Genomic DNA, 72,089 nt, shown 5'->3' with positions numbered 1-72,089 from the left:
AACCTATTTCATCAGGAAGAGCTCAACCTCCTGGTCAAATGGCTTGGGCCCGAGTCATCAGCTCAAGCCAAGCGGATAAGTTCAATACATGTAAATAATCCTACAGCAGGTGTGTTTATGGTGTGGGAGCGCTTGAAGGAAACATATGGAAGCCCAGAGGTGATCGAAAATGCTCTAATGAAAATATTAGATACTTTCCCAGCAATTTTCAACAAAGACATGCACAAACTCAGGGAGTTGGGTGACTTGTTAAAAGAGCTAGAAGTTGCAAAGGCTGAGGGATTCTTGCCTGGACTCTAGATATGGCGAGGGGTGTGAATCCATTAGTCTGAAAACTTCCTTTCTCTCTGAGGGAGCGCTGGATCACACAGGGATCCAGATATAAAGAGGAGTATCGTTTCCCTTTCCCACCATTCAGCTTTTTTGTTGACTTTGTATGTTCACAGGCTAAGAGCCGCAACGAACCCAGTTTTGCATTTAACCTCTCCTCTACCCCCAGTCAATCCAGGTTGAAAAAGCACCAGAAGACTTCCCAAAATCAGCTATAACAGTTAGGAAAACTGATGTCACTGCCACAGTTAGTCCACCTCAGGCTAGCACAGCTGTGTGCAAAGTGGGGAGAGTGAAGATCTTGCACCCCGTACAGTCACTTCAAAGTGTACCAAGATATGTGGCGGTACCCCCAAGCTCAGGTCCTGTTCAAAAATCTGCCTGGTCAAGGTTTCCCACGCCGACCATCCAAATAAGTCTCACAGAGTGTATGCAGTACTCGATGACCAAAGCAACCGGTCTTTAGTAAAATCAGAGTTCTTCAGTCTATTGGACATTAACAGCAGTGCATCCCCCTACACTAAAAACATGCTCTGGCACAGTGGAGACTGAAGGGAGGAAAGCAAGTAACATCAGGTGACACTTCCCACCTTGTTGGAGTGTAACTACCTGCCTGATGACAGATCAGAGATGCCAACTCCTGAGTTCACCCATTATTTTCCTCACCTCAGACCAGTGGCTGATAAGATCCCTCCGCTTGATGCCAGTGCTCCCATCCTGCTGCTGCTAAGCATGGATATTCTGAGCTTGCACAAGGTACGTGAACAGAATAATGGGCCTCACAACTCACCATACACCCAGCATCTTGACCTTGGCTGGGTCATATTTGAGGAGTTATGCTTAGATGGTGCCCACAAGACACAGGAAGCCAACACCTATAAGACACATGTCCTTGGAATAGACGCTCATCTTTCCTTAACCATGCACCAACAATATCCATATAAAGGAGAGAGTAAAAGGTCCAACCCAGCGTAGTCTTCAAACGCCATCTCACACTGAGGAAATCTTTCAGGAGACATGCAGAGATGGTCTGGGGGAAAGTCTATTCCAGAAAACACCTGAAGATGACAAACCAGCCATGTCAGTGGATGACAACAATTTTCTGAGGATAATGGAAAAGAAGGTGTATATGGACAATGAAAACCACTGGGTGGCACCACTAGCACTTCTTTGACTTCATGAAGAAGGTCATTGACAACCACAAGGCAGAGCAAGCTCCTCAACTAGAGACAGGGGAAGAGAGTTGGTATTTAGCAACATATGGGTTGAGGAAAGCCGCTGAGCATGGAGAAACTGAACATGGGAGTGATGCAAAACAGTTTGTGTTTCACAAGATAGCCTTTCTTCCTATGGAAGAACGAGCAAGTGACTTTAACGATCTAGATTTGGGAGCAGACCCTTTGCCCCTCCAGCGGAGTTTGGGTTTAAGTCGGGAACTCCAGACTGACAGTTTTAATACAAGTATTGAGAAGGGGGTGTTGTTTGTGGTTTGGTTGAACTTTGGTTAATCTTCAATCCCAGCATTCACTGACTGCATATATAATTTACGTCAATACAATAAATTCACTTTAATTAAAAGATTCATGAGACCATGAGACCCTGGTAACGGGGTCCTGCAACTTAATTTGCATGGATCCCTAATAATGCCCCATACCGTATCAGTCTCAGGAGATGATTGGGGTATGAAGAACTTTGACACTGACGCTTGGGTCTTCTGTGTTCTTCTATGCGCCACTGAAAACACTCGCCGAAACATTTTACCACTGACGCTGTTCTTCCCACTCATGTCTGTATTTTGGTAAGCTTTTTCACTTTTGAGGACGTGGAAGAGTATCTGCAACATGAAAGCATCCATGACAGCATGATGGGTTGTTTTGAAGAAACGAGTGTAAAACAGAGTTTCAGTGAAATTCCTGCAAAACTTTTTTTATCGGAAAAATATAGAGTAAGACACTCCCCTCTCCACCCCGAGCTTAGGTGTGTAAAAATATGAAAAATTAGTTAAAAAAAAAGACTTTCAGCTCTTGTATAGATCTTTTTTCCTGGAGACAGAGGATACTTTTAGCTTCTTATGCAAATGAAGCACATTTGTCTAGTAGAGCAGAGACCAGAGAGAAAGACATGACTGTAACACCGACTCTGAGAGTTAAAACTTTTATTTATACTTTCGTTTTCTGATATTCAATTTAGTATCCAGATTGTTTAACGAAATAAAATCTTTAACAAACCAATGAATGATAAGATAATTTAATGATGAACCCAGCTGTAAAATTTTTATTTTTCTGCATCAGAAATAAAGAAAATAAAGAAAAACATAACTCCATGTCCATTGTGCTGCCTAACAAATACTTTTTACTTTTTTTGACGTAATTACATTTTGTTAACTCCTTTAAGTATTTTTTAAGTTCACCTGTATCAGAATAGTCTTCCGCTGCAGTACTGCTTACTTTACTCCAATATTTTAGTAACTTTAAAACTACTAAAAATTTAATTCCTCAATATTTTTTAAATTAATTTCCCAATTGTTCATGACACCTGTGAGAGTTGTTCATTTGATGATTTCTGACAAACAAATTTGAACCAGAGAGTCAGCATCAATCTGCTCAGCTGAATAGGACACATAAGTAAAACATTTACATGAGTTTTTGATATTATCTTTAGGGTGTGATAAATGTTGTTAGAGTCACAGAAGCAGAATGAATTCAACCCTGATGAAAGTGTCAATTCACTGGAAAGAAAACTTATTCATTGGAAATGCGCTTTTATTTGGGTCCAGATTGTAACTCAAGATTACATGCAAAGATGACTGCCAAATACAGATGACAGATGAGATATTCAAAGACTTTGTCCTGTCACGTTAAACATCACTTCATGCCCTTGGATGTTTCAGAGCTCCAGACTTCGCCAGATTCCCTGAACACCACCAGTTTGCCGTCATCGGTCAGTTGAAGACGACACATGTTACAGTCGGAACTGTAGGAGTTTGTGTGCCATCTGGGAGTGTTACACTTGTTGTACATGACCAGGTTGCAGTCGGACTGCATGCACAGACGGTCAACATCTGATCCTGAAGTGTCTGAAGCCCACACAGGTGTCCAGCCATAGATGACAAAGTTACCATCATCCTTCAGAAAGAAAAAAAGAGATGCGAGTGTTATCAGAACACACATTTCCAAACTCTCATTTCTTTTGCACATGTTTCATTCATCCTGATCAATGTCTTGAGCTGCTCACCTGGAAAATAGCCTTCCACTGGCCGTTGTTGGACATCAGGTAGTCTCCTCTACGGAGCTCATCATTTCTAGACAAGTAGTTCTTGCTCATGATTCTGCAACAAACAACAAAGGTCATGTGTGTTGTACACAATAAGCTTGACACAAATTTCGGTTCATTTGTTCAGATGTAACAGAAAACTCCAATGAAGCTGCTTTAAACTCACATGAAATCACTAAAGCATGAATCCATCAGTAGAAATGTAGAGAGTACTTACAGGCTTGAATGTGTCACCCCAGTCAGACAGCAGCAAAGGCAAAGATGTGAAGTAGCCTACAAGAGGTGAAACTCGCAGCATTATAAACTGCCCGGAGACAAAATTTAACTATGACGTACGTGCCTCCTATTGGATAATTACTCCAGTTGGTCAGGTCTATGTTCAGCAACATTATGTGTCCAAAGAAGGAGGTCAGCTGACTACCTGAATATACTGAATGACCAGGTTATTCCATAAATGGATTGATTCTTCCCTGATGACACAGGCACATTCCAAGATGACAATGCCAGGATTCATGGGGCTCAAATTGTTGCAAGACAGGTTGAGGGATCATGAGACATAATTTTCACACATGGATTGGCCACCACAGAGTCCAGACCAACAGGGGGCGCTACAGATGACATGGAAACATTTCATATGACTTTAAGGCCTATAACTTTTGAAGTATTCACCCAATCCTTATGGATTTAGCAACCGTAATTATAATATGCTTGCGTACAATCATGGCAAGTTTCGTGAAATTCGGGCTGTAGGGGGCGCTACAACGACTACATGTTTATATCTCACAAACCACCACAGTCACCTGCTTGAAATTTGACAGTAATAATCTGTGTATGACTCCTTACAAGCCCACCAAGTTTGGTGCAATATGGTGTACAGAGGGCGGTACTGGTGACTTATGCCTCTGCGTCCTGCTCGGAGTACGACTTCTCCACAGCATGGACCCCTTTATGATCGATTGCGATCATCTAGTTTTCCGTTGGTTCTCAGTGCTCCACCAACTATAATTACTCATTACAACTGGTACTAAAATCTGTGGTAGTGAACTGAGGTCAATAATGGTGCAATGTTTTGAACATGTATTGTTTTATGCTAATGTACATAAAAGGGAAGTTGTTTTATTTTGCTATTGCCAATTTAAAAGAAGTCATTTGATAATTCATATAATGACAGTGAAATTACCTTTTTATTTTCTATATGGTAACATTTGCATTGACTTCCTTTTGATATCAGGTGCATCTGCACCAATTTTCAGTTTTTAAAGGCCCCCAACGGACAATCTCATTTGATTTTTCCGTGTGAACACGGTGTGGTCACTCGGGTCGTTATTTTATAATTTTTGTATAAATTGAACATTTTCTCAGTATTGCTACACAACATTTATTCTTCTGCCTAATTCTTTATTGTTGCTCAGCGTACTTTTTTAGTACTTCTTTTTAGTACTTCTTCACAACTTTAAAACTACTGAAATTTTAATTCCTCAATATTTTTTAATTAATTTCCCAATTGTTCATGACACCTGTGAGAGTTGTTCGTTTGATGATTTTTGACAAGGAAACAAATTTGAACCAGAGAGTCAGCATCAGTCTGCACAGCTGGATAGGACACAATATAAAACATTTACATGAATTTTTAATATTATCTTTAGGGTGTGATAAATGTTGTTAGAGTCTCAGAAGCAGAATGAATTCAACCCTGATAAAAGTCACGTGTCAATTCACTGCAAAGAAAACTTATTCATTGGAAATGTGCTTTTATTTGAGTCCAGACTGTAACTCAATATTACATTCAAAGTTGACTGCCAAATACAGATGACAGATGAGATATTCAAAGACTTTGTCCCGTCACGTTAAACCATCACTTCATGCCCTTGGATGTTTCAGAGCTCCAGGCTCCATGTAACAGAAATTTACGTATGTGCCTCCTATTGGATAATTACTGCATGGGCAATCATCTTACAGCTGGCAACAAGTTATGTAACCCCAACTGATGCAATGAGTAGCTTCTCATTTCTTAAACAACCATGTCTAAAGACACATCCTGTGGTGGTGGAACAGATGTTTGTCTGTTTGTCAAATTATTGGCATGCATCAAGCAGAGAAAACATCTAAGGAGATTGTAGAAACTACTAAAACTGGGTTAAGAACTGTCCAACGCATTATTAAAAAATGGAAGCATAGCGGGGAACCATCGTCTTCCAGGAAGAAATGTGGTCGGAAAAAAATCCTGATTGATCGCAATCACTTAAACGTTTGGTGAAACCATATCAAAGAAAAACAACAGTAGAACTCAGGGCTATGTTTAATAATGAAAGTAAGAGCATTTCCACATGTACAGTGAGAAGGGAACTCAAGGGATTAGGACTGAACAGCTGTGTAGCCTTAAGAAAACCACTAATCAGTGAGGCTAACCGGGAAAAAAAGGCTTGAATTTGCTAGGGAGCATAAAGTTTGGACTCTGGAGCAATGGAAGAAGGTCATGTGGTCTGATGAGTCCAGATTTACCCTGTTCCAGAGTGATGGGCATCAGGGTAAGAAGAGAGGCAGATGAAGTGATGCACATGCAAAACATCCACGAAAACAACTAAGATGTAACTCATGATCTTTGAATGTGCAGAACTGGAAATGAACAACTGTACCACGACTTGTGATTGCAGAACTGCTCCACAAGATGTCACTCTATGAGATGTCACTCTAATGAGATTTCCAGATTAAACATCAGTATTATTGTTTTCCTCTTCATGTAGAACACATGATCTTAACTCTGTCACTCTGGGCTGCAAAAAAACGTTTTATACACATTTGATGTTATTCATTCTTGCAACAAGAGAAGATGACCTGTGAGTTTTTGAAATTATTTCATCATGATCAATAAGAAGAAGAAGAAAAAGAAGGAGCTGTACATTTCTCAATATAATGAATGACACTTTCTCTCTGTATGGAGGTTAAATTTAAATACAGTGGTGCAGGTGCACCATGTGCCAAAACTTTGCCTCTAATGTTTTTTGTGTTGCCTGGTCATTATTATTCTGCCGCTGTTCCTTTCTCTCTCTCTTTCTCTCTCTCTCTCTTCATCGCTGCCATTTGGGGAAACACCACTTGGTGCCCTAGATGTGGTTTGTCTAGACGTCTCCATTGTCTGCTCGACTCTGCTCCTTGTGCCGAGAGCAAATCTCATAAACATTGAGAGAGACTGGCAGAGCAGGGCCTCACTCAGAGGCTCTGTGTGAACACTGCACTAAAAGTAGAGAAAGAGGGCGATTACTTTATAGATCTGTGATTACAGCTGAACTGTTAACCTGTGCTGTCTGGTACCAGTTCCTCTGAAGTGCTGATAGTGAGACTGCATGTTATGAGGATAAAACAGTAGTGATCAGAAATATATAAAACACCAAAAATATGTGATCATATGTGAAGAAGAACCACTAGATGGCAAACTGGGTTTAAGCTAAAAATCTAGTTCTCAAGAAGTAATAAATAGCTCAGCCTGATACTTACAGATGGGGTACCGTATTCTTTCTGGACTGGGCTCAGAGGGACAAAAGCTACAGAACTGCAGCAGGTTTCAGCTTTTAGGGTTTGCTGTTGATTTTAGTTTGGGGGGAGCAATGCACCTTCAAAGCTGTAATTCTATACCCACTGTTGGAAGGCATCAGTGGTACTTGAGAGAATGTTTAAAACAGATATGCATGTCACCATCGGTGCAGAGTTTGAGTATTAAAATTAATTGTCACAACCTTGTATTATTTTAATTTTTTGTTGTCCTGAAATTATAGTTTGCTGCATATCATCATCAGGGGTCTATTGATCTGAGTGCAGTTTTCACAATATGCTCAGAAAAAAGCTGTTTAAATTAGTTTATGGTAATCTGGCAAAATAAATGTTTATAGATTTCTGAATGAGAGCAGAGCGTAAGTCAAACAATGACTTTAAAGCAGAGCGGCAGCCACCTTATCTGATATGCATGACCAAAACTGACTGTGGTGCAGTGAGTCTAAGGTTTCTGGGGCCCCTGAGGGCCTGTTTGTGTGCAGCTTAGTTAATGAGCCTTGGTTTGTCTCAACTATTGTCATAGTGACTCTATCATGGCAAATTAAGTTTGATAACTTTTATATTTGTTTTAGTTTTGTATTAACAGTATTGTCCTGTCAATTTTAATCTTCACTACATTTCTACACTTTCTAAATCTTTTTGATGTAAATTTCAGCCAATAGTTTCTTTGTTCTTCTACAGTGCAGGCTGTTTTCGTGAATGTATACATATACATACAAATTAATTTGTCAAATGTAACTTAGTATATATTACTGTATAGTTATGCTATTTGAGAGTTTTTCATACTTCAACACAAACATTTTGTTCAACTGTAGATACAAAAACATGATAGGATCACAATACAAAATATATTGTTTAGAATTAAAGCAGTGGCTTCTTTGCAAAATGTCTTGTTTCATCATGGCACAAATTACACAACAGAAATTTGCAAGACACATGTTCTCCCTGTGTCTTGCAAAGACATGCTCGTTAGGTTAACTGGTGATTCTAAATTGGCCGTAGGTGTGAGTGATTGTCTGTCTCTCTGTGTTAGCCCTGTGATAGACTGGTGACCTGTCCAGGGTCAGCTGGGATAGCCTCTAGTACCCCCGCGACCCTTCACAGGACAAGCGGCTACAGAAGATGTATAATGGTGGACAGAAATTCTGACATTAGAAAAGAAGCCTAAAGTTTTAGTTAGTGAGTTTTAGTTTTAGAGTCACAGAAGTAGAATAAATTCAACACGAATAAAAATTAGGTTAGTCATTTATTCATTGGAAATCTGCTTTTGTTTGGGTCCAGATTGTAACTCAGGATTACATTCAAAGATGACTGTCAGATACAGATGACAGAAGAGATATTCAAAAGCTTTGTCCTGTCAGGTTAAACCATCACTTCATGTGGTTGGGTGTTTAAGATCTCCAGACTTCTTCAGCCTCCCTGAACACCACCAGTTTGCCGTCATCGGTCAGTTGAAGACGACACATGTTACACTCAGGACCGTAGGTTTTTGTGTCCCACTTGGGAGAGTTACACTTGTTGTACATGACCAGGTTGCAGTCAGACTGCATGACCAGACGGTCAGCATCTGATCCACAGGTGTTTGAAGCCCACACAGGCTTCCAGCCATAGATGACAAAGTTTCCATCATCCTGCAGAAAGAAAAAAAAAGATGTGTCATCAGAACACACATTTCCAAAGTCTCATTTCTTTTGCACATGTTTCATTCATCCTGATCAATGTCTTGAGCTACTCACCTGGAAAATAGCCTTCCACTGGCGGTTGTTGGACATCAGGTAGTCTCCTCTACGGAGCTCATCATTTCTAGACAAGTAGTTCCTGCTCATGATTCTGCAACAAACAACAAAGGTCATGTGTGTTGTAGTTTGTGCTCATACTGGTTATTTTTCTTCCTACATCAGTTTGAACCCACAATAAGATTGACACAAACTTCGGTTCATTTGTTCAGGTGTAACAGAAAACTCCAATGAAGCTGCTTTAAACTCACATGAAATCACTAAAGCATGAATCCATCAGTAGAAACGTAGAGAGTACTTACAGGCTTGAATGTGTCACCCCAGTCAGACAGCAGCAAAGGCAAAGATGTGAAGTACAAGAGGTGAAACTCGCAGCATTATAAACTGCCCGGCCATAAAATTTAACTATGACGTACGTGCCTCCTATTGGATAATTACTGCAGTTGCTCAGGTCTATGTTCAGCAACATTATGTGTCCAAAGAAGGAGGTCAGCTGACTACCTGAATATACTGAATGACCAGGTTATTCCATAAATGGATTTTTTCTTCCCTGATGGCCACAGGCATATTCCAAGATGACAATGCCAGGATTCATGGGGCTCAAATTGTGAAAGAGTGGTTCAGGGAGCACGAGACATCATTTTCACACATGGATGATCTGTGTATGATTACAAGCCCACCAAGTTTGGTGCAATATGGTCCACAGGGGGCGGTACTGGTGACTTATGCCTCTGCGTCCCGCTCGGGGAAGACTTCTCCACAGCATGGACCCCTTTATGATCGCTTGCGATCGTCTAGTTTTCTGTTGGTTCTCAGTGCTCTACCAACTATAATTACTCATTACAACTGGTACTAAAATCTGTGGTAGTGAACTGAGGTCAATAATGGTGCAATGTTTTGAACATGTATTGTTTCATGCCAATGTATATAAAAGGGAAGTTGTTTTACTTTGCTATTGCCAATTTAAAAGAAGTCATTTGATAATTCATATAATGAGAGTGAAATTACCTTTTTATTTTCTATATGGAAGGTATTGAAGGGATTTCATTGTAGTTATAAGTTTAAAGTGACTATGAGGGTAATTTTTGGTGCAGTTTCTCTCGCACTAGTAGGCCTATAGTGCATGAGGAATAATTAAGCACATTTCTTTGATACCTCTGAAAACAATATATATTATAATGTTAATGGCTACTTACCATAAGTAATATTGAAACACTGTTCATATGAAGAGTAGCACTTATGAGTTCTTGAATGTTTAGTCCTCATATTTGAACTTTGATATCTTTGTTTAATGTTGTACAACTGAAATTGAAGATTTGAGATTTGATAAGAGGTTTAATGCAATATGTACATTTTTTTACATTTGAACCTTCAATGACGCATCTAAGAATAGAATATAATAGATATGACCTTGTTTATAGGTCAGGTTTTTTGAGAGGACGGGAAAATTTGAGGACGAGTCCGATTGTATTAGATGGCGAGCCAAGACCTCTGAAGAAAAGACACAGACAAGGAGATACATGCGTACACACACACACACACGCACACACACACACACACACACACACACACACCCACACACACACACGCACACACACCACACACACACACACACACATTTGCATTGACTTCCATGAACGTTTGATATCAGGTGCATCTGCAACAATTTTCTGTTTTTAAAGGGCCCCAACGGACAATCTTATTTAATTTTTCTGTGTGAACACCGTGTTGTCATTTGGGTCGTTATTTTATAATTTTTGTATAAATTGAACATTTTCTCAGTATTGCTACTCAACATTTATTCTTCTGCCTAATTCTTTATTGTTGCTCAGCGTATTGGCTCCTAATGAATTTGGTATCTTCTGATTCTGGCCGCGGTCCAATTCAATTATTATACTGTAATTCACTTTTATATCACTAAAATTGGTTACATTAACTTGTAAGTATTTTTTAAATTCACCTGTATCAGAATAGTCTTCCACTGCAGTATACTGCTTACTTTAGACCAGTATTTTAGTACTTCTTCACAACTTTAAAACTACTAAAATTTTAATTCCTCAATATTTATTAAATTAATTTCCCAATTGTTCATGACACCTTTGAGAGTTGTTTGTTTGATGATTTCTGACAAGGAAACGAAGTTAAACCAGAGAGTCAGCATCAGTCTGCTCAGCTGGATAGGACACATACATAAAACATTTACATGAGTTTTTAATATTATCTTTAGGGTGTGATAAATGTTGTTAGAGTCACAGAAGCAGAATGAATTCAACCCTAATAAAAGTCACGTGTCAATTCACTGCAACTGACAGATGAGATATTCAAAAGCTTTCTCCCGTCACGTTAAACCATCACTTCATGCCCTTAGATGTTTAAGAGCTCCAGGCTCCATGTAACAGAAATGTAACTATCACGTACGTGCCTCCTATTGGATAATTACTGCATGGGCAATCATCTTTCAGCTGGCAATAAGTTATGTAACCCCAACTGATGCAATGAGTAGCTTCTCATTTCTTAAACAACCATGTCTAAAGACACATCCTGTGGTGGTGGAAAAGATGTTTGTTTGTCAAATTATTGGCATGCATCAATCAGAGAAAACATCTAAGGAGATTGCAGAAACTACTAAAACTGGGTTAAGAACTGTCCAAAGCATTATTAAAAACTGGAAGGATAGTGGGGAGTCATCGTCTTGAAGGAAGAAATGTGGTCAGAAATAAATCCTGATTCATCGTGATCACTTAAATGTTTGGTGAAACCATATCAGAGAAAAACAACAGTAGAACTCAGGGCTATGTTTAATAGTATAAGTAAGAGCATTTCCACACGTACAGTGAGAAGGGAACTCAAGGGATTAGGACTGAACAGCTGTGTAGCCTTTAGAAAACCACTCATCAATGAGGCTAACCAGAAAAAAGGCTTCAATTTGCTAGGGAGCATAAAGACTGGACTCTGGAGCAATGGAAGAAGGTCATGTGGTCTGATGAGTCCAGATTTACCCTGTTCCAGAGTGATGGGCATCAGGGTAAGACATTATTATTTAATAAATGTTTTTTTTCATTATAAACAACTCTGGATGGAAATACATCTTGTGACGTTGCAGAAGCCTATCGAAGCTAAAAACAGTCCAATGAAATATTAGAGTGGGTAACCTTTTGGCAATGACTTTTCTTTTTAATCCCTGTGGTGCATACATGGGCGTGATAGTGGGGGGAAAAGGGGACCTGACTACCAAGAGCCCGAGTAGGGAGAGGGCCCATGAAAATTGGGCCCTCTGGTTAATTGGTGTCATAATGTGTTTTAAATGTATTGATAACATCAACTGAGAGAATGAACTTTGTGTCACAGCCCTCTCAAACATATTGAACATTCTAGTGGCCCCCTCTTGGAGACGCAAAATGGCTTAGTCCACCCATAGACAGCAGCCAGTGACAAGTACGTCAGTGAGCCCAGATTGAATGACCTGGAGGCTAACTGTCATCATGCCCAAAAAACACAAATCGGGGTACCAGAAAATGAAAGAGCGGAAAGAAAAAGAAATAAGGCAGAATGAGGGGAAGCAACTGTTAACTGCTTTCTTTCCAAAAGGTGGAACGAGTTTACTTGTTGTGTAACTGCATCCAATTAACGTCAACGTTGTCGTAGTCCAGACAGCATGCAGTTTGTCAGTTGAAGATATTTGTATGCTAAAGTTTGCCAACCAGGCTGCTTTCTGTTACAAGTAAAGATGATAATGGGCCAGCTAACGTTAGTTGTCAACATTAACCAGTTTCAGAAACAAACAGTGGCGCAGCTGGAGCAGCAGTGGCCAGTCCTGGCCGTTCATCTGATGAGGGTGAGATCTTACATCTCGTGTAAGGCTTTAGCAAGGCTTTATTTCTTTTTCTGCAAGCTGAAGAACAATTTTATTGAAAAATTAGATAGTTTATTTAATTTGATTCTCTGTGTACAGTTGTTGGCTCCTGTTCAAGAATAAATGTTTTTAAATCAAGATGTGTCATGGATCAAAACGTTAGTACACAAACCAGATGCAGCCTAATGTTTATAGGTGTTTAGGCACAAGTAGGCCAAATTCAGGTGGTGAATGAAAGAACCAGTCATCAATATAATCTGATCTGATTTTAGCTTAAAACCCTATTTATGCTTGTTTAGTTATAAATTAATGCCACAATTTTTTTATTTTTTTTTGCACGTGCGCTTCGTGCACTGGCACAAATACATTAAGAGGGTACAGCGCCCAGAATTTGGTGCTACGCCCCCTGGGTGCGTAAGAAGCCTTTTAGTTTAGATTTTGATCATCAACTAACACCCAGTAAACACTAAACTAAATTCAGCAAGTGCACATTCACTTTTCAGTAGGACTCAGTGAGACAGTTTTGCTTTTCAATCAATTTATGTTTGCAGTCATAATGCACTGTAACTGTGTGAACCACATGGGCCACTGAGGTTATTACAGCCACGTAAATCATATCACCTTGTTCACTGATGCAGTAGTAAAACACCTGGTTGGTCTGTCAGGCCTCCTGCAGTGACAATCCAGATGCAGAACATCCACGAAAACAACCAAGATGTAACTCATGGTCTTTGAATGTGCAGAACTGGAAATGAACAACTGTACCACGACTTGTTATTGCAAAACTGCTCCACAAGATGTCACTCTATGAGATGTCACACTAATGAGATTTCCAGTTTAAACATCAGTATTATTGTTTCCCTCTTCATGTAGAACACATGATCTTAACTCTGTCACTCTGGGCTGAAAAAAACGTTTTATGCACATTTGATGTAATTCATTCTTGCAACAAGAGAAGATGACCTGTGGGTTTTTGAAATTATTTCATCATGTTAGATAAGAAGAAAAAGAAGACGTTATTTCACCACAGCTGTACATTTCTCAACATCTCAGCATCCATCTGCATGTGAATGACATTTTCTCTCTGTATGGAGGTTAAAATTAAATACAGTGGTGCAGGTGCACTTTGTGCCAAAACCTTTGCCTCCCTCTTTTAATGTTTTTGTGTTGCCTGGTCATTATTATTCTAGCGCTGTTCCTCTCTCTCTCTCTTCATCGCTGCCATTTGGGGAAACACCACTTTGTGCCCTAGATGTGGTTTGTCTAGACGTCTCCATTGTAACTCATGGTCTTTGAAGTCCCCCCTGCAGCAGAAATACTAAGGAACCTAAACTCAAGTTATTCTGTGCACTGAGAATAAGTGGGTGTGTTGCCTGTTGTGGAAAAAAAAATCAACAAGTAAGGGCTATTGAAGAGCTAGCAATGATTCAGACTCAGTGATCACTTTTGTTGGTGTATTTGCAAATATTCTGTGGCGGAAGCAGACATGCACACAGAGTAAAGCCCTGAGAGCATGTCATCCTGAATGTGGGGTGGCAACATGCTTTATAGTCCACGCTCACGCTGGTGTGGAGCTGATAGAAAAATACTTCCACCTACTTCAAACGTATTTTACTCAACAAGAAAGTGAGAAGGAGACAGGAAACGTGTCTGTGCAGTGGCGCATTTACAATGCAGAACAGGAAATGCTGGTGGTTATACTTACACAGTTCAATACAGAGTTACACTTTCAGTGAACTTTCAGTGAACTTACAGTGAACTTATGAGGATATTTTTGATCTAAGTTATAAAAGTTAAAGTACTGATTATCAGAACATATGTTATATTCATTTCTCTAATACTTTAATGTTGTTTGTGGTTTGGCTGAGCTTTGGTTACAGGCCATTGTGAGATTAGAGAAGCACAATCACTGCCCTAACTAACCCATAACTTTGTCATCTGTAGTTGAAAGCCTGTGTGGGCTTCAGACATTTGTACATCAGATGCTTTCTGTCTGTTCCTGCAGAACAACTGCGGCCTGGTGACGTATAGAACAAACTTCACCAAATGCAGCAGTCATATGTGCTGCCTTCAACTGATCAATGACCGCAAACTGGATTTGTTCAAAGACAATGATGATTTGGAGCTCTTCCCACCTCAACTTCTCGATCAGCTTTTCTCAGCTTCCAGCTCTGTGATTTCCTTCAGCTCAACAACTACCAGCCCGTGGCCCAGCTTTGGACCACCTTTAATATCCCAAAATTGTTACGTTGTGCAGTTTATTACGAAATATGTCCAAACTATTTGGAAAAGGCCGACAAGAACTATGCCTTGTGTCCGGTCTTGTAACTTCTGTCTCACTTTATCCTTTGGAGACTGTAAGATGAAGCCAAAGAAAGTTGACTCCATATTGGTTTCAATTAAAGAGTTGCAGAAGACTTAATTAAGAGAGAGTTGGTGAACTTTCTTATTGTTTAGAGTCACTCAGATAACTTAGGTAGTTTTAGTCTCTACCTCACTGATAGACCACAGTACGTCAGGCTGAAGTACATCACGTCTGACACTGTGGTCAGCAGCACTGGAGCTCTGCAGGGGACTGTACTTTCCCCTATCCTCTTCACTCTGTACACCACAGACTTTTGCTGCAACTCTGAAACGTGTCACATTCAGAAGTTCGCAGATGACACGGCCATCATGGGGTGTATCAGAGACGACGAAGAGGAGGAGTACAGGAGCCTGGTGAGGGATTTTGTTGTCTGGTGCCACACGAACAACCTGCAGCTCAACACCTCAAAGACCAAGGAACTGGTCATTGACTTTGGGAGGGACAGACCCAACCCCAGACCAGTTCTGATAGGAGCGGAGGAAGTGGAGGTCGTGCAGACCTATAAATATCTTGGGCTGTGGCTGGACAACAAGCTGGACTGAAAGAGCAACACGGGGCAGCTGTACAAGAAGGTCCAGAGCAGGCTGTACTTCCTGAGGAGGTTAAGATCCTTCAACATCTGCAAGAAGCTCCTGGGGATCTTCTACCAGTCTGTGGTCGCCAGCGTTCTGTCCTAAGCACCTCAAAACCAGACCTCTCCAGGTTGGAGAAGCTGATCAGGCGGGCTGGCTCAGTGGTTGGCACAAGGCTGGACCCTCTGGTGACTGTAGCAGAGAAAAGGACACTAAAAAAACTAACGGTTATCCTGGACAATGCCAGCCACCCTCTGCACATGACCTACAGCAGCCAGAGAAGTATCAATAAAGGATCAATAAAGTTATCTATCTATCTATCTATCTATCTATCTATCTATCTATCTATCTATTCTTGATTTTGTTCTCAACCATCTCCTGAAGGAAACGCACTTTAGCTGCTATATTCTTCGCTGTTCACCAACTTGTGGACTTGAGAACAGGAGAGGCATCAGTTAGAGATGAACAGCGACACACATAAAGTGTTCCGCACATTATTTAATGACAGTCTAAACATGTGACATTCATTTGTTTTCTGTAATCACCTGTCCCGAATCACCAATTAACCTAACAAGCATGTCTTTGGGCTGGAGGAAGCCGGAGTACCTAGAGGAAACCCATGCAGGCACAGTGAGAACATGCAAACTCCACACAGAAAGGCCCCAGTCGGCCGGTGGGTTCAAACCACAGACCTTTTTGTTTAATTCTGCACTCTGCTCTGCCTCCACCAGTTACAAGGAAATGTTGGATTATACACTGTACTTATTTATTTATTTATTTATTTATTACAACTCTCATGGTCCAACAAGACGTTTTACAGAGCGGGTGGGATGGCAACTGGTAGTTACCATTATATCACATCCTGTTTCTGTAGTATCAGATAACTAACTAAAACGAAACCTATCCAAAACATTGACACTTGAACGTGCTTTAACATTATATTAACTACCTAAAATGAGAGAACCATCCTTGAAAAAAAAAAAAAAAAAAAGATTTGACGTCCCAAGTCCCCTCCACTAGAGCTTATGACCTATACCGCAGCCAGACACCAGGGGGAGCTCTACTTACTTACAGTTCCGTCGTCCATCTTTAAGGTTCTTAAGGTTCTTCTTCTAAGGTTCAAACCGTATATACAGTCAATGGTTAAAACCAAACCCAAAACCTTCTTGCCACAGACATATATACCTGTATACGTATATGTCTATGCTTCTTGCTGTGAGGCATCAGTGCTGCTAACCAATGCACCTCAGTGCCGCCCATCATGTGACATGTCAAAGAGCAAATCTGTGACATGAAAGCATCCATGACAGCATGATGGGTTGTTTTGAAGAAACTAGTGTAAAACAGAGTTTCAGTGAAATTCCTGCAAAACTTTTTTTTATAGAGTGAGACACTCCACTCTCCACCCCAAGCTTAGGTGTGTAAAAAAAAAATGAGAAAAATTTGTTAAAATAAATAAACACTTCCAGCAGAGACCAGAGAGGATGACATGACTGTAACACCGACTCTGAGAGTTAAAACTGTTATTTATACTTTCATTCATTCATTCATTGATCTTCCGTACCCGCTTGTTCGTGGGGTCTGCTGGAGTCTATCCCAGCTTTCATCGGGCGAGAGGCGGGGTACACCCTGGACAGGTCACCAGTCTATCGCAGGGCCAACACAGAGAGACAGACAACCATTCACACTCACACGCACACCTACGTCCAATTTAGAATCACCAGTTAACCTAACAAGCATGTCTTGACAGTGGGAGGAAGCCGGAGTACCCGGAGAGAACCCACACGGACACAGTGAGAACATGCAAACTCCACACAGTCGGCGCATGGATTCGAACCCGCTGTGAGGCATCGGTGCTAACCACCTCGCCAGTGTGCCGCCCTATTTATACTTTCATTTTCTGATATTTTAGTCTAACATTGATGGAGTACTACTGCAGTTTTTCTCTACATTTAATTTAATATCCAGATTGTTTAACAAAATAAAATCTTTAACAAACCAACCAATGATAAGATAATTTAATGGTGAACCCAGTTTTAAAACGCTTACGTAACTCCATATCCATTGTGCTGCGTAACACATACTTTTTCTGACGTAATTATATTTTCTTGTTAACTTATTTAAGTATTTTTTAAATTCACCTGTATAAGAATAGTCTTCCACTGCAGTACTGCTTACTTTACTCCAATATTTTAGTACTTCTTCACAACTTTAAAACTACTGAAATTCTAATTCCTCAATATTTTTTAAGTTAATTTCCCAATTCCTCATGACACCTGTGAGAGTTGTGCATTTGATGATTTCTGACAAACAAATTTGAACCAGAGAGCCAGCATCAGTCTGCTCAGCTGGATAGGACACAATATAAAACATTTACATGAGTTTTTAATATTATCTTTAGGATGTTATAAATGTTGCTGGAGTCACAGAAGTAGAATAAATTCAACCCTAATAAAAGTCAGGTTAGTCACTTACTCTTTGGAAATGTGCTTTTATTTGAGTCCAGATTGTAACTCAAGATTACATTCAAAGATGAGTGTCAGATACAGATGACTCATATTCAAAAGCTTTGTCCCGTCAGGTTTAATCATCACTTCGTGCCCTTGGATGTTTCAGAGCTCCAGACTTCTTCAGCTGCCCTGTACACCACCAGTTTGCCGTCATCGGTCAGTTGAAGACGACACATGTTACACTCGGGTTGGTACGAGTTTGTGTGCCACCTGGGATCCCCAGACTTGTTGTAAATGACCAGGTTGCAGTCAGACTGCATGCACAGACGGTCAACATCTGAGTTCCAGGTGTCTGAAGCCCACACAGGCTTCCAGCCATAGATGACAAAGTTAGCATCATCCTGCAGAAAGGAAAAAAGAGATGTGAGTGTTATCAGAACACACATTTCCAAACTCTCATTTCTTTTCTTTTGCACATGTTTCATTCATCCTGATCAATGTCTTGAGCTACTCACCTGGAAAATAGCCTTCCACTGGCCGTTGTTGGACATCAGGTAGTCTCCTCTACGGAGCTCATCATTTCTAGACAAGTAGTTTTTGCTCATGATTCTGCAACAAACAACAAAGGTCATGTGTGTTGTAGTTTGTGCTCATACTGGTTACTTTTCTTCCTACATCAGTTTGAACCCACAATAAGCTTGACACAAACTTCTGTTCATTTGTACTGATGTAACAGAAAGCTCCAATGAAGCTGCTATAAACTCACATGCAATCACTAAAGCATGAATCCATCAGTAGAAATGTAGAGAGTACTTACAGGCTTGAATGTCTCACCCAAGTCAGACAGCAGCAAAGGCAAAGATGTGAAGTACAAGAGGTGAATCTCAGCATTTTATATAGATGAACTGGGGGGAGTGACTCATCTCTGTTTAATACAAAAAGTTGGTTCTTGTTTTGCAGGAATTTATTTTACAAACCCACTAGTCACAATGAATGATGTTGAATGATGAAATACAGAGGAGAAAATACAGTAAACTGTATAACCTGATCTGTTGTTTTAATGCCTCAAGGTCCGGGCAAATAAGACATAATTACCACACACTATCACCAGGCCATTGTGAGATTAGAGAAGCACAATCACTGCCTTAACTAACCCATAACTTTGTCATCTATGGTTGAAAGCCTGTGTGGGCTTCAAACATTTGTGCATCAGATGCTTTACGTCTGTTCCTGCAGAACAACTGCGGCCTAGTGACATATAGAGCCAACTTTATCAAATGCAGCTGTGCTGCCAAATGCATATGTGCTGCCTTCAACTGATCAATGACCGCAAACTGGATTTGTTTAAAGACAATGATGATCTGGAGCGCTGCTGAGTGACACATCTCTGTTTACTACAAAACGTTTTCTTGTTTTGCAGGAAGTTATTTTACAAACCCACTAAAGCGGGTCAAAGTCAGAAACAGAAGAAATTCTAAGGAACCTTTGCATTGGAAGGGAGTGGTTGTGATGACTGTGTGTGTGCATTCAACACAATAATCTGCCAACAGTTTTCTAACTGGATCCAGCAACATTTACATTAGCAACCTCTACAACACACTAAAATCCAAGTCAAAACAGAAATCAGTGTGACAGCTAAGGCCAGCTGTCATAGATCAGGCGTAGGTTTAAAAAAATATGAATTAGTTGAGTTTCTGATGAGCTTTTTTTCCAGTAATTATCTCTGAATTTCAGCCAAAAGCTTCTTTGTTCTTCTACAGTGCAGGTTGTTTTCGTGAATGTATACATATACATACAAATTAATTTGTCAAATAGTATTTAGGCCTAGAGAGGAGACATTGCCTTCCTCAGATATGACAAACTAGTCATTCACCCTCGCAGCAGCACTCCAAAGCCGTCTATAGACACTTAATGGCATGACTGATTTGAGTTTTATCTCAGATCTCTCTCATTTACTCTATGGCAGAAGCTCTTACAAAAAAACACAAATTACCGAATAAAGGACTAAAAATCGCACACGTAAACATAAATAGCATTAGGAACAAAGTACATGAAGTAAATGAAATTCTCTATAATGATAATATATAAATATACTTGCAATATCGGAAACACATTTAGACTCCACATTTGAAGACAATGCTTTAAACATCAAGGGATACAACATATACAGAAGAGACAGAAATGCATTTGGTGGTGGGGTTGCACTTTATGTTCAAGAAAGCATACCTACTAAAATCAGAGAAGACCTGATGAACTTTGAAATCGAAGTACTTTGGCTGCAAATACATCTGCCTCATCTGAAACCGATTTTGGTGGGCTGCTGTTACAGACCGCCAAGTGCCAACAGTAGGTACTTAGATCAAATATGCCAGATGGTAGACTGCATTAGTGTTATGGGGCAAGAAATATATCTAACAGGTGACTTTAATATAGACTGGCTCTCGCATAACTGTTCACAAAAAAACAAACTGTTAACTACTACTTCTGCCTGTGGTCTTCAACAGCTTATAAATATACCTACTAGAACATGTCTGAGAGGGCGGGGTATCAAGAGCTCAACATGTATTGACCATATATTCACAAATGCTCCTAAACATTGTCTCACAACTTTTTCATTGCCTATCGGTTGTAGTGATCATAACATGGTGGTGGTGGTAAGGAAGGCAAAAATTCCAAAAACGGGACCCAAAATAATTCTTAAAAGATCATACAAATGGTTTAAATTTGAGTGCTTTAAGGAGGAGGTAAAGAATCTAAGTTGGGAGGAAATTCTACAAGAATGTAACCCAAACAAAGCTCTGAACAAATTTGATGAAATTCTGATGCCGGTAATAAACAGGCACGCTCCTCTCAGGAAATTCACAGTCAGAAACACACGTACACCATGGTTAGATCACGAAACCAGAGAGCAAATGAAACACAGAGATCAAGCAAAGAAAACTGCAATACTAACAGGATATGAGTCAGACTGGATAATATATCGTAAGTTAAGAAATTGTGTGACAAAGTTAAATAGAATAAAAAAGAAATTGTACTATGAAAATAGGATTGTTGATATAAAAAATGATAACAAAAAAGTATGGAAAACACTGAATGAATTAATGGGGAAAAACCCTCAAACACCATCATTCTTAGAGGTGGACGGCAACTTCCTCACTAGACCATCTGACATTGCTAACTATCTTAATAAATATTTCATAAATAAAATTGATCAATTAAATAATAATATGCCGCCTATTGATATAAATAACATATCCAATCTATTAATAAAAGATAACATTATGAAGGATAAACAATGTTCATTTAAGTTTGATAAAATAGGTATTAAGACAGTAGAAGATATGTTACGAACTTGTAAGAATAAACCACCAGGCATTGATAATCTTGATAGTAAGCTACTAAAGCTGGTCGCGGAGGAAATTGCACCTCCTATCTGTCACATTATAAATATGAGTTTTGCCAACTGTCAGTCTCCACTACAATGGAAGCGTGCCAAGATAATTCCATTACCAAAAAATAAGAAACTGCAATTTTCAGGAGCCAACAGTCGTCCAATTAGCCTTTTACCTGTATTAAGTAAAATTATGGAAAGTGTAATGTTTGAACAAATGACGAACTACTTATCTTTGAATGATTTACTTACAGATTTTCAACATGCATATCGTAAGGGTCACTCCACAACATCAGCTCTAACTCAAATGACAGATGACTGGCTTAGGGAAATAGATAAAAAGAAACTAGTTGGTGTGGTTACGCTTGATTTCTCAGCTGCTTTCGACCTAATTGACCACAATTTACTGTTGGAAAAACTTGAATGTTATGGGTTTGAGGTGTCCTCTTTGTCCTTCCTAATGAGTTATCTAACTGACAGAACACAGACAGTTTTCTTTAATGGGTGTTTTTCTGAAGAGAATGTTGTGTCATGTGGAGTACCACAGGGGAGTTGTTTGGGACCGTTATTGTACATTATTTACACCAATGACTTACCACTTGTTCTGAGAAATGCAAACATAGGAATGTATGCTGATGACTCAACCATATATGCCTCTGCACTATCCAACGGGGAGCTAAATGCGGTTTTGAAAGAAAAGTTAAAAGCAGTTGTGGAGTGGGTTAACTGCAACAAACTTGCTTTGAATATATCCAAAACTAACTGTATGATAATGGGCTCGCACCACAACATTAGTAAAAATCCTCAGTTAAATCTGAAAATCAAAGAAGTACGTATCAATCAGGTTCAGGAGACCAAGCTGCTGGGAGTTGTCATTGATGACAAACTTACATGGAAAACACATATAAACAAGGTTGTTAATAAAATGGGAAGTAGCATCTCTGTTATAAGAAGATGCAAAGCATATTTATCACCAAAATCAACTAAACTGATAATACAAGCTCTAATTCTGTCAAATCTTGACTACTGCTCAGTGGTCTGGTCAAACGCCACAGCAGACACAATTAATAAACTTCAAAAAGTGCAAAACAGAGCAATTCGCATTGTCCTGGGTTGTGATCTTAGAACTAATGTATTTAAAATGCATAGAAATCTTGGTTGGTTGATGGTTGGTGATAGACTGTTTTATTCATTACTGATATTTGTAAGAAATGTACTTATAACAAAAACCCCACAAGTTCTACACAAAAAACTACAGTATAGTTCAGACAATCATAGTTATACAACAAGACATGCGGCCAGTGGAAAGTTTTCACTCCCAAAAATAAAGACGAACTACAGTAAAAGAACAGTAATATACAGAGCTATGTATGCTTGGAACCTACTCCCCAAACAATTTGGACAAACCACTAGCACAAGAGAATTTAAATTGTTAGTGAAAAAACATATTTTAAATGGATACACACAGAATCCTAACCATGAATAAAGTAAGATGGTTAAAATATATAAAATATCTGAAAATAAATGGATGTTAGATATATATGATATTGAGTGAAATCATAATGGAATGATGTGGAATGCATGAATTGCTTAAGAGTTTGAAGGATTGTTGTAAATAAGTGTCACCTCTTTTATTTTTCTGTAATAATTTATATATATACACATACATATTTTGTATTTGTTTGTTTGTCTGTCTGTTTTTGTTTTTGTTTTGTTTTTGTTTTCTTTTAAATTTTATTTATTTATTTTTTTTCTTCTTGTATTGTATTAGTATGTCCGGACCCCAGGAAGAATAGCTGCAGTTCTGCTGCAGCTAATGGGGATCCAAATAAACAATAAATTACTGTATAGATATGCTACTTGAGTTTTTCATTACTTCAACACAAACATTTTTTTCAATTGTAGATACAAAAACATGATAGGATCACAATACAAAATATATTGCTTAGAATTAAAGCAGTGGTTTCTTTATAAAGTGTCTTATTTCATCATGGCACAAATTACGCTACAGAAATTTGCAAGACGTTCTCCCTGTGTCTGCATGGGTTCTCTCTGGGTAGGCCCTACTCCAGCTTCCTCCCACTGTCCAAGGGTGTATGTATAATATTGGACAGAAATTCTGGCAGTAGAAAAGAAGCCTAAAAAGTGAGTTTTAGTTTTTATACGGGTAATTTTAGAGTGAAATGAAAGTTACCCTGTTGAACAGAGATTTGTCAATAGAGGGTGCTCTAAGCCTCACATCAGTAGCTGACGCTAGTTGAGCGTGAAGAAGTCTGTACATGCTGAGTGAGTCTATACGCTATGTTATGACCCAGGGTCATAATTTAGTATTTCTGTTGGTCGTGATGTGTAATTGTTCTGTGCTGTTGTTCTTCCCTGCCTGAGGGTGGTGGTGCTACCACTCTTGGTGTCTCTCCAGGTGCTGGCTGATTGGACGAATGGACGGATGGACCAGCTATAAATGGCCGCCGCTTGAGACCTTCTTTCTCTCTCTCTTGGCCCTACTCCCAGCTGCACCAGGCTATATTGTACTCTATCCTGTGAATTTGTATTGTTGTATTGATTGTTAGTTTAGCAGTCCAGGTAGTAGTAGGGGTGAGTAGCTCTTTTTGTTTGTCTCCGTTTTCTCTTGTTTATTTTATAGGGAGTCAGGTTAGAAACCTGTATTTTGTTTTCTTTGTTTTCCTGGTTAGGTAAGTTAGCTTTGGGTCAGATTGTTTTGTTTGTTGTTTTGGGCCATGCTCACCCTGAAGCTTCATACTACCATCATTTGTAAATAAATGAACTTTTGTTGGACTGCAGCTCTGTAGTAATCTTCGTCCTTGGGAGTGGGGAAAAGAGGGGAGCATTTATACCTTTTTCTTGTTGCGTTTGGTTCCCCTAGGCCGGACGTAACATTTAATGGGGGCTCGTCATACTTTTTCTGTGTCATTGTGTTGGGGGAATTTGTTTCTCTGCTTCTGCTTGTCTGTTTGGCAGTTTTTTCTGTGGTGGTGGCAGAAGTAAAATGGAGTTCAAATTAGCAGAGTTTGTGGCCAATCCGACTGAAGAAGTATTAAAAAAGTGTAAAAAGGCTGATTTGTGCCTTATCGCCAGTTCATTTAATGTGCATGTGTTATCTAGCGCAAAGAAAGAAGAGATCTATGCGAAGTTGAGTGAAAGGGGATGGGTTGGAGTTGAGCCAGCTCCCACGGTTGGAGTTGAGCTGGGTGATCTGGCTGGTGTTCCTGCCGCACTCCCAACCTCCCAGTCCCAAACTGGCATGAATGCCGAGGAGCTGAGGCTCACCCTCCGTATAAAGGAGGTGGAGGTGAGACAACGGGAGTTGGAGGTGGAAACCATGCACCTGAAACTAAAGGCTCTGGAGTTAGAGCGGGGAGCCGCTGTAACTGCCAGTCCTTTATCCATGGAGACCTCCACACCCAGTCCTCATGATGGCTTTGATGTAAGCAGGCACATTGCGCTAGTTCCTCCATTCAGGGAGTCTGAAGTGGATATATATTTTAGTGCATTTGAGCGCATCGCCGCTACTCTACATTGGCCAAAGAGTGTGTGGCCTCTTCTACTCCAGTGTAAGTTAGTTGGGAAAGCACAGGAAGTGTGCAATTCTGTCCATTGAAGACAGTTTAAATTATGACACCGTGAAAGCCACTGTCCTTAGAGCCTACGAATTAGTGCCTGAGGCTTACAGACAAAAGTTTCGAAATTGTGGAAAAACTGCCAATCAGACATATGTTGAGTTTGCAAGGGAGAAGAGCACTCTGTTTGACAAATGGTGCCAGGCCAGTAAGGTAGCAACTTTTGATCACTTGAGAGAACTCATTTTGTTAGAGGAATTTAAAAACCGACTTCCAGAGAAAATTGTCATTTATCTGAATGAGCAAAAAGTCACCTGTTTCACTGATGCCGCTGTACTTGCTGATGAGTTTTTGTTAACGCACAAAAGTGTTTTCTCTTCCCCAGTGTGCCGTGATCCAGTCTCCATTGGCCGGAGCCCTAGATCACCCAAAAACCCCCGTCGTAACCCCACTGCTGCTACTGGTGACATTGAGAAACGAGAGTGTTTCTATTGCCATGAACAGGGTCACCTCATTGCCGTCTGTCCCACTCTTAAGAAAAAAGCACAATCTAAGAATGTCAAAACACCGTCCCCAATCGGTTTCATACACACTAAACCACAACGCCACCAAAGTGTAGATGTGGTAGATGAAATTGATAAGGATTTCAAACCATTTGTTACACAAGGTTCTGTTTCTCTTGAGGGTATGGATAAGCCAGTTCCAATCACTATCCTAAGGGATACCGGTGCGAAACAATCTCTCATGTGTGAACGTGTTCTCCCGTTTTCAGCTCAGTCTTACTGTGGTTCTGACATTATAGCATGGGGGGTTAAGCTAAGTGCTGTACGTGCCCCATTGCATTTCATTCAGTTAACCTCTAGGATTGTGTCAGGCAAATTCAAAATTGCTGTGAGACCCCAGTTGCCAATAGCTGGTATTGATTTGATCCTCGGAAACGATTTGGCCGGTGGAAAAGTTTTCCCGTCTCCTGAGGTCATTGAAACCCCAATTGCAGATTTGTGTGTTTCTGATTCTGTTGCGCCTGGTTTACCTCCTTTGTTTCCTGTGTGTGCTGTAACCCGTGCTCAGGCCCGGAAACTTGAAGATTTGGTGGATCTTAGTGACTCTTTCATGACTACCTCTGATCCCACAGATTCTCTCTCAGATGTTAAAGAGAATGTTGTTGTGGAGCTTCAGCCTGATGTTAAATCTCTGACACTTTCAGTAGACAGAGATCAGTTGGTTAAGGCACAGAAAACTGATCCCACTCTGTCTCCTTGTTTTTCTCTTCATACAGATCCAAAATGTAATGCGTCTGGGTCCTACCTGATAGACGATGGAGTTCTGATGCGCCGTTGGTCCCCTCATTCTGGTCTAGCACATGACTCTGTGACTCAAGTTGTAGTGCCACAGCAGTTTCGTTTCCAGGTGCTAGGTTTGGCTCATGACCATAGCATGTCTGGTCATCTAGGTATTAGAAAAACCTACAGCCGTATCCTCCGTTATTTCTTTTGGCCTGGACTTAAGTCAGATGTGGCGAAATTTTGCCGTTCATGCCACACCTGCCAGGTCGCAGGTAAACCAAATCAAGTGATCCCAGTAGCTCCATTAAAGCCAATCCCTGCCGTTGGAGAGCCATTTGAACACGTTATTGTAGACTGTGTGGGTCCTCTGCCAAAAACCAAGTCTGGAAATCAGTACATTCTCACTGTGATGTGTGCTGCGACTCGTTACCCTGAGGCTGTCCCGTTGCGTTCATTAAAAGCTCGTGCCATCGTAAAAGCGCTTGTCAAGTTTTTCTCTACATTTGGACTTCCAAGGCGCATTCAAAGTGACCAAGGTTCAAATTTTATGTCCAAAATCTTTGCCCAGGTCATGTCGGAGCTAAATGTGAACCACCACACTTCCAGCACTTATCATCCCGAGAGTCAGGGTGCATTGGAGAGATTTCACCAAACTCTAAAAAGTATGCTTCGCAAATATTGTACCGAGACAAATCGTGAGTGGGATGAGGGATTGCCTTTGTTGTTGTTTGCTGTGAGGGAAACCTTACAGGAGTCATTAGGTTTCAGTCCAGCCGATCTGGTATTTGGCCACACTGTTCGCGGCCCTCTACGCCTGTTGCGAGAGAAGTTTCTCTCAAACAAAACTAGTTTGGGTGAAAACATTCTGGACTACGTTAGCTCTTTTAGGGAGAGACTGCATCACGCTTGCAATTTGGCCCGTGATTCACTCTCCACTGCTCAGTCAAAAATGAAAACAAATTTTGACAAAGTCTGTTGCGCGGACCTTCACGCCTGGTGATCGCGTACTAGTTCTCTTACCTCTTGTTGGTTGTAGTCTACAGGCAAAGTTTTGTGGTCCATATGTGGTTGACCGTAAGATCAGCGAGACTGACTATGTAATCCACACTCCCGATCGCAGGAAGAAAACTCGTGTGTGTCACATTAACATGCTGAAGACATATGTTGACCGTGAGAAGAATGCTCCATCTCTCATAGTTGCACCTGTTGCCACAGTGTCTGTTGCACAGTCCCCATATGATCCCAGTGATGATGGCCTGAATGACAGAAGCAGTTCCTTTTCATGTGCGCGCCTCAGAAATTCAGAAATTCTGTCCAATCTAGATGCCCATTTGGCGCACCTGTCTGACTCTGCCAGGTCTGATATTGGCAAGCTTGTACAAAGTTATCCAACCCTCTTCGGCGACATTCCCACCCAAACTAATGTATTATGTCATGATATTGATGTGGGTGATCACCCCCCGATAAAACAGCACGCTTACAGAGTGCATCCGACAAAACGTGCCATAATGCAACAGGAAGCAAGATATCTTGTTGAAAATGGTTTTGCTGTGCCGAGTACTAGCCCATGGAGCGCTCCTTCGCTCCTTGTTCCGAAATCTGACCAGACTCCACGTTTCTGTAATGATTATCGCAAGGTAAATGCCATTACTAAACCAGACTCTTTTCCGCTTCCTCGTATGGATGACTGTGTTGATCGGGTGGGTTCGGCCAAATATGTCACAAAACTGGATCTCCTAAAAGGATATTGGCAGGTTCCCCTGACACCACGCGCCTCTGAGATAAGTGCATTCGTCACTCCAGACCATTTTTTACAGTATACGGTCATGCCATTCGGTCTAAGAAACGCCCCAGCCACTTTCCAGAGGCTCATGAGCACAGTTCTTCGTGGGGTGAGTAACTGTGAAGTTTACTTGGATGATATTGTGGCTTATTCCTCCAACTGGGCTGAACATATGAAAACCCTCTCTGAGATTTTTGAACGTCTGTGTAAGGCTTCCCTAACCCTCAATCTGGCCAAATGTGAGTTTGGGAAGGCTGTTGTGACCTATTTAGGTAAGATGGTGGGACAAGGTCGTGTCTGTCCCGTGACTGCTAAGGTGCAGGCCATCATAGATTTCCCAGCTCCCCAAACGCGCCGTGAGCTCCGCCGTTTTCTGGGGATGGCTGGGTATTATCGTGGTTTTTGTAAGAACTTTTCCGACGTAGTGGCTTCACTGACGAGCTTAGCAAGTCCAAAAATCCCTTTCCAGTGGTCAGAGAAGTGTCAATTTGCTTTTGAGGCCGCTAAAGCTCTTCTTTGTAGTGCGCCTGTACTCGCTGCCCCTGATTTTGTTCGTCCCTTTAAGCTGGAAGTGGATGCCAGTGCGCTTGGTGTAGGTGCGGTGCTTCTTCAGGAAGATGAGCGTGGCATTGACCATCCAGTCTGCTACTTTTCCAAGAAGCTCAAAAAGCACCAGCTACATTACAGCACCATTGGAAAAAGAGGCTTTGGCCTTGCTACTGGCGTTGCAACACTTCGAGGTATACATTGGTTCTAACCCTGAGCCGACCATCGTTTTCTCTGATCACAATCCGCTTGTGTTCCTAACTCGGATGCAGAATAGTAATCAGCGCCTCATGCGCTGGTCCTTACTGCTTCAGGATTTTAATGTTGACATTCGCTACAAAAAGGGCTTAGACAATGTGATGGCCGATGCGCTGTCTAGGTCTTAGTGTATCAAAAATTTCCTGTGGAGGAAATGTTTTTTCTTAGGTGGGGGGGTGTTATGACCCAGGGTCATAATTTAGTATTTCTGTTGGTCGTGATGTGTAATTGTTCTGTGCTGTTGTTCCTCCCTGCCTGAGGGTGGTGGTGCTACCACTCTTGGTGTCTCTCCAGGTGCTGGCTGATTGGACGAATGGACGGATGGACCAGCTATAAATGGCCGCCGCTTGAGACCTTCTTTCTCTCTCTCTTGGCCCTACTCCCAGCTGCACCAGGCTATATTGTACTCTATCCTGTGAATTTGTATTGTTGTATTGATTGTTAGTTTAGCAGTCCAGGTAGTAGTAGGGGTGAGTAGCTCTTTTTGTTTGTCTCCGTTTTCTCTTGTTTATTTTATAGGGAGTCAGGTTAGAAACCTGTATTTTGTTTTCTTTGTTTTCCTGGGGGGTATTCCATCAACGTAGCTAAGAATTGCCAGATTTAGGTGTAAGCTTGAAGCTTGACTAAGCTCCACTTCTCAATCTATCTCCAAGTCGTTCCATCAAGTGAAATCAGCTGGCTCCACCTGACGCTTAGTCAAGCCCCACCTGTTAAGTCTCAACTTGTGCACGCCCACAGGAAAAATAAAAAGCCCATTATAGTCGAGTGCCGAAAAGCAAGGGAAAGCGTGCAGAAATATTCTCTGCAGCGGAGCAAACCCGCCTCATGGAGGTATATGAGGATTACAGCCACATAATCCGAAAGAAGGGCAATACCGCGGCAAAATAAAGCGAGGGATGTGGCGTGGCAGAATATTGCCGACAGGCTGAATGCGTAAGTGACAAAGAAAATTAAGTATTTCAGCATCATGTTACATAAATCCCCCATCAAAGGGACAAAATATATGTAGACAATAATCTACCAATTGATTTCTTGATGTTTTTTGTTTTAAACTAATCAATTATGTGGACCTATTAATGCAACCAAATCCCTAAAATTAAAAGGAAAATCCCCAAAGAACAAAAAGACAGCCCTAATAAGTAACATTCATATGAACATAATTAAAATAGCATTATTGTTTCACTGCAATTTATGTGAAATTTTCCATATTTTATCATTTGGCAGCCCTAGTAGTAATGTTAGAAAGTGATATTCATCACATTTATCAACTGATTGTTATGCAAATCGATGGGATAGCTTTAATTTATTTCCTACATGGCCAATTGCTCTGTTTAATTGTATAGAATTTATATCATTTTCATTTAAGCCTGTCATTTTTACATGCTGTATTTGTGCTACTTCTGTATTTTGTCCCAGATGCTATATGTTGAAATGTTGTATTTTCATTTTATTTTATGTAAAGCACTTTGAATCACCTTGTGCTAAAATGTGCTATATAAAGTTGCCTTGCCTACATTTTTGATAATGATAGGCTACATTTAATCAAAGTATTTTACAAGACTGTCACAAATAGAATGTCTCCTTGATCTGCTGTGGGTCATGATGGCCAGGGAAGGTGATGTAGATATTAAGGAACTGCTTCAGGGCCAGGTAGACTGCTCTTACCTGTAATGTGTTTGCTCTGTGTCATGTTTAATGTATAAATATGAACGATAACTATGGAAATTACTTTATTCAAATAAATATATTACTTCATTGCCATCTGTCTCTGTTTCCAATTAGTCATGGCCTATGACATCATGGACACCCCCATGTGATCATCTCAACTCCTTTGCATAATATGTGGCGATGCTGGAAATAATCACAAATGAATAGAGGACATATAATTGTTACCCCTCTGCAAACAGTTGCCTTGCTTAACTTCTCAGCATCACCAACACTGTAGAGAAATGTACCACTGGCAAAGAACCGCAGTGCAATACAGACTGCACAGTGGTCAGAGACTGGCTGCGGTGAGTGACCCTCATAATGTGTGGTTCAAGCAAACTGCATAAATACACAATGCTTTGCCTGCTGAACCGGTACCTCTCCCACAGGTACGCATCTGTGTGGGTCAACGGGTTGGTCCTGTCCTGGAAGACCCTTGGTGCTGGTGGTGGTTTTACACATTTACATCTAATTGTGGTTTGGTGTACATATTCAATCTTTTATTTTCAATGCCTCAATTTCCTTTTTTTATATTTTTTGGCTAATTAGTTTAATTTTATTAATTAATTTATTTGTGTCTTATTTTTTATTATATTTTATTTTCGTGATAATGTTCTTTAATGTACTTATAGATAATATATATATAATTATTAGTATAAATAATTTCTTTAATACATTTTATTATATATTTTATGTTTTACATATTATTTTATCATTCCATGACAGTTGTGTGTCTCTGTTTCTGTCTATTGGACATTCTTTGATCATAGATGGTGCTAAGCTTCACTTTTAGCCTGCTACAGACCAGGGCCCGTATTCCTAAAGATTCTAAGAATCCTCTAAGAGAGCTCCTATCTTAGCCTAAAAATTCCTAGCTAGGAGTCTTAGCTTAGGAGTGATTCCAGAAAATTCTTAGAGAACTCTTAGCAAGGAATGGACAGAAACTCTTATCTTAGTGAGGAGGTGTGGTTGACCCCGTTGCTAGGTATGAGTCATCATTTCAAGAGGTGTGATTGGTTGATCCTAAAAGCTAGATAAAAATACACTTTTGGTAATAATTGGCCTAGAATAGACGTCAAATTAATAGACTTAATAACAGAATCTAATCTCTATGAAGACTGTATAATTATAAATAATACTTTACATACAAATAAATAAATAGTACGCTATACTTTAAAAAGTATCCTATAAAATGTGTGATTAAACTCAGGCCACTACCACAGTATTCACATGCTGATAGTTCTATTTATTTGCTTTCATTCATTTACCACACTGGTAACATTTTGCACTTCACCTATTTGGTATTAACAAGAGTAAAACTGCTCAGCTTTCATCAGTTTCTGTGATTGCTAACCGGCCTAGAAGAAGCAGTGATGGTTGATGTTCAAATCTTCCAAAAACCGAACAGCAGTGGAGAAGAAATGAAGCAGGAAACCCAACTGGACAGAGGAACTGTGTTTGCTTCTGGATCAACTGGTCAATGAGAATAAAAGTGTTTAGAGACGTAGATTTGGCTCCAAGTCATCACTGCTGCATTGTTGCATTGTTGCATTTTTCCTGTTGCTAAATACTTCAGTGTTGTGATGACTTTCATTTCAGGTGATACAGTAGGCTAGTCCCTCGCTATAACGCGGTTCACCTTTCGCGGCCTCGCGGATTTTTTTTAGTGCAATTTTGCATGCTTTTTTTTTTTTTTTACAGCGCACTGTTTTCTGCGTCCTGATTGGCTAAGGGAGAGGCTGCGTGTCGTCTTCTGCGTCCTGATTGGCTAAGGGACTGTAGACCATTGTCAATCAATCTCCGTACGGTGTCTACAGAATTGTTGCAAATTTACATATACAGTACCTTTGATCGCTGGCAGTGTGACTGAAGTGCGGTATGTTTGCAAGTTATTGAGAAAAGTGTATAAAGTGTGTAGTGAGGGGTTTTGCAACCTTAAAACATTTATAATCATTGTAAAAAATAAAGCTGACTACTTCGCGGATTTCGCCTATTGCGGGTTATTTTTAGAACGTAACTCCCGCGATTGTATTGCGATTGTAACAAGCTTGATTGTCATTCAGTGTTTGGAGAATATCTCTCCTGTCTCTTCTTTCAGCCATTTTCTCCTCTGCTTAAGAAATTCCTAAGCCTCCTAAAAGTCCTCCTCCCTGCTCTTAGCAGATCTCACCTTAGGAGCACTCTTAAGAGCTAAGATTCTTTAGGAATAGCTTTTATCTTTACTAGGAGCTACTCCTAACTTTAGGAGGGAAACGTCATGATTCTAAGAATTTTCTTAGAATTTGGCCACTAGGAGCAACTCTTAGCGCTAAGAATCTTTAGGAATACGGGCCCAGGTTTGCCCGGCAGGATAAGTTACCATGGTTACTTGGCTGGCATTCACATTAGCCACCTTGGTGGAACAGGGCTGAGGCTCAGATTGATGGAACGGAAACCTGAGCCACAGTTCTGGCTTAGCCATGGTTGAGGCTTAGCCGGAGTCATAGTTTCCATGGTTACTGAGTTGGGGCTAATCTCAGCCTCTTTGATGGAACCGAACTCTCACTCATATTAGCCAGACTTGGCCATTTAAGCTTGACTTTGCCTTTAGCCTGCTTGATGGAATACCCCCCTGGTTAGGTAAGTTAGCTTTGGGTCAGATTGTTTTGTTTGTTGTTTTGGGCCATGCTCACCCTGAAGCTTCATACTACCATCATTTGTAAATAAATGAACTTTTGTTGGACTGCAGCTCTGTAGTAATCTTCGTCCTTGGGAGTGGGGAAAAGAGGGGAGCATTTATACCTTTTTCTTGTTGCGTTTGGTTCCCCTAGGCCGGACGTAACACTACGGAGAACGCCCTTAATGCTGACACTGCCTGTTTAATGTTTTCCACAGGTAAGCAGTAGAATGTCTCTGTAGAGCAGGGGTCACCAACATTTTTGAAACTGAGAGCTACTTCAAGGGTACCGAGTAATTAGGGCTACCTTTGATACAAACTGAATAACATAGTCGCACAGTTCACCTTTAATAATGAGAACAGTAATAATAACTACATCACAAAGGGGTCCATGCCGCGGTCGTCCCCGAGTGGGACGCAGACGCATGAGTCACCAGTAGCGCCTCCTATAGATCGTATTGCACGAAACTTGGTGGGCTTGTAAGGAGTCATCCACAGATTATTATAGGCAAATTTCATGAAGTAAGCTATTGCTCCCTAGAGACCAAGGGTCACAAAAGTAGGGGTGCTTGTACAGAGTCATATTATTATCAATGATCTGAAGTTTGATTAAGTTTGGGTGTATACTTCACAAAATACTAGCTTTTGAGTTATACTGCGCCACACCGTAATCAATAACCCTGCTAAAATTATTTTGAGAACTTTTCATCATCTTTGCCCATAAATGATACATGCCAAGTTTGGTGAGAATTGGATGAACGGGCTAGGAGGAGTTGATTTTGCTATGAGGTGCAATTTTTCAAAATGGCGGCAAAAAAATGGCAGGTGGAAATGGGCGTGGCCTAGTCCATTAGAACCAGGGATATCTAAGGAATATGAGGGAGAGCACTGCCTGTTTTCCCCAGAAGATAAATATGTACACAAGAGTGAACAACGCCTCATTGTTAAAGGTGTATCACTACAGTCACAGAAGTAGAATAAATTCAATACGAATAAAAGTTAGGTTAGTCATTTATTCATTGGAAATGTGCTTTTGTTTGAGTCCAGATTGTAACTCAAGATTACATTCAAAGATGACTGTCAGATACAGATGACAGGTGAGATATTCAAAAGCTTTGTCCCGTCCCCCATGCGGTTGGGTGTTTCTCCAGACTTCTTCAGCTTCAGATTTTTTTTTCCAGTTTTAAATATGTTAAACATATTTAAAATGGCAGTTTTATCATATCTGGTTAAGTGCGCAGTCCTATGTGGCCCTCTGGTAGTGTCGATGAAAAATTGCGGCCCCCTCCATCATTTAGGTTGCCCATCCCTGCTCTAAAATTACCCATATAAAAACTAAAACTCACTTTTTAGGCTTCTTTTCTAATGCCAGAATTTCTGTCCAACATTATACATACACCCTGGACAGGTCACCAGTCTATCACAGGACTAACACAGAGAGACAGACAACCACTCACACCTACGGCCAATTTTAGAATCACCAATTAACCTAACAAGCATGTCTTTGGACGGTGGGAGGAAGCTGGAGTACCCACAGAGAACCCACGCAGACACAGGGAGAATGTCTTGCAAATTTCTGTAGTGTAATTTGTGCCATGATGAAACAAGAAATTTTGTAAAGAAACTGCTGCTTTAATTCTAAACAATATATTTTGTATTGTGATCCTGTCATGTTTTTGTATCTACAATTGAAAAAAATGTTTGTGTTGAAGTAATGAAAAACTCAAATAGCATAACTATACAGTAATAAATACTAAGTTACATTTGACAAATTAATTTGTATGTATATGTGTACACTCACGAAAACAACCTGCACTGTAGAAGAACAAAGAAACTATTGGCTGAAATTCAGAGATGGCCTTAGCTGTCACACTGATTTCTGTTTTGACTTGGATTTTAGTGTGTTGTAGAGGTTGCTAATGTAAATGTTGCTGGATCCGGTTAGAAAACTGTTGGCAGATTATTGTGTTGAATGCACACACACGGTCGTCACAACCACTCCCTCCCAGTGCAAAGCTTCCTTAGAATTTCTTCTGTTTCTGACACTGACCCGCTTTAGTGGGTTTGTAAAATAACTTCCTGCGAAACAAGATAACGTAGTTTTTGTATTAAACAGAAATGAGACACTCCCCTCTCTCCTCCCAGTTCAGCCATATAAAATGCTGAGTTTCACCTCTTGTACTTCACATCTTTGCCTTTGCTGCTGTCTGACTGGGGTGAGACATTCAAGCCTGTAAGTACTCTCTACATTTCTACTGATGGATTCATGCTTTAGTGATTTCATGTGAGTTTAAAGCAGCTTCATTGGAGTTTTCTGTTACATCTGTACAAACGAACGGAAGTTTGTGTCAAACTTATTGTTGGTTCAAACTGATGTAGGAAGAAAAATAACCAGTATGAGCACAAACTACAACACACATGACCTTTGTTGTTTGTTGCAGAATCATGAGCAAGAACTACATGTCTAGAAATGATGAGCTCCATAGAGGAGACTACCTGATGTCCAACAATGGCCAGTGGAAGGCTGTTTTCCAGGTGAGTAGCTCAAGACCTTGATCAGGATGAATGAAACATGTGCAAAAGAAAAGAAATGAGAGTTTGGAAATGTGTGTTCTGATAACACATCTCTTTTTTTCTTTCTGCAGGATGATTGTAACTTTGTCATCTATGGCTGGAAGCCTGTGTGGGCTTCAGACACATCAGGATCAGATGCTGACCGTCTGTGCATGCAGTCCGACTGCAACCTGGTCATGTACGACAAGTCTGGGGTTGCCAAGTGGGACACAAAAACCTACGGTCCTGAGTGTAACATGTGTCGTCTTCAACTGACCGATGACGGCAAACTGGTGGTGTACAGGGATGGTAAAGAGATCTGGAGATCACCCAACCGCATGAAGTGATGGTTTACCCTGACAGGACAAAGCTTTTGAATATCTCATCTGTCATCTGTATCTGACAGTCATCTTTGAATGTAATCTTGAGTTACAATCTGGACCCAAATAAAAGCACATTTCCAGTAAATACATGACTAACCTAACTTTTATTCGTGTTGAATTTATTCGACTTCTGTGACTCTAAAACTAAAACTCACTTTTTAGGCTTCTTTTCTAATGTCAGAATTTCTTTCCAACATTATACATCTTCTGTAACCACATGTCCTGTGAAGGGTCACGGGGGTACTAGAGGCTATCCCAGCTGTCTTTGGGTGAGAAGCGGGGTACACCCTGGACAGGTCAACAGTCTCTCACAGGGCAAACACAGAGAGACAGACAACCACTCACACCTATGGCCAATTTTAGAATCACCAGTTAACCTAACAAGCATGTCTTTGGACGGTGGGAGGAAGCTGGAGTACCCAGAGAGAACCCACGCAGACACAGGGGAAGAAATCACTGCTTTAATTCTAAACAATATATTTTGTATTGTGATCCTGTCATGGTTTTGTATCTACCATTGAACAAAATGTTTGTGTTGAAGTAATGAAAAACTCTCAAATAGCATAACTATACAGTAATAAATACTAAGTTACATTTGACAAATTAATTTGTATGTATATGTATACATTCACGAAAACAACCTGCACTGTAGAAGAACAAAGAAACTATTGGCTGAAATTTACATAAAAAAGGTTTAGAAACAGAAAGTGTAGAAATGTAGTGAAGATTAAAATTGGCAGGACAATACTGTTAATACAAAATTAATTTACCATGATAGAGTCACTATGACAATCGTTGAGACAAACCAAGGCTGTTCTCTTCTCTCTTTCTTCTGTCTGTACCCGGCTGGCCTTAGGCAGATGGGTCCCTCCATATGAGCTGGGTTCTGCTCGAGGTTTCTTCCTGTTAAAAGGGAGTTTTTCCTTGCCACCGTTGCCTTCAGGCTTGCTCTGGGGGTTTCAGGTCGGGTTTTTGTAAAGCGTCTTGAGACGATTTGTATTGTTATTGACGCTATATAAATAAAATTGAATTGAATTGAATTGAATTGAATTAACTGAGCCCCACAGACAGAGGCCCTCAGGGGCCCCAGAAACCTTAGACTCTGCATCACAGCCAGTTTTGGTCATGCATATCAGATAAGGTGGCTGCTGCTCTGCTTTGAAGTCATTGTTTGGTTTACACTCTGCTCTCATTCATAAATCTATAAACATTCATTTTGCCAGATTACCATGAACTGATTTAAACAGAAATAGACTGATGTCTGAGCATATCATGAAAACTGCACTTAGACACATGATTTACAGCGAACTGTAATTTCATACTCAAACTCTGCACCGATGATGAAAACATATCTGTCCTATTTAATTTTTTTATTTATTCACATGCATATCTGTTTTAAACATTCTCTCAAGTACCACTGATGCCTTCCAACAGTGGGTATAGAATTACAGCTTTGAAGGTGCATTGCTCCCCCCAAACTAAAATCAACAGCAAACCCTAAAAGCTGAAACCTGCTGCAGTTCTGTAGCTTTTGTCCCTCTGAGCCCAGTCCAGAAAGAATACGGTACCCCATCTGTAAGTATCAGGCTGAGCTATTTATTACTTCTTGAGAACTACATTTTTAGTTTAAACCCAGTTTGCCATCTAGTGGTTCTTCTTCAAAACACACCTGAAGCAAAAGCAACGACAGTGGAGGAGAGTGCTTTAAAGAATTAAGTACATTCTCCTCTTAGTGTTTGTATGTGATCACATAATTTTGGTGTTTTATTTATTTCTGATCACTACTGTTTTATCCCCATAACATGCATCTCACTATCAGCACTTCAGAGGAACTGGTACCAGACAGCACAGGTTAACAGTTCAGCTGTAATCACAGATCTATAAAGTAATCGCCCTCAAGATCATAATCGAGATTTGCTCTCGACACAAGAAGCAGAGTCGAGCAGACAATGGAGACGTCTAGACAAACCACATCTAGGGCACAAAGTGGTGTTTCCCCAAATGGCAGCGATGAAGAGCAAGAGAGAGGAACAGTGCCAGAATAATAATGACCAGGCAACACAAAAACATTAAAAGAGGGAGGCAAAGGTTTTGGCACAAAGTTTTGGCACCACTGTATTTAATTTTAACCTCCATACAGAGAGAAAATGTCATTCACATGCAGATGGATGCTGAAATGTTGAGAAATGTAGAGCTGTGATGGAATAACTTCTTTTTCTTTTTCTTCTTCGTCTTATTATTATGTAACATGATGAAATATTTTCAACAACCCACAGGTCATCTTCTCTTGTTGCAAGAATGAATAACGTCAAAGTGTATAAAACGTTTTTTGCAGCCCAGAGTGACAGAGTTAAGATCATGTGTTCTACATGAAGAGGGAAACAATAATACTGATGTTTAATCTGGAAATCTCATCAATCACATTGTTTCTCTCTCTACAAAGACAATTTAAAAGTATTGTTTTATACAGAGGCTGATACATGTAAATGTAAAGACTGTAGTGGGTCCAGAGTGACATCTTGTGGAGCAGTTTTGCAATCACAAGTCGTGGTACAGTTGTTCATCTCCAGTTCTGCACATTCAAAGATCATGAGTTACATCTTGGTTGTTTTTGTGGATATTTTGCATCTGGTTGGCCTGACTCAGACCCTCAGGGGCTCACACGCTGCATGTGGTCCACACAGTGACTGTACATTCATTCATTCATTCATTCATTTTCTATACCCGTTTAGTCCTGTTAAGGGTCACGGGGGTCTGCTGGAGTCTATCCCAGCTTTCATCGGGCGAGAGGCAGGGGTACACCCTGGACAGGTCACCAGTCTATCGCAGGGCTAACACAGAGAGACAGACAACCATTCACACTCACACGCACACCTACGGCCAATTTAGAATCACCAGTTAACCTAACAAGCATGTCTGGACAGTGGGAGGAAGCCGGAGTACCCGGAGAGAACCCACACAGACACAGTGAGAACATGCAAACTCCACACAGTCGGCGCATGGATTCGAACCCGCTGTGAGGCATCGGTGCTAACCACCTCGCCAGTGTGCCGCCCTATTTATACTTTCATTTTCCGATATTTTAGTCTAACATTGATGGAGTACTACTGCAGTTTTTCTCTACATTTAATTTAGTATCCAGATTGTTTAACAAAATAAAATCTTTAACAAACCAATGAATGATAAGATAATTTAATGGTGAACCCAGTTTTAAAACGCTTACGTAACTCCATATCCATTGTGCTGCGTAACACATACTTTTTTTGACGTAATTATATTTTCTTGTTAACTTATTTAAGTATTTTTTAAATTCACCTGTATAAGAATAGTCTTCCACTGCAGTACTGCTTACTTTACTCCAATATTTTAGTACTTCTTCACAACTTTAAAACTACTGAAATTTTAATTCCTCAATATTTTTTAAATTAATTTCCCAATTCCTCATGACACCTGTGAGAGTTGTGCATTTGATGATTTCTGACAAACAAATTTGAACCAGAGAGCCAGCATCAGTCTGCTCAGCTGGATAGGACACAATATAAAACATTTACATGAGTTTTTGATATTATCTTTAGGGTGTTATAAATGTTGTTAGAGTCACAGAAGCAGAATGAATTCAACCCTAATAAAAGTCAGGTTAGTCACTTACTCTTTGGAAATGTGCTTTTATTTGAGTCCAGATTGTAACTCAAGATTACATTCAAAGACGACTGTCAGGTTAAACCATCACTTCGTGCCCTTGGATGTTTCAGAGCTCCAGACTTCTTCAGCTGCCCTGTACACCACCAGTTTGCCGTCATCAGCCAGTTGAAGACGACACATGTTACACTCGGGACTGTAGGTGTTTGTGTCCCATCTGGGATCCCCAGACTTGTTGTACATGACCAGGTTGCTGTCGGACTGCATGCACAGACGGTCAGCATCTGAGTGCCAGGTCTCTGAAGCCCACACAGGCTTCCAGCCATAGAGGACAAAGTTACCATCATCCTGCAGAAAGAAAAAAAGAGATGTGAGTGTTATCAGAACACACATTTCCAAACTCTCATTTCTTTTGCACATGTTTCATTCATCCTGATCAATGTCTTGAGCTACTCACCTGGAAAATAGCCTTCCACTGGCTGTTGTTGGACATCAGGTAGTCTCCTCTATGGAGCTCATCATTTCTAGACATGTAGTTCCTGCTCATGATTCTGCAACAAACAACAAAGGTCATGTGTGTTGTAGTTTGTACTCATACTGGTTATTTTTCTTCCTACATCAGTTTGAACCCACAATAAGCTTGACACAAACTTCTGTTTATTTGTACAGATGTAACAGAAAACTCCAATGAAGCTGCTTTAAACTCACATGAAATCACTAAAGCATGAATCCATTAGTAGAAATGTAGAGAGTACTTACAGGCTTGAATGTCTCACCCCAGTCAGACAGCAGCAAAGGCAAAGATGTGAAGTACAAGAGGTGAAACTCAGCATTTTATATGGCTGAACTGGGGGGAGAGAGGGGAGTGACTCATTTCTGTTTACTACAAAAAATACGTTATCTTGTTTTGCAGGAAGTTATTTTACAAACCCACTAAAGCGGGTCAATTTCGGAAACAGAAGAAGTTCTAAGGAATCTCTGCACTGGGAAGGGGTAGGTGTGTCGCCTGCCAACAGTTTTCTTAACAACCTGTACAACACACTAAAATCCAAGCCAAAACAGACATACGTGTGACAGCTAAAGCCAGCTGTCACAGATCTGGCGTAGGTTTAAAAAAATATTAGTTTAATCTTGGATGAGATCTTTTCCAGTAATTACCTCTGAATTGAGCCAATAGGTAATTTATTTTTTCTTTTTTGATTTATTGGCTTCTGCAGTGCTGGTTGTTTTCATGAATAAATGGTCACATCAAATTTCCTGTTTCCCCCAAACCACTGTGATGTGAATAATATAGCATAAAATAATAATGCTTTCAGATTTTTAGTTAATTGAAAATATTCATTTTGAAATATTTTTGGTCCAAGTTACAAAAATTTAAGTACTGATTATCAGAACATATTATATTCACGTCTACAATACTTTAATGTTGTTTGTGGTTTGGTTGAACTTTGGTTAATCTTCAATTCTAGCATTCACTGACTGCATATGTGATTTAGGTCAATACAATAAATTCACTTTAATTAAAAGATTCCTGTATGGTCTCTACATTTTTTGTCTTTCCTTTGAGCCGGGTCGTGACAGTACACTACCTGGAGTGTAGCACATTGTAGTTTTGCTACCCTTGCGTAGGTAAAGTAAGTGGACGTGAATTTTCCTGTTACATGGTCACAATGAATGATGTTGAATGATGAGATACAGAGGAGAAAATACAGTAAACTGTATAACCTGATCCGTTGTTTTAATGCCTCAAGCTCCTGGCAAATAAGACATAATTACCACACACTATCACCAGGCCATTGTGAGATCAGAGAAGCACAATCACTGCCTTAACTAACCCATAACTTTGTCATCTGTGGTTGAAAGCCTGTGTGGGCTTCAAACATTTGTGCATCAGATGCTTTACGTCTGTTCCTGCAGAACAACTGCGACCTGGTGACGTATAGAACCAACTTCACCAAATGCAGCCGTCATATGTGCTGCCTTCAACTGATCAAAACCGCAAACTGGATTTGTTCAAAGACAATGGTGCAATCTGGAGCGCTGCTTTTTCCACAGAGGAGTGACTCAAACTAAGTTATTGGCTCCTCGTTGTTTTCATGCATAAGACGGCACATCAAGCTTCCTCTCAGTGAGACAGTTTTGCTTTTCAATCAGTTGTTGTTTGTTTATTGTGATTTATTTGAGAAGAAGTGCAAACTATTTAAGCAAGGGAAAATGAGGATTAATATGTGAAAAGCTTCCATGCTTTAAGGATTTAGACTTTAGGATTACTGATTCTCATCATGTTGTTTTGTCTGTGCTACATATACGTACAGAAGTTCCTCTGTCTGGTAGTTTACATTCAAGCACATCATATATGTTTGGAATTAACTGCTCACATTTGAGGTTGCTTGCATTTTATTTGGGTTCTTACGTTCACTGCTGATGTGGAGTGTTTGCTGGTAGCTGCTTGTCACTTGGAAACCTCTGGAGATCTGATTGTTACTCAGTGAGCAATATTCATGAGAACCTGTCCCGTTCCTATTGGCAGGACAAACCGGTTACTTTAAATACACAAAATAATGTGTATTTAAATGCAGATTATTGCAGGTTTTTCAGGTAGTTTTGTTAGACGGTGGGAGTCAGTCTTCGATAATATGTTTGCAGTGATCATGTACAGTCACTGTGTGGACCACATGCAGCCTGTGAGCCACTGAGGGTATTACAGCCATGTAAATCGTATCAGCCTGTTGACTGTACCACGACTTGTGATTGCAAAACTGCTCCACAAGATGTCACTCTAGACCCACTACAGTCTTTACATTTACATGTGGCGACGTCACCACCAGCCGCCTTCGTCAGCTGCACCTGTGGCTGAAGGGGTACTGCCTCAACAAAAGTATACCGTTTGTTGACAGTTTCGCAGCTTTTTTAAACAGGCCTCACCTTTTTAAACAAGACGGCCTCCACCCAAATCAGGAGGGTTCACGGCTTTTATCAGTAAACATCAACCTGACTGTCCGGTCCTGCACCTCAGCCACCTCCTGACTCACCGTTAGATCATGTGCACAGAGAGTCTCTGCCCCTCACTCACCCCCACCCTCCCCCACTACATGTTACACCCACACCATATACACCGCTCCATCAGTAGGCCTCTCTCTGCCACCAGAACCTCAGCAAATTCACACCATCAAAACCATCACTACACGTGGACAACCGAAACATAGCAAAGGTTTTAGAAGCAAAGGTGTTTTTAACATCCATGTAAAATGCGACGATAAGCGCACGTTCAGCACAGACATCAAAATGGCTGTGCTGAACGTGCGTTCGCTTTTAAACAAATGTTTTATCATAAATGATTTAATTTTAAATAATAACCTAGACTGCATTCTACTTACAGAGACATGGCTTGGCACCGATGCACCTGTTGTTCTCACTGAGGCTTCACCACCAAATTTTAACTTTCTGTTTTCTACTAGGGTTGGCAAAAAAGGTGGAGGAACTGCATCTATATCAAGAACCACGATGTCCTCGCATGAAGTTCCTTTTAACAGTTACTCTTCATTTGAACATCATGCCTTGGCTGTGTCCGACCACTACAGTGTATTTTTTAACATCACCAGTTTTAACCAGCAGGAGGCCCCGGTGAGGAAACGCTACCTTACTTCTGAAGTGGCTGCAAATTTTATCCAGATTTTACAGAGCACTCCTGCAGAGATTTTACCAGCACCCTGTGATTTTATCGTGGATAGTTTTAACAAAAAATCTGAAATCAGCGCTGGACTCAGTGACTCCTCTTTTAACAAAAACAATTAAGACAAAACCTACACCCCCGTGGAGAACTGAGGAGATAAAGAAATTGAAAATAGGACTGCAGGAGTGCTGAAAGGAGAGCCACACCTGGATCTTTGATTTTACCTGAGGAAACACTGGAGAGTTTTGCCCTGGCTGATGCAAGGACACTTGGTCGAGTTCTCTCCCAGGTAAACCCTACAACCTGCCTTTTAGATCCAATTCCCACACCGTTTTTTAAAACATTTTATGGGCTCCTTGAGCTTTTAAACATTGTGAACTGCTCTCTTCAGACGGGTGTCTTTCCCACCTCCTTCAAAACGGTGGCGGTAAAGCCCCTTCTGAAGAAGAGCAATCTAGACCATAACCTTCTTAATAATTACCGGCCTGTATGCAACTTACCATTTTTAAGTAAAATTTTAGAAAAACAGTTTTTTAACCAAGTAAATTATTTTTTAAAGACAAACAATATTTTAGAGAGGCATCAGTCTGGTTTTAGGACGAACCACAGTACCGAGACAGCCCTTTTAAAGATTTTAAATGATATCGGGTTCAACTTGGATAAACATAAACTCACAGTCTTGGTACTGGATCTAACCGCCGCCTTTGATACAGTAGACCATCACATTTCATTAAACCAACAAGTCCTCCAACTTATACGACCACAGGGGTCGTTTGTACATGCACTGGAAAACGACCCACTGGGTCGTTTTCCTTTCTTGCACTAGCGCTCCTACCGGTAACAGGAGAGTATTGCGGATTGCGGGGATTAATCCACTACATCGGTACGTCATAGTTGGTCGAATTAAGGTAAGTACAGCAAATGTGTTTAATTAACATTTGAGAACAATATAACATGTTGTCAGCTCGTTTTAATGTTGATTCGCCTTCTAGTATACTATCTAGAATTACTACGGGGGATAATTAACGTTATAAGAGCTAACGTTAAATTAAAACAACTAGCCAAAAGTTATATTTTTAAAGGTAGCTAGCTAGCTAGCTATCATGATAACAGTTACGTAAATATGACTTTTAGAAGACGTCAGGACATGCACAGGTGAATATCATGTTTGTAACCATGTTGCTAAAGCTAAATAAAGTTGTTTAAAAAGTGAAAACCTGGAATGGAAAAGGACAGACAGATAAGACAGGTGTCCACTGGTGTCTGTAAGCCGATTTTCAAATGCTATTATCATACTTTACATACTTAATTTACCAATCACAGTATCTATTGTTCTGAAGAGAAAGCGTTTGTTGAAATAGTTAAGTAATATATTAATATATAACTGCCCTATGTCTGAAATCAGGCATGGTCCCTGAGAACCTGAGGCCCTCTTGACAGGTCAGAGTGATCATTGGATCATTTAAAGTGTGAAGTAGTACACAATGTACATACTAGATTGTGTACTACATGCATACTGTGTTACATAATGCACCTTTTTATCTAATTTGGCTACACTAATTTATCGCGTCATCTTCAAATACAGGCTGTTGCATACATAGGCAGGTATTATGATTACAAAATATCTGCATACCTGAGGAATATGTCGTTGTACATTTTCCAATAATCTTAAAGCAATTTAACAGTAATACTTAATGCTGTCTATCTGTCTGTCTTGCAGTGGGACAAAGTGGAAAAACTCCTGGGAGCCAAAAGACAATATTCAAAGGTAACATCCTGAAATAGACTGTTACTGTGTCATAGTGATTTTGGTATTGTTGCTGTGTTTAGATTAGATTAGATTAGATTATACTTTATTTATCCCACAATGGGGAAATTTACACGTTACAGCAGCAATGCAAAAAATATGAAGGCAGAACAATCAAACACGGAATAAGGCACAAATATACAAACCAAGTACTATTTTGAGAAATATTGTAAGTAAGTGGTAAAAAATAAATATATAAATAACAGTGCGGTACAGTATGGTATTGCAGGGGTAAGCAGTGACCACATTATTTCAGGTGATGCAGGTGTTATAAAGCCTGATAGTGGTCGGGATGAAGGACTTGCGGAACCTCTCCTTCTTACACCGAGGGTGTAACAGTCTGCTGCTGAAGGAGCTAGTCAGGGACCCTACAGTGTCATGTAGGGGGTGAGAGGTGTTATTCATGATGGATGTCAGCTTAGCTAACATCCTTCTCTCCCCCACTTCCTCTACAGAGTCCAGAGGACAGTCCAGGACAGAGCTGGCTCTCCTGATCAGTCTGTTGAGCCTGCTCCTGTCCCTGTCCGTACTGCCCCCTCTCCAGCAGACCACAGCGTAGAAGATAGCTGAGGCTACCACAGAGTCATAAAAGGTCCTTAGGAGAGTCCTGCAGACACCGAAGGACCTCAGTCTCCTCAGTAGGTGGAGGCGACTCTGGCCCTTCTTGTAGAGGGCCTGGGTGTTAGTAGACCAGTCCAGTTTATTGTTTAGATGGACACCCAAGAATCTGTAGCTGTCCACCACCTCTATGTCCAATCCTTGGATGTTCACCGGTGTGAAGGGAGATGCTTTCCTCTGGAAGTCAACAATCATCTCCTTAGTCTTGCTGGTGTTAAGCTGAAGCTGATTAAGCTCACTCCAGCTAACAAAGTCCCTGATGACCGTCCTGTATTCCAAATCGTTCCCCTCTGAAACACAGCCAACGATGACTGTGTCATCGGAGAACTTCTGGATGTGGCAATGTGAGGTGTTGTGGGTGAAGTCCGATGTGTAGAAAGTGAAGAGGAAAGGGGAGAGCACCGTACCCTGAGGGGCACCTGTGCTGCAGAGCACCACATCAGACACACAGTGCTGAAGCCTCACATACTGTGGTCTGTTGGTGAGGTAGTCTGTAATCCATGCAGTCAGGTGTTGGTCTACTCCCATACTATCCATCTTCACTCTGAGCAGAGACGGTTGTATGCCAGTTATGGAGACTGACAGTTATTATATATTCTTTGATATATTTGCTTTATGATCTGTTTTGCTTGATCTTTGAGGAGACAGGCTACATGAATTCATTCATTCATTCATCTTCTACACCCGCTTATTCCTGTTAAGGGTCGCAGGGTCTGCTGGAGTCTATCCCAGCTGTCATCGGGCGAGAGGCGGGGTACACCCTGGACAGGTCGCCAGTCTATCACAGGGCTAACATAGAGAGACAGACAACCATTCACACTCACGTGCACACCTACGACCAATTAGAATCACCAATGAACCTAACCAGCATGTCTCTGGACGGCGGGAAGAAGCGGGAGTACCCGGAGAGAACCCACACAGACACAGGGAGAACATACAAACTCCACACAGAAAGGAACCAGTCGGCCCATGGATTCAAACCTGTGACCTTCTCGCTGTGAGGCATCAGTGCTAACCACCCTGGCTACGTGAATGATAAATGTTAATGTCTGGTAATGTTTTAAAATAAAATACCTGCCACCTGTCTCTGTCTGTGTTAATTTCCATTCAATTCAGTTTCACGATTGTTTACAGTTTATAAATTAGCAGCCTGAATAGGTTTGTTTTCACTAAAAAAGGGTGAGGGGTTAACAGACAACTTCATCCAATCACACCCATTACAGTAGCTTAGCCAGCATAAAAGACAAGCCCATGTCATCGAGAAGTACATTCTTACCCATCAGCTGAATTCTTGTGCTTATATTGCTTGTTAATTACTCAGAATTGATTTAGTTTTGATTAACATTTATTGTTAAAGGCATAAGCCGTGAATCTGTAGTTACACTATAGGTGAGGATAGAATTTACAATATTCTGAAATCAAGGAATGCCCCTGTTGCATATCCTCATTAGTGTTTTGTTGAGATGCTGTTTTTTCATTGAAACACACAGATGTCAGAAAGTACCTATTGGACATCATAACAACGGTATGTGTAACTGATTTACTCAAAGTCCCTTGACAAATAGCTGTTGTGATGTTAGTTTACACACAGGTTCAAGATGTCTGGTGGAATTAATTGGCAAAAACAAATGAGCAGATACAATATAAATTACTAATTCAGTTGTAAATCTGTCAGATATGATTACCTTACATGATTTTTTCTCATTGTTAAAAAAAAAATACTTATATCATGGGCTGAGCCCTCAAAAGGCTCTCTGAATCTAAGCCTGGGCACAGCTGTGTTCATGAAATGTAAAAATCCATACTTTGTTGTAGGACTAGAATAAAGATATTGTTGGAAAGGTCTCAACGTGGGGAATAACATATGTTAGTTTAGGGGTTGTATCTGACTCCTTCTTTGAACTATTGACCTTTGAACCCTGACTTCTGAGAATTTTTGAAGGCTTGTAATTCTGCATCAAAAGGGGCTATAGACATGGGACAAAGTGCTGTAGAAAGCTTATGAACTCTGCCTTTTGTGCCTGTGTGACTATACCTAGTGGATATAGACAGAAAGTGGGAGCGCTGTCCAAAATGGTATCTTTTCACCCACTTGACAATTATATGCTTAAATTCTGGTAAGAAATGTGTTTCCCACACCCTTAAACCCCCGGCTATGTATTCATTTTATTATTAATAACCTCCTATTCAAGGAAATCACTAATCGTGGTAGAAACTACAAATCCCTTGAGCTGCGACATATAGCTTGATACCAAGTCACGTGATATTTGTAGTTTTTTCAGTTTTCAAACATATATGTTAAAATAGGGTTGTAAAAAGATATATATACTGATTACATCGAATATCTAGTATTGCCGAACTAGCGATGACATTGCTTTAAATCGATATATGTAAAGAAAAAGTAAAGAGAGTTTATTTAGGATGTGTTTAGAACCGCGCAATATAGATTTACGCCAAACAGAATTGCAGTTTGGTTCTCCCGCTTCGGTAGGCAGGGTTTCGATTGGTTTATCTGCTGAACACATGAAATATTTACTACAGCCGAACTTGTAACGGCAGTGATTATAGTTGCTTTAAGTTAAGAAATGACACACAACACTGCATTTGAGTCGTTTATTTGAAAATATTATGAAGCTTTGTTGTAGTTTGGTTGAGCGGCAGAAACCGAACGCAGCCAATCCACGGCAGACAGCTATAGACAGGAATCGAATGAGTCCAACTACGTCACGAGGCTTTCTGCCGACCTCATAAGCCTTCTTTTAATAATACTGTTCAAAATGCACGTGTGGACCAGGTTTAAGGAATGCATTGAGTAATACGGCATTACTAGCATTCACTTTGAGGGTGTGGGTAGTATTTTTACACTAATCGGCTCGTTTTCTACCCCGGGATGACGACGGAGGTTGATCGGCAGATCAGCTCAGGAGGCCGGCCGTTCGTCTCTGAGATGACCCGCCGCCACCGGTTCAACAGGTGGCGCTTCACTTCTCCGAAAACATCGGAGCAAACTTCCAACCAGGCGTTATTTGGATAAACTGATCACATATTGGGGATCTGCACCGTTACTTTCTAGCATGAAAAAATATTAAAACTTAATAAAGTGACGTATTAACAGCTATAGAGCGGGAATTAAAACAGCTTTTAGCCTGCTTATTACGATGCCGCTAGAGGGCACTAGCGCGGCTAGTCACCCCCAAACGTAACACTGGGTCGTAATTTGGGTGCAGGAAAAACGACAACTGTGGTCGTTCTGTAGAGGAGGACAGTCTGCATTAAACAGATTGAAGAACCTGGTCGGCCTCTCTGGTATTGTTTTCAACTGGTTCGTCTCTTACCTCACAGATCGCCACTTTTTTGTGAGTATGGATACATGTTCCTCAGGAACCCATGAGATCAAGTGTGGGGTTCCCCAGGGGTCAATTTTAGGTCCAATTCTTTTTAATCTCTACATGATTCCCCTTGGGGATGTCATCAGGAGGCACGGCATCAGCTTTCATAGTTATGCTGACGATACACAACTGTACATGGCCGTGTCTCCTGATGACACAGGGCCTATTGATGCCCTTTTTAATTGCATTTTAGATATCAAGTCATGGATGGCAGCGAATTTCCTGCAGCTCAACCAGGACAAAACAGAGGTTTTAGTCATTGGTCCTGAAGGCAGAGAGAGAAACTTTTAACAAAATTACAAGATTTTAAACCATCTGAAATTGTAAAAAACATGGGCGTGAATTTTGACTCTGAGCTTAGTTTTATCCCACATTTTAAAAAAATAACAAAGACTGGTTTTTACCATTTTAAGATTATAGCCAGAGTCCGCCCATTTCTCTCTCAGGCCAGCACGGAGGTACTGATGCATGCTTTTATCACTTGTCGTTTAGATTATTGTAATGCCCTGCTCTCTGGTCTTCCCAAAAAAAGTATCTCTAATCTCCAGCTACTTCAGAATTCAGCTGCACGAGTGCTGACGAGGACCAGAGGGCGGGAGCACATTACACCGGTTTTAAAATCGCTGCATTGGCTTCCCGTGCGCTTCAGGATTGATTTCAAGGTTCTTTTACTTGTTTTTAAGTGTCTTAACAAACTTGGGCCTTCTTATTTATCTGACTTACTTTTACCATATCAACCCTCGCTGTCCCTGAGGTCTTCCGGCACTGGCCTTTTAATCATATCTAAAGTTAGATCGAAAACACACTTTGTGCCCTAGATGTGGTTTGTCTAGACGTCTCCATTGTCTGCTCGACTCTGCTCCCTGTGTCGAGAGAGAGAGAAATCTCGATTATGATCTCGAGGGCGATTACTTTATAGATCTGTGATTAACTGTTAACCTGTGCTGTCTGGTACCAGTTCCTCTGAAATGCTGATAGTGAGACTGCATGTTATGGTGATAAAACAGTAGTGATCAGAAATAAATAAAACACCAAAAATATGTGATCACATACAAACACTAAGAGGAGAACGTACTTAATTCTTTAAATCACTCTCCTACAGTGTCGTTGCTTTTGCTTCAGGTGTGTTTTGAAGAAGAACCACTAGATGGCAAACTGGGTTTAAACTAAAAATGTAGTTCTCAAGAAGTAATAAATAGCTCAGCCTGATACTTACAGATGGGGTACCGTATTCTTTCTGGACTGGGCTCAGAGGGACAAAAACTACAGAACTGCAGCAGGTTTCAGCTTTTAGGATTTGCTGTTGATTTTAGTTTGGGGGGAGCAATGCACCTTCAAAGCTGTAATTCTATACCCACTGTTGGAAGGCATCAGTGGTACTTGAGAGAATGTTTAAAACAGATATGCATGTGAATAAATAAAAAAAATAAAAATAGGACAGATATGTTTTCATCATTTCTAAACCTTTTTTATGTAAATTTCAGCCAATAGTTTCTTTGTTCTTCTACAGTGCAGGCTGTTTTCGTGAATGTATACATATACATACAAATTAATTTGTCAAATGTAACTTAGTATTTATTACTGTATAGTTATGCTATTTGAGAGTTTTTCATACTTCAACACAAACATTTTGTTCAATTGTAGATACAAAAACATGATAGGATCACAATACAAAATATATTGTTTAGAATTAAAGCAGTGATTTCTTTACAAAATGTCTTGTTTCATCATGGCACAAATTACACTACAGAAATTTGCAAGACACATGTTCTCCCTGTGTCTTGCAAAGACATGCTCGTTAGGTTAACTGGTGATTCTAAATTGGCCGTAGGTGTGAGTGGTTGTCTGTCTCTCTGTGTTAGCCCTGTGATAGACTGGTGACCTGTCCAGGGTCAGCTGGGATAGCCTCTAGTACCCCCGCGACCCTTCACAGGACAAGCGGCTACAGAAGATGTATAATGGTGGACAGAAATTCTGACATTAGAAAAGAAGCCTAAAGTTTTAGTTAATGAGTTTTAGTTTTAGAGTCACAGAAGTAGAATAAATTCAACACGAATAAAAATTAGGTTAGTCATTTATTCATTGGAAATCTGCTTTTGTTTGGGTCCAGATTGTAACTTAAGATTACATTCAAAGATGACTGTCAGATACAGATGACAGATGACTCATATTCAAAAGCTTTGTCCTGTCAGGTTAAACCATCACTTCATGCGGTTGGGTGTTTAAGATCTCCAGACTTCTTCAGCCTCCCTGAACACCACCAGTTTGCCGTCATCGGTCAGTTGAAGACGACACATGTTACACTCAGGACCGTAGGTTTTTGTGTCCCACTTGGGAGAGTTACACTTGTTGTACATGACCAGGTTGCAGTCAGATTGCATGACCAGACGGTCAGCATCTGATCCACAGGTGTTTGAAGCCCACACAGGCTTCCAGCCATAGAGGACAAAGTTTCCATCATCCTGCAGAAAGAAAATAAAACATGTGTCATCAGAACACACATTTCCAAACTCTCATTTCTTTTGCACATGTTTCATTCATCCTGATCAATGTCTTGAGCTACTCACCTGGAAAATAGCCTTCCACTGGCGGTTGTTGGACATCAGGTAGTCTCCTCTACGGAGCTCATCATTTCTAGACAAGTAGTTCCTGCTCATGATTCTGCAACAAAAAACAAAGGTCATGTGTGTTGTAGTTTGTACTCATACTGGTTATTTTTCTTCCTACATCAGTTTTAACCCACAATAAGCTTGACACAAACTTCGGTTCATTTGTTCAGATGTAACAGAAAACTCCAATGAAGCTGCTTTAAACCCACATGAAATCACTAAAGCATGAATCCATCAGTAGAAACGTAGAGAGTACTTACAGGCTTGAATGTGTCACCCCAGTCAGACAGCAGCAAAGGCAAAGATGTGAAGTACAAGAGGTGAAACTCGCAGCATTATAAACTGCCCAGCCATAAAATTTAACTATGACGTACGTGCCTCCTATTGGATAATTACTGCAGTTGCTCAGGTCTATGTTCAGCAACATTATGTGTCCAAAGAAGGAGGTCAGCTGACTACCTGAATATACTGAATGACCAGGTTATTCCATAAATGGATTTTTTCTTCCCTGATGGCCACAGGCATATTCCAAGATGACAATGCCAGGATTCATGGGGCTCAAATTGTGAAAGAGTGGTTCAGGGAGCACGAGACATCATTTTCACACATGGATGATCTGTGTATGATTACAAGCCCACCAAGTTTGGTGCAATATGGTCCACAGAGGGCGGTACTGGTGACTTATGCCTCTGCGTCCCACTCGGGGACGACTTCTCCACAGCATGGACCCCTTTATGATCGCTTGCGATCGTCTAGTTTTCTGTTGGTTCTCAGTGCTCTACCAACTATAATTACTCATTACAACTGGTACTAAAATCTGTGGTAGTGAACTGAGGTCAATAATGGTGCAATGTTTTGAACATGTATTGTTTTATGCCAATGTATATAAAAGGGAAGTTGTTTTACTTTGCTATTGCCAATTTAAAATAAGTCATTTGATAATTCATATAATGACAGTGAAATTACCTTTTTATTTTCTATATGGAAGGTATTGAAGGGATTTCATTTTAGTTATAAGTTTAAAGTGACTATGAGGGTAATTTTTGGTGCAGTTTCTCTCGCATTAGTAGGCCTATAGTGCATGAGGAATAATTAAGCACATTTCTTTGATACCTCTGAAAACAATATATATTTTAATGTTAATGGCTACTTACCATAAGTAATATTGAAACACTGTTCATATGAAGAGTAGCACTTATGAGTTCTTGAATGTTTAGTCCTCATATTTGAACTTTGATATCTTTGTTTAATGTTGTACAACTGAAATTGAAGATTTGAGATTTGATAAGAGGTTTAATGTAATATGCAAAAATTTTTACATTTGAACCTTCAATGACGCATCTAAGAACAGAATATAATAGATATGACCTTGTTTATCGGTCAGGTTTTTTGAGAGGACGGGAAAATTTGAGGACGAGTCCGATTGTATTAGATGGCGAGCCAAGACCTCTGAAGAAAAGACACAGACAAGGAGATACATGCGTACACACACACACACACACACACACACACGCACACACACACACACACAGACACACACACACACAGACACACCCCCACCCACACACACACACACACACACACACACACCCGCACACCCCCACCCACACACACACACATTTGCATTGACTTCCATGAACTTTTGATATCAGGTGCAAGCTTATTTTATTTTTCTGTGTGAACACCGTGTTGTCATTTGGGTCATTATTTTATGATTTTTGTATAAATTGAACATTTTCTCAGTATTGCTACTCAACATTTATTCTTCTGCCTGATTCTTTATTGTTGCTCAGAGTATTGGCTCCTAATGAATTTGGTGTCTTCTGATTCTGGCCGTGGTCTTATCATTAGTCCAATTCATTATTATACTGTAATTGACTTTTATATTACTAAAATTGGTTACATTAACTTGTTTAAGTATTTTTTAAATTCACCTGTATCAGAATAGTTTTCCACTGCAGTACTGCTTACTTTACTCCAATATTTTAGTACTTCTTCACAACTTTAAAACTACTGAAATTTTAATTCCTCAATATTTTTTTAATTCATTTCCCAATTGTTCATGACACCTTTGAGAGTTGTTCGTTTGGTGATTTCTGACAAGGAAACAAATTTGAACTAGAGAGCCAGCATCAGTCTGCTCAGCTGGATAGGACACATATATAAAACATTTACATGAGTTTTTAATATTATCTTTAGGATGTGATAAATGTTGTTAGAGTCACAGAAGCAGAATGAATTCAACCCTAATAAAAGTCAGGTTAGTCACTTATTCTTTGGAAATGTGCTTTTATTTGAGTCCAGATTATAACTCAAGATTACATTGGAAGACAACTGTCAGATACAGATACATATTCAAAAGCTTTGTCCCGTCAGGTTAAATCAATGCTTCGTGCCCTTGGATGTTTCAGAGCTCCAGACCTCTTTACCATCCTTGAACACCAACAGTTTGCCGTCATCAGTCAGTTGAAGACGACACATTTTACACTCAGGACCGTAGGTTTTTGTGTCCCATCTGGGATCCCCACACTTGTTGTACATGACCAGGTTGCAGTCGCACTGCATGCACAGACGGTCAGCATCTGATCCCCAGGTGTCTGAAGCCCACACAGGCTTCCAGCCATAGATGACAAAGTTACCATCATCCTGCAGAAAGAAAAAAAACAGATGTGAGTGTTATCAGAACACACATTTCCAAACTCTCATTTCTTTTCTTTTGCACGTTTCATTCATCCTGATCAATGTCTTGAGCTACTCACCTGGAAAATAGCTTTCCACTGGCCATTGTTGGACATCAGGTAGTCTCCTCTATGGAGCTCATCATTTCTAGACATGTAGTTCCTGCTCATGATTCTGCAACAAACAACAAAGGTCATGTGTGTTGTAGTTTGTACTCATACTGGTTATTTTTATTCCTACATCAGTTTGAACCCACAATAAGTTTGACACAAACTTCTGTTCATTTGTACAGATGTAACAGAAAACTCCAATGAAGCTGCTTTAAACTCACATGAAATCACTAAAGCATGAATCCATCAGTAGAAATGTAGAGAGTACTTACAGGCTTGAATGTCTCACCCCAGTCAGACAGCAGCAAAGGCAAAGATGTGAAGTACAAGAGGTGAAACTCAGCATTTTATATATATGAACTGGGGGGAGAGAGGGGAGTGTCTCATTTCTGTTTAATACAAAAACTACGTTATCTTGTTTCGCAAGAAGTTATTTTACAAACCCACTAAGGCGAGGTCAAAGTCAGAAGCAGCAGAAATTCTAAGGAAGCTTTGCACTGGGAAGGAGTGGTTGTGATGACCGTGTGTCTGCATTCAACGTAATAATCTGCCAACAGTTTTCTAACCGGATCCAGCAACATTTACATTATCAACCTCTACAACACACTAAAATCCAAGTCAAAACAGAAATCAGTGTGACAGCTAAAGCCAGCTGTCCTAGATCAGGCGTAGGTTTAAAAAAATATGAATTAGTTGAGTTGCTGATGAGCTTTTTTTCCAGTGATTATCTCTGAATTTCAGCTAATATTTTCTTTGTTCTTCTGCAGTGATGGTTGTTTTCATGCATAAGACGGCACATCAGACTTCTTGTCGTTGTTCACAGCGGTTTATAGATTTCAAATGTGGTTAGGAGTGCAGTGCCCACTGTTAAATCAGGGAGGAAGTGGAACCCAAAAGAGGCAGTACAGCAAGCACAGGCAGCCCTTAGGCATAGGGATATCATAGGCCATGTACAGCAAGGGCGTGGAGGCCTAGGGCTGTGCACAGGGAAACCTCTGTGGATGCCTGTCAGTTTGAGTTAAGTCCCCCCTGCAGCAGAAATACTAAGGAACCTAATTAGCTGCACCGGTTTCTGGTTGTTAACACAACAAGCAAGTTTCAGTAGGAGTTCCTATTTAGACCTTAAACTTCCCACCAGTCCCCTAGAACTGAAGAGGCTACTCGGATGAGTGGTGAAACGTCTTCTCAAAAAACCCTCTACAAGTCCAGTTGCCTTTTTTTTTTTTTTTAAACCTTTTTTTGGATAAGGAACCTAAACTCAAGTTATTCTCTGCACTGAGAAGAAGTGGGTGTGTTGCCATTGTTATGGGGAAAAAAAAGAAGCAACAAGTAAGGGTTGTTGAAGAGTTAGCAATGATTCAGACTCAATGATCACTTTTGTTGGTGTATTTGCAAATATTCTGCGACGGAATCAGACATGCACACAGAGTGAGGCCCTGAGAGCATGTCATCCTGAATGTGGGGTGGCAACATGTTTTATAGTCCATGTTCACGTTGGTGTGGAGCTGGTAGAAAAATACTTTCACTTACTTCCAAAGTATAACAAGAAAGTGAGAAGGAGACAGGGATGTAGGTGCGGGTGGCACATTTACAATGCGGAACAGAAAATGTTGACGGTTGTACTTAGACAGTTCAATAATGAGTTACACTTATCATGAAATTTCAGTTAACTTATGAGGAACTTGTGATGAAATTATGTGGGTTAAAAGGTCACATAAGAAAATGCAGACAGCATATACAGTATAAGATAAGTAAAACTAAAAATGTAATTTTCCATTCCACATCCATGTGTGTGCATTCAACACACACATCATTTTTGATTTTTCATTTTTGGTCTATTGGCTTCTGCAGTGCAGGTTGTTTTCATGGATGTATACATATACATACAAATGAATCTGTCAAATGTAACTAAGTATTTATTACTGTATAGATATGCTATTTGAGAGTTTTTCATTACTTCAACACAAACATTTTGTTCAATTGTAGATACAAAAACATGATAGGATCACAATACAAAATATATTGTTTAGAATTAAAGCAGTAGTTTCCGTCTGTTCCTGCAGAACAACTGCGGCCTGGTGACGTATAGAACCAACTTCACCAAATTCAGCCGTCATATGTGCTGCCTTCAACTGATCAATGACCGCAAACTGGATTTGTTCAAAGACAATGATGATCTGGAGCTCTTGTTTCATCATGGCACAAATTACGCTACAGAAATTTGCAAGACACATGTTCTCCCTGTGTCTGCATGGGTTAATTGGTGATTCTAAAATTGGCCGTAGGTGTGAGTGGTTGTCTGTCTCTCTGTGTTAGCCCTGTGATAGACTGGTGACCTGTCCAGGATGTACCCCGCTTCTTGCCCCGCAACCCTTCACAGGACAAGTGGTTACAGAAGATGTATAATGTTGGACAGAAATTCTGACATTAGAAAAGGTTTAGGTTTTATATGGGTAATTTTAGAGTGTAATAAATGTTGCTAGAGTCATAGAAGTAGAATAAATTCAACACAAAAGTTAGGTTAGTCATTTATTCATTGGAAATGTGCTTTTATTTGGGTCCAGATTGTAACTCAAGATTACATTCAAAGATGACTGTCAGATACAGATGACAGATGAGATATTCAAAAGCTTTGTCCCGTCAGGTAAAACGATCACTTCATCAGCCTCCCTGAACACCACCAGTTTGCCGTCATCGGTCAGTTGAACACGACACATGTTACACTCGGGACCGTAGGTTTTTGTGTCCCACTTGGGAGAGTTACACTTGTTGTACATGACCAGGTTGCAGTCGGACTGCATGCACAGACGGTCAGCATCTGATCCACAGGTGTTTGAAGCCCACACAGGCTTCCAGCCATAGATGACAAAGTTACCATCATCCTGCAGAAAGAAAAAGTGTTATCAGAACACACATTTCCAAACTCTCATTTCTTTTGCACATGCTTCATTCATCCTGATCAATGTCTTGAGCTACTCACCTGGAATAGCCTTCCACTGGCGGTTGTTGGACATCAGGTAGTCTCCTCTACGGAGCTCATCATTTCTAGACAAGTAGTTCCTGCTCATGATTCTGCAACAAACAACAAAGGTCATGTGTGTTGTACACAATAAGCTTGACACAAACTTTGGTTCATTTGTACAGATGTAACAGAAAACTCCAATGAAGCTGCTTTAAACTCACATGAAATCACTAAAGCATGAATCCATCAGTAGAAATGTAGAGAGTACTTACAGACTTGAACGTCTCACCCCAGTCAGACAGCAGCAAAGGCAAAGATGTGAAGTACAAGAGGTGAAACTCAGCATTTTATATGGCTGAACTGGGGGGAGTGACTCATCTCTGTTTAATATAAAAAATACGTTATCTTGTTTCGCAGGAAGTTATTTTACAAACCCACTAAAGCGGGTCAATTTCAGAAACAGAAGAAATTCTAAGGAATCTCTGCACTGGGAAGGAGTGGTTGTGATTGTTAGAGAATAATTTCTCTTCCCTATAGATAGTTTGTGTAGTTAATGTTAGATTACTGCTGGGGTCAGTTATCTGCCCTATTCTCTTTGAGGAACATGTCAAGGCCATGGTCCCTCTTTGGCGTCTTCAATCTTACTCTCTGGCTGTCTACAGACACAGCTGTAGAGTTAGATGATAATGCCCTCCGTCACTGGATGACACTTTGTATTTCCTAGCTGGTGTGAATCCTTATCTTCATGTTTATGTACTATAGCCAATTGGATGTTAACACATCTCCCCTTTGGTGCCTCGGCCCACCTTTCTAGTATAAGAATCTGAGCTTTACTGTTTGTCCCTTAGAACTGAGGTGGACTCATGCACTTATGTTGTGATGACGACTCTTCTGTTCTCCTCGTATACGAGCCTAAATAAACTCCTTCAGCATAAGACATACAGAACTCTGGTGCTTCTTCTTCTTCATCGGCATCACCACAAATTCCTCCCTGACAATTGGCGTCACGAACAGGATCTCAATAGAACAATGACTCGGTAAGTGCAAATGTATAATGTCTTGTTATATATTGTGCCTTGCCCTGTCTGCGTTTGACGAGATCACGAACTGAAAATGTAAAATGTGAAAGCCCGTGCCCGTCAGAGAAGGGCCCACCTGAGATCTCTGGTCATAGGAAAGGGATTTCGGGGTGGATTGAAAGAGATGTGCTTCACCAGAGATCAAGATCGGGGACCATCCATCTGTGTCCGTCGGGAACAAAGCTAAATGTGTATACACTGAGACTAAACGTCTACCTTCCCACGTACAGCACTGAAAATTTATGTAAGACCAGAAAACCTGTATGCTGCTGAAGTTGTTTTTGTATGTTTATTGAGCGTCCTGTTTGTTTGAATTTATACAATGGGTGCTCATCAGTCCAAAACAGGGGGTGAAACAAATTGACACACAAAACTGACACACATACAAATAAACAAAACGACACACCACACTCTAAACAACCTGATGCAGAGATACACGGTGCAGGCGGTTTGCAACCACAACATCCACAGAGCATGTTCTCCTGGAGAACACCAGCTGGCGTAGTTGGTCACCTAAAAGGTTGGAAATATGTGTATCCATTCACCACTCTTATGCAAGATTGGACACACGGAGAATGGCCTATGGCTGGGTCATTTGAAACAGATAAACTGAGAGTGGCTCAAACAAACATGGACCCCGCCGTGGGTAATGCCGTGTGGAGTCATCCATATATGAGGTGTGGATGAGTGTGGCAAAACAGAGAAATGGAACAGATGTGTGTAAGGAAGAGAAAATTTCAGATGAACTGAGAGCTGTAATTGAGGAAGTGACTGATCGTGTGAATGCGTCTCTGATGCCTGGACTGGAAGTGAGTTAACAAACAAGAACTGCTGAAATGACACCAATGAAACAAAAACATGCTGATGATGTGAAAGCGTGTGCGAAAGCAATGTTCTATGGATGGGTGAAAAGACAGTCTAACCAACCAGTTTCTCCTCAAGAGTTTCAGAAAACGGTGAGTGAATGTTGAGTGAATGTGGAATGACTGAACTGGAACGTGCTGTTGTTAATTGCCCAAAACTGGGGGTCTCCACAGAGCTCCCACAATGTGTCGTAAAGAACGATGATGATTTGATTTTGCATGCTGCTGCAATGACTCAACTAAAAAGAAACAGAGAACAGGCATTAGCAGACAGGTCAGCAGAGGCAGGCACTCACACCAGTGTAGACACACACAGACAAGATAAGAAGAAAAACAAAACAGCACAGGCTACACACAGCTCCGCAGCTAGCACAGGCATTGAAACAGAGCAACCAGACACATACCTCGTTGACTCCAAACAGTCAATGGAACACAAACTTGTGACAAAGTGTAAACGCAAAACGAAACATACGTCACATGATAGTACAAGTGGCTCAGGAGATGAAACGTATGACACAGACGAAGACTTTGAGCTGACTGACTCCAAAATGACTGAGAAAGAAGCCAGACCAAGGGGGGTGGGATTTAACACAGACACAGACATGTCTAGGTGTACACGATCACAGCTGAAAGCAACAGGCAGAAAAGGGAACGATGTAGCACGAGGACGCGGACGTGCCTCTAGAGCACATTTAAGTGCCCCAAAAATAATGCTAGGTGATACCCCTATCTGTAAACCATGGACCCCAAGTGAAATTTTGGATATGATCCACAAAGCCCCCAATCCAGTCACACAACCTGGACCTTACCTGGCATGGTTAAAACGAGTATGTTGCACATACGATTGTTTGATACCCGATGTTGAGCAGCTGTTGTCATATTCATATGGTGAAAATTGGCCAGTGTGTTCTGATGAGTTTTTGTTCCCTAGTGCTGCTACTGGTGGTAGGTGGCCTGAAGGCAGGCCGCTGATAGATTGGCTAGAAGAAACTGCAAAAAACTGCCATTAATAAATGTGCGCGTCAGAAAATTGATTTCTCAGCCGTAGTCCACTGTATTCAGGGAGAGGAAGAAACAGTGTCAGACTTTATTCAGAGATTCACAAAATCATGGGATTTGAATTCTTCCATACCACGGGAAGAGATGCAACAATTCTGTATCTCCACTTTCTTGGACAACATGATACCACAATTTGCTGCTTCTTTTAAGATAGCACATCCAGCATGGTCCACATTTGACTGGAAAACACTCATTTCTAGTCTGGTTGGAATGCAGAGGAATGGTGTGTTTGTTATGAAGAAAACTCCTTCCAAACAGATGGCTCAGCAAACTCAGCGGAATAAACAGAGGGGAGGGAGGAAGAAGAAAGGTAATTGCCGTAAATGTGGCAGAGCAGGTCATTGGGCCTACGAATGTAGAAATAAATACCATAAAAGGCAAAATCCAAATCAAGGTCAACTTCAATATCACAATCAGATGGGTCAAAACTACGCCCACAGACAAATCTGCCAGCACTTCCTCCCCCTCCCCCTCCTAACTTTCCTCCTGCTGACGGTGCATACGGTGCATACAGTGCCCCTTATCAACGTACATGGGGGTGCCAAAGAGGAACAGGATCTGAACGACCTTATGTGCTGCTATTATTCAAATTTCATCTAATCCACAAGATGGCCCTTTCTTGCCTGTCGAGGTTAATGGTCGTACTGTTGAAATTCTGATTGATAGTGGTGTGACCATTTCAACTGTGAAATCCGATGAACATGTATGTACTGCCACAAATAACTTTGTCACTACTGTCGGTGTTTCAGGTGTCCCGCAGAAAGAGCCACTGTCCAAATGCACAAATATTACGGTTGCTGGTAATAATGTAGCACATTCCTTTCTCATTTCAGAGACGAGCCCCATGAATCTCATGGGAAGAGACTCGCTTTGTAAGTTGCACGCATCCATCCACTGTACACCCGATGGTTTGTTTCTAAGTCTTCCTGATGAAAAAGCTCCACATGTTTTTCAATTCCTTAAAACTGCAAGTGACTGCTTGTATTGTTGGGATTTGCCAAATTTCAATTTGCTTCCTATGTTCACAGTGTCCAGTATCCAGAATATTGCTAAAACCTCCCCTCCGTGTGCTGCGTTAATGTCCGACATGAGGCCTCTGTTGCAGTGTCACTGTACAGCAGCCTTCAGTCCTTCGGAACAGTATAAACAGGTAGCTGCCGCGGTAATACATCAACAACAGGGTTTGTTGAGTGAGCATTGTTTGTTTGTTGGTCCACAAGGATGTGCAATTCCAATTCAACTCTTTGATCAACAAAGTGCATTGTTTGATGTCAGACTCTCTTCTCCCCATGTCACGGACGGTTGCAGTATCCTCTGGCCGTGAGCCAAAACATCTCGGAGCCATGGTGGCGTGGTGTCAGGCCTTGAGGCGAGCTGTATCTTCTCCACCTGTCCAAACAATCACATATCTGGGTGACGAACTGTACATGATAACACTGACTGAATATATTGACATGACACATAGTGTTTTTGCTTTACACTGTCAGGGAGGAATTTGTGGTGATGCCGATGAAGCAGAAGAAGTACCAGAGTCCTGTATGTCTCATGCTGAAGGAGTTTATTTAGGCTCATATACGAGGAGAACAGAAGATTCGTCATCACAACATAAGTGCATGAGCCCACCTCAATTCTAAGGGTCAAACAGTAAAGCTCAGATTCTTATACTAGAAAGGTGGGCCGAGGCAGCAAAGGGGAGATGTGTCAACATCCAATTGGCTATAGTACATAAACATGAAGATAAGGATTCACACCAGCTAGGAAATACAAAGTGTCATCCAGTGACGGAGGACGTTATCATCTAACTCTACATCTGTGTCTATAGACAGTCAGAGAGTGAGACTGAAGATGCCAAAGAGGGACCATGGCCTTGGCATGTTCCTCAGAGAGAAAATAGGGCAGATAACTGACCCCAGCAGTAATCTAACATTAACTACACAAACTATCTATAGGCAAGTGAAATTATTCTCTAACAATCCCCTCTTATTGATCATAAGATCAATACACTATAATTTAGTACCTTAAGGGTGAGTTAATGTCAAGCCATCAGAATCAAAGACCATCACGCAATACAAGAACCCAATGAGATCAAATGTAAAATGTAATAAACAATTAAACAAATAAATGCATCAACATTGATAAAGATGGTGTTGTAAAATAAAACACAATTAAACACAGAATCACGTGACTCAAATAATATCATGATGTAATATTCACACCCCTCTTATATAGCATGTCAGCTTATCTAACATGTGACCCATGAATCCCACCTTCCCGTCAACAAGGACCGCTGGAGGCAAACCCTCAATGGGATAAAGAACCCCTGAAACACCTAAGTGTTAGAAGGGCTCACGTTGGAAATCACAGCCACATGAACCTACTCACAGGAAGCCAAAAACCCCCCCTTTCTTGACGAGAGGAGATAAAAAGACCCCTGCGCTAACTATTCTAACCATGGAGTCAGAAGTCTAGTCTCATCCAGATGATGTCATAAGGGTGTGTAATCACTTGGTACAACACATGAATCAATAACAGTAATACATGAAGATTACATAACAATTCAATGTGACAATTATAGGCAATCAGTATCAGACTAAACGCATGAAGGTAAATATGAAACTTTCAAAGTGGAATTACAGTAAGCAAGACAAAGCAATCATAATAATGTAATAGTAGTAACAGTTGACAGGAGGAATGATCTTCAACCCATGTACTGAGCGCACAGTAGAGGGCCACCACCATGGAGAGGTTACTAGCACATACGATACATGATGGTATGGAATCCATCTCTTTGATCGTCATTGAGTGATGAGGACTTCAAACAACAATAACAACACACATTGTAACGATCGCAAGGATATTCTAATGAGAAGAAAGTATAAATAATTTGAAACTACTCTTTTACTTTATAATTACTATGTGATTTGAACTTAAGTGTAATTAAATGAGAATATAGTATAAATTCAAATAAGTAAACTCATTTTGATAACTTTCTTACTGCTCTCTCTCTCCTGCCATGCCTAAATCACAGTGTCAGAGCGTACCTCTGTGCCATCAGCAGCTTCATCGTCATACATACAGTAAAACTGCATCCAGTCCCCAAACAGCTCAGGAGGGTCAACCTGTGCATCAAGAGCAGAAATACCTGCACCCCGAGTTGAAAGTTTAGGGGCCTGCGTCACCACACCGGCAGCTCTTGTGCAGCACATCTTAATCACTACTCAAAGACAGGCACACAAAACAGCTAGGAGAACAATAACAACAACAAGAAGGATCAAAAATCTGACAATTCCCGCACCCCAATGTATAAATTCAAACAAACAGGACACTCAATAAACATACAAAAACAACTTCAGCAGCATACAGGTTTTCTGGTCTTACATAAATTTTCGGTGCTGTACGTGTGAAGGTAGACGTTTAGTCTCAGTGTATTTAGCTTTGTTCCCGACGGACACAGATTGGTGGTCCCCGATCTTGATCTCTGGTGAAGCAGATCTCTTTCAATCCACCCCGAAATCCCTTTCCTATGACCAGAGATCTCAGGTGGGCCCTTCTGTGATGGGCACGGGCTTTCACCGCACCCAGAAAAGTGATAAGCTCACCCAGCTCTTCCTCACAACCATACAAGCACTTTGCAAAAATTGATAATTCACTTTAAGTTAAAACGTTTCTCTTATACAGAATTAATAATGAAGTATCACTATTAATATGAGTTCTTTATCAAAAGTTTATCTCCCATTTTACATTTTTAGTTCGTGATCTCGTCAAACGCAGACAGGGCAAGGCACAATATATAACAAGACATTATACATTTGCACTTACCGAGTCGTTGTTCTATTGAGATCCTGTTCGTGACGCCAATTGTCAGGGATGAATTTGTGGTGATGCCGATGAAGAAGAAGAAGTACCAGGGTCCTGTATGTCTTATGCTGAAGGAGTTTATTTAGGCTCGTATACGAGGAGAACAGAAGATTCGTCATCACAACATAAGTGCATGAGTCCACCTCAATTCTAAGGGTCAAACAGTAAAGCTCAGATTCTTGGCTATTGGCTATGGTACATAAACATGAAGTTAAGGATTCACACCAGCTAGGAAATACAAAGTGTCATCCAGTGACGGAGGACGTTATCATCTAACTCTACATCTGTGTCTATAGACAGTCAGAGAGTGAGACTGAAGACGCCAAAGAGGGACCATGGCCTTGGCATGTTCCTCAGAGAGAAAATAGGGCAGATAACTGACCCCAGCAGTAATCTACCATTAACTACACAAACTATCTATAGGGAAGTGAAATTATTCTCTAACAAGGACAAAGAAAATCTGCATCAGCTTCCTCCCTGGGGTGCATAAGAAGCCTTTTAGTTTAGATTTTGGTCATCAACCGACACCCAGTAAACACTAAACTAAATGCAGCAAGTGCACATTCACCTTTTCAGTAGTACTCAGCGCAGCCTTATATGGGAAAGGCATATTGGAGCTCCCAGTGACCTGCCTAACAGAGGAGTTTAAGCGTGCCAAGGTTAGACTGGAAATGACACTCACTCAGTCGAAGGATCCAGTGGTTAGGAGTGCAGCGCCCACGGTTAAACAGGGAGGAAGTAGAACCCAAAAGAGGCAGTACAGCAAGCACAGGCAGCCCTTAGGCATAGGGATATCATAGGCCATGTACAGCAAGGGCGTGGAGGCCTAGGGCTGTGTGCAGGGAAACCTCTGTGGAGCAAGGCATCAGGAGTAGAAAAGAGAAAGATGGTAGTGGAAGAGATGCACAAACAAGAGGAAGCAGTAAGATGTGAAAAGCTTTAAGGATTTAGAGTTTAGGGTTACTGCTTCTCATTGTGTTGTTTTGTCTGTGCTACACAGGGGCGTGCACAGACATTTGGAGGGGCTATTGCTCTAACCTGGAAAAAGCCAGCTCCAAAAAATAAACTAAAAAGAACATTTCATCACAGGACTGTGCACTGTTCCGGGCATTAACATTTGGCTCACCTATACAAAACAATTAAGAGTGTAAGTGTTCAAATAAAAAAGTGTTATTATTGGTGTGATCAATGCAAGATCTATTTTTTTTTTTAACCTTATCACTCAATGAAGGTATGTGCAAGCTTAGCGGAGAGTTTGGAGATGGAGCTGTCTCCAATATAATAATTAATATAATTCTGCATAAGTTCTATAATGTACCTTTAAATTAAGGATACTATTGTCCACAGCATCTACAGTTGAAACCAGTTGTTTACATACACTGTGTTAAAAGACACATAAACATTTTTTCCTCACTGTCTGAAGTTAAATCAGACTAAATCTCTCCTGTTTTAGATCAGTTAGGATTATCAAAATTATTTTGCTAAATGCCACAATAATGACAGAGAGAATTTCTTAGAGATTTTTTTTATCACTTTCTTCAAAGTCAGAAGTTTACATACATTTCCTTAGTATTTGGTAGCATTGCCTTCAAACTGTATGACTTGGGTCAAACGCTTTGGGTATCCTTCCACAAGCTTCTCGCAATAATAGAGCAACAATAGCCCGTACCTGTGCACGTCCGTGGTGCTACGTATACGTACAGAAGTTCCTCTATCTGGTAGTTTACATTAAAGCACACCATATATGATTGGAATTAACTGCTGACATTTGAGGTTGCTTGCATTTTATTTGGGTTCTTACATTCACTGCTGATGTGGAGTGTTTGCTGGTAGCTGCTCATCACCTAGACACCTCTGGAGATCTGATTGTAAGAAAACAACCAAGATGTAACTCATGGCCTTTGAATCTGCAGAACTGGAGATAAACAACTGTGCCACGACTTGTGATTGCAAAACTGCTCCACAAGATGTCACTCTAGACCCACTGCAGTCTTTACGTTTACATGTGTCAGCCTCTGAATTTATGAGGTAACTGTATAAACCAGTACTTTTAAATTGTCTTTGTAGAGAGAGGAACAATGTAATTAATGAGATTTCCAGTTTAAACATCAGTAATATTGTTTCCCTCTTCATGTAGAACACATGATCTTAACTCTGTCACTCTGGGCTGAAAAAAACATAAGAACATAAGAAGAAGAAAAAGAAGTTCTCAACATCTCAGCATCCATCTGTATGCGAATGACATTTTCTCTCTGTATGGAGGTTAAAATTAAATAAAGTGCTGCAGGTGCACTTTGTGCCAAACCTTTGCCTCCCTCTTTTAATGTTTTTGTGTTGCCTGGTCATTATTATTCTGCCGCTGTTCCTCTCTCTCTCTCTCCATCGCTGCCATTTGGGGAAACACCACTTTGTGCCCTAGATGTGGTTTGTCTAGACGTCTCCATTGTCTGCTCGACTCTGCTCCCTGTGCCGAGAGCAAATCTCATTAACAGTGAGAGGGATTGGCAGAGCAGGGCCTCACTCAGAGGCTCTGTGTGAACACTGTGCGCTAAAAATAGAGAAAGAGGGCGATTACTTTATAGATCTGTGATTACAGCTGAACTGTTAACCTGTGCTGTCTGGTACCAGTTCCTCTGAAGTGCTGATAGTGAGACTGCATGTTATGAGGATAAAACAGTAGTGATCAGAAATAAATAAAACATCAAAAATATGTGATCACATACAAACACTAAGAGGAGAATGTACTTAATTCTTTAAATCACTCTCCTACACTGTCGTTGCTTTTGCTTCAGGTGTGTTTTGAAGAAGAACCACTAGATGGCAAACTGGGTTTAAACTAAAAATGTAGTTCTCAAGAAGTAATAAATAGCTCAGCCTGATACTTACAGATGGGGTACCGTATTCTTTCTGGACTGGGCTCAGAGGGACAAAAGCTACAGAACTGCAGCAGGTTTCAGCTTTTAGGGTTTGCTGTTGATTTTAGTTTGGGGGGAGCAATGCACCTTCAAAGCTGTAATTCTATACCCACTGTTGGAAGGCATCAGTGGTACTTGAGAGAATGTTTAAAAGGGATATGCATGTGAATAAATTAAAAAAATAAAATAGGACAGATATGTTTTCATCATCAGGGCAGAGTTTGAGTATGAAATTACAGTTTGCTGTAAATCATGTGTCTAAGTGCAGTTTTCACGATAATGCCCAGAAACCAGTCTATTTCTGTTTAAATCAGTTTATGGTAATTTGACAAAACAAAGGTTTATTTGTGAATGAGAGCAGAGTGTAAACCAAACAATAATGAGCTCTTTCAGATAGAGCAGCAGCCACCTTATCTGAATTTGCATGACCCAAATTGGGTGTGATGCAGTGAGTCTAAGGTTTCTGTCTAAGGTCTAAGGTTTTAGTTTTGTATTAGCAGTATTGTCCTGTCAATTTTAATCTACATTTCTACACTTTCTGTTTTTCAAATTTACAGAAACCTTTTTTTTATTATTATTTACGCAGCATAGTCTTGATGCTGTGCACTAGCTGTCTTTAACTAATTCACCGTGGCTCGATGCCACACTGCACAGTCCTCGTGGTGGGCGATGAATCTGGGCTTTTTAATTGCAGCTTGCCAATAGCGTCTTCTGCTGAACAATTTGTATCAAACTCTGGACAACTCCAGGCATTCAGGGCTTGTTTTATTTTCAATCACCGCTCCCTCTGCCAAACGTTTGCCAACACAGTCATTATGTGAAACACAATATCGGCCAGAAATTACCGGTTCCTCTTGCTTTATTAAAAGTTTTTTCTCCAGCTGTCAGTGATTTTCCAACCAGGGCCATGTCGGACCACAGACACTCATTCTTAAGATACAAAAGGCCCTTTCTCTTTTCATTAATATTGGAAACATTACGACCTTCTGGTGCCCTATTCTGGCTTAGCCTCTGGTTTTAGGGTCTTGACTGGAGTTCAATCTAGATTTTTTTTTGGTTTATATTATAATAAAGAACCGGCACTGAATGTACCTGTCCAAACACTAGCAAAACAGGAAAGAAGAAGACGAAACCAAAGACATAAATTAAAACTATCATGGACCCTGAACCTGTGGAGAGAAAAATCCATCCATCAATCCATCCATTCATTAAATACAAAACCATTTATTTCTCTATAGGTTTCAGAACCTATCCCAGCCAGGTGTCTCTGGGCGAGTTCACCCTCACATGCCCATCTGTGGCCAATTTAGAGATGCTAATGAACGTAACATGCATGTTTTTGGACTGTGGGAGGAAGCCAAAGCACCTGGAGAAGCACAAAAAAGACAAACTGCGTAATGCAAAGTGTTAACTGGATTGATGCCACAGGATAAAGCAGGTTCTGGCTGTCAGGAAGTAGCTGGCTGCTCATTTGGATCATTGATCCATTGCTGAACGGGACTGAATTGATCAATGGACCAGAACTTCTCTGCGAGGTAAATTTTCTTGAGAAAGAACTACAAATAAATAAATAAATAAAAAATCAAATGACTGCAAATATGTTGCAAACTCACTCTCTAGCTGTTTTATATGAGGGCTGTGGGCCTTTCACATGTGTGTGGGTCCGAAAAAACATTGCTTCATCACTTATTCCCTGATCATTTGTTTTGACAAATATCTATTTGTTGGTGTTATTCTATGAAAATTAATAATCCGGGTTTATAAAATCCTCACCTTTTAATTTTAGTCTCACCATTTTTTAAACTGTTCTAGTCTGGCCTCTCTATTCAAGTTTCTAAACTGGCTGTTCGTTTGCAGACTGCACTGTGCATATTAGATTTGTCGTCCTAATCTAAACTGTATTATGTTTTGCTTTCCTTGTAGACAGAAATATATCGTGCGCTCATAGTGGCGACTTTACGGTATTTCGCCCCATCCCTCTGCGCACCGTGCCTGGCAGGAGCCCACGGCTTCAGATCCTGCAACACTGACAATGACGCGTGAGGGAGATGGTCGAAAAATGAACTCCGCTCCGTAAAACAGACGATTTCTGATCGCAGCACGCTCACGGGGGATCATTTTGGCGTCACTGGCCGAGCTTTCACCTGCGCGTTGCTCCAGCGTGAGTGGACAGACACGCAGAAAACCATTTCGCAACCTATTTTGCATGCAGCCTACGGGGCGCATGAAGTCTGGGATATATTTTTCCACCCCGCTCAGTCCTCCCAGCCTTGCAATGCGCACGCTTGTGGTCTCTGTCTGAAGAAGGCGTGGGGCTTTGTCACTGACCCAGGAGTGCTCGTTTTAAGCAACAGTCAGTCGTCTCTACATGATGTTTTGAGCGCCAAGGGGAGCTGAGAGAGAGAGAGAGAGAGGGGCTGGTGTCGACGGGGGAGGTTCCTTCACTGCGCAGACAGACAAGCGGCGGACCGTCTCTGCGCTACCGCTCGCCGTCTCCTCCACTACAACAACAACAAAAAAAAAACAACACACAGCACCAGAGGACGGCGGGAGGGAGCTGGGGAAGGACTGGAGTGGAAATCTGGACATATACGGCGTTAAAATGACGATGTCCGTCCCGGAGAGGAAATCAGGATCGGAGGGGAAGGAGGAGGAGAGCGAGGATGAGAGCGAGATCTTGGAGGAGAGCCCGTGCGGCCGGTGGCAGAAGCGCAAAGAGCAGGTTGGTGGGTTTGTGTCGGTGTGTCCGTGGCCAGCGTGGGAGGGAGCGCGTTTCTTTGAACTGAAAGCAATCCCTGATCAGGAAATCAATCAATCGAGCTGTCCTCTCTGGTCAGGCTGGATATAGCCTGCTCGTTATGCAATGCTTGAGCCAGGCTGGGGTATTTTAGCTCTATGTTGTTTTGCACCATAAATCTCTCCCCCTTACATGTCTGATCTGCTTAGCCCACATAAAGTCTATTTGAGTGGCTCTGGCTGGTGGAAGCTGTTTGGTCATTTCATGCTTCAAATCTTAAGACAGAGAGAAACTGAAGCCAGGTATTGGTATGGATGAAGGTTTCAGCAAAACCTAGTTGTCTGGAAGATTTCAGGAACTGGACAAACATTCATATCACCCTAAGACACTTTTGACCAGTCTCGACTCTTTCATTTGTAGCCATAAAAGCATGCAGGACTCAGATAATCTTTTGCACCATCTTCTGAATATCTCTTGCTTGTCACGCCTTTAGATCATCATAAACTGAACATTTTTAAGTTTCAGACTCAGGTGGAGGTTTCACTAAAACCGTTTCCCCTCATGTTTGTCTGCAAAGTTATGTAGAGCAGGATCCAACACACTGTGGACAAGTCTGTCTCCTTCATTTCTTTTATTCCGTGAAAGCATGAGGGACTTAGAGACAGATGGAGGATTATGGCTAAACGCTGAATGTGGTTAATATTAAAGGCAACGCACTTAACAAAGTCACGAGAACAAACTATTGCCGCGTCCAATGAGTCTCTTTACATGTTTACATTTTCAGGAACAATCTTCCAACGTTCCTCTTTTTATATATTTAGATTTTTATAAGTGCAATATATTTTGGACTTGATTGGTAAAACAAGACAAGCAGCGTCAATAGAAACTGTGACACGATTTTAAAGATTAAAGTTAGATCAATGAAAGAAGCTGGTAGTTGTTGTTCTTGCACTTGTTTTAGTTATATTCGTATTTGTACGGGGATTCATTGAGTCAGTCGGCTATAAATTGTCAGAAAATTGTGATAAAAGATGGGTCAAGACAAAGAAAACCAGCAACTCTTCCCACATGAGAGGCAACTGCGTAAACTTGGACATTTTTGTTGCGGAGTGATTTACTGGCAATTTAATTTTGTGCAACACTGAAATCTGTGCAACATAACACATTACTTTTCTGACTGTGAAGACACAGAGCAGGTTCAGGCGATCTGAGGAGGAACATTTCAGCAGCAATGATTTTGCATATGTGAATGTCTAAACTCACTTTCTAAACCATGGATTATTATTCAATTTGTAATAGTTTGAGGCTCACACTTGTGGCTGTGGGACCTTAGAAACATTTCAAACTAATTTCTGATGAGTGAGAACTAATTAAAAGATATTACAGTTTCTGAGTCGTAGTTCAAATGCACAAGATGTTTGCTGTATTGACTGTAAGTATCAGCATTATTTTGATTTTCACAGTAGAAAACACTCCAGCGTCCTTGCGTGAAGCTTCATCTCTTGTCCACATGAGGAATATACGGATTTACAAAAAAAACCCGAAGTGCTAATGTTTTTATGGGAGACAAGAAACAGACGTCTAAATGTCACAGCATTGTGAAGCGGCGGGTGTCTCCTCCACTAACGGCTCCAGATAAGGCTCAGAGTTTAAGTTGAAGGTTATCTCTGGTGCACACACAGGGTCCCCTGCACGCCGCAGCCACCTGACCTTGCGCTTTCTGAACCCACTGAGTATTCTTCGTGTTGAAACGAACACACACGCACGCACGCTCAATCTGCCCCGCCCTGGTGCTTTTCCACCCATTGATTACCCATCTGTGC

The 72,089-nt window shown here is 40.7% G+C and overlaps 6 protein-coding genes and 1 pseudogene across 8 annotated transcripts in view; 1 reads left to right on the top strand and 6 right to left on the bottom strand.

Annotated features, from left to right (window-relative positions):
- Positions 1-3,194: 3,194 nt before the first annotated feature.
- Positions 3,195-3,654, bottom strand: LOC311503778 (B-type lectin plumieribetin-like; the record flags this gene model as incomplete). The annotated part of the gene is made up of 2 exons (XM_084566651.1): positions 3,195-3,455; positions 3,565-3,654. 2 exons carry the CDS (start codon positions 3,652-3,654, stop codon positions 3,195-3,197), a joined length of 351 nt encoding a protein of 116 aa, XP_084422777.1.
- A 4,889-nt stretch (positions 3,655-8,543) lies between these two features.
- LOC311503777 (B-type lectin plumieribetin-like) lies at positions 8,544-8,978 on the bottom strand (the record flags this gene model as incomplete). Its single annotated transcript, XM_084566650.1, has 2 exons — positions 8,544-8,783; positions 8,889-8,978. The coding sequence occupies 2 exons, from the start codon at positions 8,976-8,978 to the stop codon at positions 8,544-8,546; spliced, it is 330 nt and encodes a 109-aa protein (XP_084422776.1).
- A 9,290-nt stretch (positions 8,979-18,268) lies between these two features.
- Positions 18,269-18,832, bottom strand: LOC311503213 (B-type lectin plumieribetin-like; the record flags this gene model as incomplete). Its single annotated transcript, XM_084565795.1, has 2 exons — positions 18,644-18,832; positions 18,269-18,529 (listed from the first exon to the last, which is right to left on the bottom strand). The coding sequence occupies exons 1-2, from the start codon at positions 18,758-18,760 to the stop codon at positions 18,269-18,271; spliced, it is 378 nt and encodes a 125-aa protein (XP_084421921.1). The 5' UTR covers positions 18,761-18,832.
- A 21,163-nt stretch (positions 18,833-39,995) lies between these two features.
- On the bottom strand, positions 39,996-40,455 carry LOC311503776 (B-type lectin plumieribetin-like; the record flags this gene model as incomplete). Its single annotated transcript, XM_084566649.1, has 2 exons — positions 39,996-40,256; positions 40,366-40,455. 2 exons carry the CDS (start codon positions 40,453-40,455, stop codon positions 39,996-39,998), a joined length of 351 nt encoding a protein of 116 aa, XP_084422775.1.
- Positions 40,456-51,617: 11,162 nt separating this feature from the next.
- Positions 51,618-54,853, bottom strand: LOC311503775 (B-type lectin plumieribetin-like; the record flags this gene model as incomplete). The annotated part of the gene is made up of 4 exons (XM_084566648.1): positions 51,618-51,857; positions 51,963-52,056; positions 54,451-54,650; positions 54,764-54,853. The coding sequence occupies 4 exons, from the start codon at positions 54,851-54,853 to the stop codon at positions 51,618-51,620; spliced, it is 624 nt and encodes a 207-aa protein (XP_084422774.1).
- Positions 54,854-57,390: 2,537 nt separating this feature from the next.
- On the bottom strand, positions 57,391-57,861 carry LOC311503774 (B-type lectin plumieribetin-like; annotated as a pseudogene). The gene is made up of 2 exons: positions 57,774-57,861; positions 57,391-57,675 (listed from the first exon to the last, which is right to left on the bottom strand). The product of its transcript is annotated as a B-type lectin plumieribetin-like (transcript).
- Positions 57,862-69,256: 11,395 nt separating this feature from the next.
- The window catches only part of nrbp2b (nuclear receptor binding protein 2b), a 38,732-nt gene continuing 35,899 nt past the window's right edge, over positions 69,257-72,089 (top strand). The window contains exon 1 of one of the 2 annotated variants that reach the window (XM_084566133.1): positions 69,257-70,251. In XM_084566133.1, coding sequence (XP_084422259.1) covers positions 70,132-70,251 — 120 coding nt within the window. In that variant the 5' untranslated portion in view covers positions 69,257-70,131. The remainder of the gene's footprint in view (positions 70,252-72,089) is intronic. The other variant, XM_084566132.1, reaches the window with a different exon arrangement.

This window comes from Chelon labrosus (assembly GCF_963514085.1).
Source record: "Chelon labrosus genome assembly, chromosome: 18".
In the NCBI taxonomy this organism is placed as follows: domain Eukaryota; kingdom Metazoa; phylum Chordata; class Actinopteri; order Mugiliformes; family Mugilidae; genus Chelon; species Chelon labrosus.
This window is presented reverse-complemented; position numbering and strand designations above follow the sequence as displayed.